At 37.4% G+C, this 55,348-nt stretch overlaps 9 protein-coding genes and 1 long non-coding RNA gene across 11 annotated transcripts; 5 read left to right on the top strand and 5 right to left on the bottom strand.

Moving 5' to 3' along the window:
• Positions 1 to 658: 658 nt before the first annotated feature.
• On the top strand, positions 659 to 3,856 carry LOC103420443 (transcription factor bHLH130-like). Of its 2 annotated transcripts, none has more exons than XM_008358509.3 (8): positions 659 to 842; positions 1,002 to 1,088; positions 1,202 to 1,963; positions 2,360 to 2,703; positions 2,806 to 2,973; positions 3,100 to 3,165; positions 3,256 to 3,324; positions 3,432 to 3,856. In XM_008358509.3, the coding sequence occupies exons 3-8, from the start codon at positions 1,348 to 1,350 to the stop codon at positions 3,480 to 3,482; spliced, it is 1,314 nt and encodes a 437-aa protein (XP_008356731.2). In that variant the 5' UTR covers positions 659 to 842; positions 1,002 to 1,088; positions 1,202 to 1,347; the 3' UTR covers positions 3,483 to 3,856. The 2 variants fall into 2 exon arrangements, with proteins under 2 accessions (XP_008356731.2, XP_008356732.2); XM_008358510.4 differs by having other exon boundaries at positions 706 to 842; positions 986 to 1,088.
• An 895-nt stretch (positions 3,857 to 4,751) lies between these two features.
• On the top strand, positions 4,752 to 7,750 carry LOC103438375 (ras-related protein RABA4c-like). The gene is made up of 3 exons (XM_008376923.4): positions 4,752 to 5,366; positions 6,780 to 7,274; positions 7,369 to 7,750. The coding sequence occupies exons 1-2, from the start codon at positions 5,140 to 5,142 to the stop codon at positions 7,219 to 7,221; spliced, it is 669 nt and encodes a 222-aa protein (XP_008375145.1). The 5' UTR covers positions 4,752 to 5,139; the 3' UTR covers positions 7,222 to 7,274; positions 7,369 to 7,750.
• A 4,196-nt stretch (positions 7,751 to 11,946) lies between these two features.
• LOC139197501 (uncharacterized) lies at positions 11,947 to 12,600 on the top strand. Its single transcript, XM_070825066.1, has one exon. The coding sequence runs from the start codon at positions 11,947 to 11,949 to the stop codon at positions 12,598 to 12,600; it is 654 nt and encodes a 217-aa protein (XP_070681167.1).
• A 3,810-nt stretch (positions 12,601 to 16,410) lies between these two features.
• LOC103409912 (cytochrome P450 705A12-like) lies at positions 16,411 to 19,883 on the bottom strand. Its single transcript, XM_008348700.4, has 2 exons — positions 18,816 to 19,883; positions 16,411 to 17,226 (listed from the first exon to the last, which is right to left on the bottom strand). The coding sequence occupies exons 1-2, from the start codon at positions 19,737 to 19,739 to the stop codon at positions 16,552 to 16,554; spliced, it is 1,599 nt and encodes a 532-aa protein (XP_008346922.2). The 5' UTR covers positions 19,740 to 19,883; the 3' UTR covers positions 16,411 to 16,551.
• A 3,501-nt stretch (positions 19,884 to 23,384) lies between these two features.
• On the bottom strand, positions 23,385 to 26,471 carry LOC114825935 (uncharacterized). Its single transcript, XR_011582961.1, has 3 exons — positions 26,155 to 26,471; positions 24,418 to 24,673; positions 23,385 to 23,850 (listed from the first exon to the last, which is right to left on the bottom strand). It is a non-coding gene; the product is annotated as an uncharacterized lncRNA (long non-coding RNA).
• A 683-nt stretch (positions 26,472 to 27,154) lies between these two features.
• LOC103420440 (elongation factor 1-delta-like) lies at positions 27,155 to 29,203 on the bottom strand. The gene is made up of 6 exons (XM_008358505.3): positions 29,070 to 29,203; positions 28,565 to 28,791; positions 28,350 to 28,443; positions 27,972 to 28,206; positions 27,628 to 27,789; positions 27,155 to 27,464 (listed from the first exon to the last, which is right to left on the bottom strand). Coding segments are annotated over exons 2-6 (696 nt in total). The 5' UTR covers positions 28,768 to 28,791; positions 29,070 to 29,203; the 3' UTR covers positions 27,155 to 27,462.
• Positions 29,204 to 29,345: 142 nt separating this feature from the next.
• Positions 29,346 to 31,772, top strand: LOC103420441 (UPF0235 protein At5g63440). Its single transcript, XM_008358506.4, has 7 exons — positions 29,346 to 29,483; positions 29,720 to 29,834; positions 30,002 to 30,155; positions 30,453 to 30,549; positions 30,829 to 30,917; positions 31,017 to 31,085; positions 31,524 to 31,772. The coding sequence occupies exons 1-7, from the start codon at positions 29,369 to 29,371 to the stop codon at positions 31,581 to 31,583; spliced, it is 699 nt and encodes a 232-aa protein (XP_008356728.2). The 5' UTR covers positions 29,346 to 29,368; the 3' UTR covers positions 31,584 to 31,772.
• A 322-nt stretch (positions 31,773 to 32,094) lies between these two features.
• LOC103420439 (protein LIM1) lies at positions 32,095 to 32,785 on the bottom strand. Its single transcript, XM_008358504.4, has 2 exons — positions 32,436 to 32,785; positions 32,095 to 32,329 (listed from the first exon to the last, which is right to left on the bottom strand). Exon 1 carries the CDS (start codon positions 32,783 to 32,785, stop codon positions 32,462 to 32,464), a length of 324 nt encoding a protein of 107 aa, XP_008356726.3. The 3' UTR covers positions 32,095 to 32,329; positions 32,436 to 32,461.
• Positions 32,095 to 36,614, bottom strand: LOC103420438 (uncharacterized). The gene is made up of 8 exons (XM_070824287.1): positions 36,113 to 36,614; positions 35,649 to 35,822; positions 35,443 to 35,535; positions 35,287 to 35,355; positions 34,525 to 34,731; positions 33,818 to 33,943; positions 32,436 to 33,701; positions 32,095 to 32,329 (listed from the first exon to the last, which is right to left on the bottom strand). Exons 1-7 carry the CDS (start codon positions 36,341 to 36,343, stop codon positions 33,552 to 33,554), a joined length of 1,050 nt encoding a protein of 349 aa, XP_070680388.1. The 5' UTR covers positions 36,344 to 36,614; the 3' UTR covers positions 32,095 to 32,329; positions 32,436 to 33,551.
• A 2,843-nt stretch (positions 36,615 to 39,457) lies between these two features.
• Positions 39,458 to 53,106, top strand: LOC103438374 (clustered mitochondria protein). The gene is made up of 29 exons (XM_008376922.4): positions 39,458 to 39,648; positions 40,202 to 40,423; positions 41,093 to 41,154; positions 41,380 to 41,569; positions 41,644 to 41,784; positions 41,897 to 42,053; positions 42,164 to 42,357; positions 42,558 to 42,659; positions 43,513 to 43,648; positions 43,787 to 43,915; positions 44,532 to 44,922; positions 45,441 to 45,545; positions 45,658 to 45,776; positions 45,973 to 46,081; positions 46,164 to 46,253; positions 46,564 to 46,704; positions 46,778 to 46,948; positions 47,134 to 47,220; positions 48,293 to 48,427; positions 48,739 to 48,894; positions 49,319 to 49,387; positions 49,479 to 49,637; positions 50,182 to 50,238; positions 50,323 to 50,363; positions 50,470 to 50,589; positions 51,100 to 51,409; positions 51,549 to 51,656; positions 51,783 to 51,854; positions 52,226 to 53,106. Exons 2-29 carry the CDS (start codon positions 40,216 to 40,218, stop codon positions 52,691 to 52,693), a joined length of 4,227 nt encoding a protein of 1,408 aa, XP_008375144.2. The 5' UTR covers positions 39,458 to 39,648; positions 40,202 to 40,215; the 3' UTR covers positions 52,694 to 53,106.
• The last annotated feature ends 2,242 nt before the right edge of the window (positions 53,107 to 55,348 follow it).

The raw sequence follows: 55,348 nt of genomic DNA, 5'->3' as shown, positions 1-55,348 counted from the left end.
GTGCATAAGTATTTTTATAAGAATATAAAACATAGATGAAAAACTAACAATGGAAACAATAAAAATATAAAAAATTGATTACAGGATACTTATAACTAGTGAAAAATTATACCTATTCAAAATTTGGGACCAGAATAAGTTTGGCAAACTTCAAATTAAATTAGATCAGAAATCTAGGTTCTATAGATACACTCCAATTTTTCTCCCATTTTTATAGAAATGTTCCGATTGGGAATTCTTGGATTTGGAACGAAATTTTCAGGTTGACATTAGAATCTCCAATCCAACTTGCACCACACTAATTTATGATAGCGCCTGATAAGCGAGCTGGTCTAACCGTCCAAACTAATTCTTTTCTCAAGCAATTTTTTTGTATAACAATATCACCACCATCTAGTAGTAATATTATACTCTAAAATCTAAATTTTGCTAGTAGTAATCCATTAAGATTATAACACATAAATAAATTAATAACCCAAAAATTGAAACATACTCCAAAAAGTTTTCCTTGGAAATGGAAACCCTAAGCCAAAAATCCCAGTAATGGATGCTTGATGCTTGAGGACACAGGGTAGATCGGTCAACTCAAGTGCTGACGTGTAATGGATGCCTCGTGCCCCCATGGCATTAGGATAATAAAATTAGAACCCAAGGGGTAGTTATGGAACATCATCGGTACATATATGTCGATGCAAAGGATGTAGTCGGAGATGAGAGAGGAGGAGACATTATTACAAGAAGCTTGGTAGCTTTGTTGGTAATCCAAAGCTGCTCATCTCATCTGTGTTTTCTGGAGGAGACTGTTTGGTTGCTGGCTCAGATTCAGAAAACAAACATCATAGGTACTTGAATTGTTGAAACTCAAATCCTACAACCTCTTTATCCAAAAAAAAAAAAGAAAATAAATAAATGAACTCAAGTTTTCCTCTTTTGTAATTGTTTTCCTTATTCGTTATTGTTTCCCGATTCATGTTGTTTCCTAAAGAGGAATCTTATTGCAGGAACAAAAAAACATAAAGATTCTCAATTGCTGGAAGTAGAAAGTTCAGAGAGTTCATTTCCAGCTGCAGAAGTTCAAGTAATCTGAGGTTTGTAATCTAAATTTTCAATCTTTCGAGTAAGATCAAACCAACATGCCAAAAGGGTTTTATGTATTTATGTTTTTGGATTAATATTGGTTATTTTTCTTGGTTGTTTGCAGATTTATCTTCTGTTTAGATCAAATCAGAAGTAGATCTTATCTGGGTTTTATCTGAAAAAGCAAAGTTTGGTGAATCTTGAAGCAATCCAAGTGTTGCAAACTCTTTGAATTTTCAAGAAATTAAGATTAGCACAAAAGAATCAGATATGAGCAGTCTTTTATACAAATACAATCCTAATTTTAAGGCCTCAGAGGGAGAGCTGAGGAAGAACCACACTGCGGAGTTCATGGATTCCAATATTTTCCAGCAACAGCATCCTCAGCAGCAGCAGAGCTCCAACTTAACGCGGTATCGGTCAGCTCCTAGCTCATTTCTGATGGGGCTTATGGATAACAATGGCGGTAGCGGCGGCGGTGGAGTTGAGGATTTGCGGTATCTTCAACCTTCGAGCCCTGAAGTCGAAACGGTGCTAGCCAGATTCATTTCTTCATGTAATGAACCAGATCACCATGATAATGGTGTGCAGCATCATCAGATTGAAATCGAAGAGAGGCCAGTGAATGTGAAGGAAGAGGCAGGGGACTCTGTTTCTAATCACAATAATGGTTACTCGAATTCTACTCATATGATGTATCAAGCTCCTCAAGCTCCTCTGGCTCAACAAGTTCATGGTTTAGATAGCAGCTCCTTTGCTGCAGTCAACTCTACCGTAATGGAGAATTCGATGATGCAATCGAAAATTGGGGTTGGAAATCGGTCTAATCTTGTTAGACAAAGTAGCTCTCCGGCTGGATTCTTCCCTAACTTGACCGTTGACAATGGTATACTAATATTTTTGTTGCCTATTTCTTGGTTGCTCTCTTGGTCGCATGTTCTATATGTGCTATGTAAATATATCGATATCTTTGTTAAAATGCGGATTGATTTGTAAAGCGGTTTAATTCAGAAAGTTAGGATTTATGTTGGTTTTGGTTGCCGATTCTTTGCATAAACTTGCCCGAAAATTCGATTTACGCTTAACTTAATGGATTAACGTTAAGTTGCAAACGATTAGAAAAGTTTGAATTTGGAGGGTTATTGTCACTTGCTACTTTAGATAAAGAAAAATTTAGTAAATAATTAAGAGGTTGGTTATGGATTTGATGACATTTCAATAATTGTTTTGAAATTTTGTTCTGGTTCCTCTAGTAATTTGTATTTGTTTGACTGAAAAACAGGCTTCAATGTGATGAAAGACTCGGCAGGATATCGCGCAGGCAATGGTGTAAACGGAGAAGCCAGTCCATCAACTTCTAGGTTGGGTAAGCAACTGAATTTCTCATCTAGGCCATCTTCATACTCACATCGTATGCCTCGGATTGCTGAAAATGAGAATGGGAACTCGGGAGAAGGTAGCCAACCGCAACCGGATCATGGTTTAGGAAATGCTAATGGTAGCAATTCACATTACCACTCTAGCTTCCCAAATGATTCGTGGGTGAATTCTTCATTTAATGACCTCAAAAGAGCCAGAGACAATGAAGGGAACAAGTTTTCTACTTCGACTGCATTTGAATCACATGTATGCTTTTCACTTTTTTTTGTAAACTACATTTGTTCTTCAATTTTTACTTGGCCATCTGCTTGCTTATCATATTAACTATGTTTGTTTTTCTATGATCAGAACAATGATTTTGGAAACCACAATCACGGTTTGACGCAACATTTGAGCTTGCCGAAAGATTTTGAGATGCCCGCTACGGAGAAGTATTTGCAATTTGAAGATTCCATTCCTTGTAAAATTCGTGCCAAAAGAGGCTTCGCCACTCACCCGCGAAGCATTGCAGAGAGGGTAAATCTTCTTTTATTTCATTAGTCTTATGGCTGGTTTACACTTCACACAGATTAAGTAGCACCGCTGCATGTTATACTTTCCAAATTATATCAAATCCGTGATTGCGAAAACTATGAATTTCAGATGAGAAGGATGCGGATTAGTGAAAGAATGAAGAAATTGCAGGATCTTTTCCCGGACATGGACAAGGTATTTGCTACACTTGTAATAGATCACCATTGTAGTCGTTGTCTTGAATGCTTGAAATTGATCGAGTCTAATATGTTGTATTCTTGGCAGCAAATAAACACGGCAGAAATGTTGGACTTGGCGGTTGAGTTCATAAAAGACCTTCAGAAACAGGTTAAGGTAAAAGTTGCAGCAAACGAAAAATATAATCTTTGAATCGAATTAATCTACACGAATTTCAACCAACTATTTCTTCCCTCTAAAGTGTCATCTAACCTTGAATGCAGACACTCAAAGATACGAAGGCGAAGTGCAGTTGTTCGAGCAAACAAAAATAAACTCGATGCAAATTCATGTGCGCGGTTTGTTCATGTAAAGGTAGCAGTAGAAGATCGGAGAGGAAAAGGAAAGCGATTTCTTTCTTGTCTTCTGGTCTTTTTCACTTGAGAGATAATAGTAGGATGGTAGGATGTATTGTGGGTGTGGAATTTTAGCCTGTTTCATGTTAGCTTTTAGGTTTCTGTTTTTTCAACTTCTTCATGATGTAAGAAAAGCACACAATAAAAACTTAGCTCAAAGCACTTGTCCAAGGGATGAGTGAGAGTTGAGAAGTGAACTAAGATTACGATGTGCTACAATTTAATTCTACTTCCTAACCTGGAAACAAAAGCATCAATAAGACCACCAGCTGCAACAAGGCACCATTTTATGACTTGTGAAGTTTCATTTCTAGAAGCAAAATCAATTACCAGCACCCAACATTGTTGAGGGGGCTTGATGGTTTCAAATTTTTTGGTGTAAATTACTTTGTGCACCTTGGTGATTTAGGGTATGCAACAGTTTGGTCTGTACTTTTTAAAAAGTGATAATTTATTACCCTGAAGTCACAAAATATTTACTATTGACTTTTTCAATTGCCAAACTATCAAGTTAATTGCCTTTTTTTTTACATGCTACTCAATTTGGCTACATGAATGCAAAACCGAGGCTTTTATTTTACAGAATTCTTACTTAACGTGCGATTGTGGCTAAAAAATTAATATTCTGCGTATATATTGTGAGATGAACTTCGTTGTCGATGAGTTAGCCAATATGAGCTTACCTCATTCTTTGGCTTCAGTTTATTTTGAGCAAACTTCAACTTCTTATAAACAATTATTATTGTCTGATATTTCTGAAATCTCTCGACCTCGTCATATTATTTTGTAATTTTACTTTTGTCGGGCTGTGAGCCCCTTTGTTTAACCACAAAAAGAAGATTAAAACTAAATTGTTAATGACTCTAAACTAGAGGGGTGTAAAGTGTTCCTAACCTAATTTTTAATGCATTTGTGAAATTAGACATGCATTAAGCTAATTAGTAAGATCCATGCGTTTTTTCTCTTGCACCCCGAATTAAAATTCTTCATTGAAAATTATAGCAACTTAAAATATGGTCTCGTTAATGTAAAAATATCGATGATGAATTCGTAGATGGCGAATTCGATACAAAATTAGGATGTTCATTGTGTAACTTAACCAAATTTCTCTTTTTTAGTGTAAAAATATCGATATAGTAAAAAAAAATGATCTCAATAATTAAAAAAAATGTGCATACCTAGAAAACCATAATTAATTGCAACAAAGAAAAATCATACTTTTCCTTTCGGAAAATTCCGCGAACAAAGCCGTTGGTCCGCGTCTGTGTCTCCCCCTCCAACTCCAACTGCACATTTTTCTTTCATTTCTCTTCCTTCCATCCCTAATCCCATTTTTCCAATTACTTCATTTACGCTTAAACAGAAAACAAAAAATTAAATTCCAAAACCAAAACTCTTTGCTAGCTCAGCTCTGCGAGTTTTCACTATCCACACCACATATTGCTGATTCGATCATCTTCCCTCACTGATCGATCGGTCTTCCTCCCTACAAAGACACATATTCTGAGTTCTCGTATGAAAATTCGAGGTGGGTTTTTGTTAAGATTTGAATTTTAGACGGACAGAGAGAATTACGATGTCGAATTTGGCGAGTAATTTCAATCAGAAGATCGACTACGTGTTCAAGGTGGTGCTGATCGGAGACTCGGCGGTCGGCAAGTCTCAGCTCTTGGCTCGCTTTGCTAGGAACGAGTTCAGCTTGGAGTCCAAGGCTACCATTGGCGTTGAGTTCCAGACTAAGACCCTCGTGATCGACCACAAAACCATCAAAGCCCAGATTTGGGACACTGCCGGCCAAGAAAGGTAATCGCTTTTTCATATTTTTATAGATTTGGTGCGTTTGTGATTGAGTTTTTGTGTTTCTTTGATGTGGGTTTTTGTTGTTTTTAATTTATGATGTGGGTTTGTTGTTATTTTTAATTTGTGATGTGGGATTTGGTGAAATTTGGATTTTGTGTTTTTGTTTGAGTTGTGGATGGTGATGATCATGATTTTGCTGAATTTAGAAGGCAGTCCTTACTTTGGTAGAAGTATTTAGCCCAAAAGAGAATTGCTTTTAGGTCTCTTTTGGTCACTATGATTGGACTGGAATCTACAACTCACCATATTCAAGGTATGTTGGAGGAAGAAATGAAAAAATGGCGTCCAACGTGCAGGTAGAAGATGGATTACTCATTAAGGAAAAACCATTCACCTCTACCTTCAATAAACCTTGAATATAGTAGGGTATCCCTTCCAACTCAATCCTAGATTCCAAACGAGGCATTGAAGAGAAATCATGACCAGATTGGATTAGCCCGGTCTTTAACATAATTCATCTGCGTTATACTATACATGTTCTGATTATATACTGTAATACTAGGTTGATTTCAATTAATTAGTGTACGTAGATCTTGATTAGCGGATACTGGTCTATAAGGTGAGCCACAACCCATGATATTGAAGGGATGGTTGTGAAATTTCGGTTGGATCAAAGCAGAGGATATGTAACATTGTTGAATGATGATTTTAGGATGAGATGAAGGTTTAGATTGAAGTTGAGGTAAAGGAAGAGAATGAGATGGATGATGCCACAAGGTTAGAGTGGATGACTGCCTCTTTTGTATATATTTTCTTTTTTCTAGATAGTGACAGGAAAGGAGAAGCCAGTCGTTTTGAAACAGCATATTAGGCTACGAAGACAACGCTTCTTCAAATGACTAGCATATAGAATATATTCTGCTCATGCTTGAATTATTACTTGAGCAAAACCAGTCATGAAGGTAACGTTGTCTGCGAGATGAATATTAATATCAGAATAAATTCTGTTAGAATAATTAGGATAATAAGTAATTGTGCTCAAGTAAAGCTGGGTATTAGTTATTACTTTATTGAAACCCGTCCAGAACTAGTCTGAGTCTTGAGATTCTAATATTTTACATATGGAGATAATAGAAAGAAGGAATGATTATGAACTTAAGGACATTAATTTACTTTGGGATATGGATATTAAAACAGCAAAATGATACTTAAATATCGGTAAAGTTTACCGTCTTAGAATAGTGCGCCTGCGTGTGCATGTCGAGCCTATATACATTTCAATTAGTTACCACTGACATTTGTGTCTATTGCATAAAATTGAAAACTCCTTATATTCTTTTTTTTTTTTTTTTCTTTGCCACAAAGTCCATCTTCTTTTGTTTGTATGTCACTTGACACTTCTGGTGATGATCTCAGATACAGGGCGGTGACAAGTGCATACTACAGAGGTTCAGTGGGGGCAATGCTGGTCTATGACATAACCAAGCCTCAATCATTTGATCATGTAACCAAGTGGTTAGAGGAATTGAGGGCGCATGCCGACAACAATATTGTTGTGATGCTTGTAGGCAACAAGTCCGACCTGGGGACACTGCGAGCTGTACCTTCTGAGGATGCAAAAGAGTTTGCCCAAAGGGAGAACCTCTTCTTTATGGAGGCATCGGCACTTGAGGCTACTAATGTTGAATCTGCATTCGTTACAGTCCTAACAGAAATTTATCGAATCCTCGGCAAGAAGTCCCTCATTCCAAATGAGGAAGCAGAGTCTGGGAGTTCCTCACTTCTCAAGGGAACAAAACTTGTTGTTCCTGGACAAGAGCCCGAGCCTCAAGCGAGTAGCTGTTGCTGGTCTTCATAAAATTGTAGCCTTTTAACCTCCTGCAACGTGGATTTCTGCTGTTTATACTTCCAGTAATAATTTTAACCCTCTTTCTTTAGTTAGATTTACATTTCTTCTTTCATGTTTGTCATTGATTGACATGGTTACATATTTCCACCTTTTCAGGAGACGAATGTAATACAGCTTGTGGTAGAGTGGGTGATTAGGTTTACCCTCTTGTAAAAAGCGGATGGACTGGCACAGAATTCTCAGACTCAAAACACACAGTGATTTGATGCAATTGACACATGTACTTGCCTGTAGTATGTTCGCACATTTTTTTCTTCTTCTGATTTTTGCCAGCATTTCGTGGCTGGAATAGTGAAGGTTCCTTTCACTTACACTGAAGGACACTCACCCACACACATGAAACTAGACCGAGAGCAATGTGGCGTATGAGAAAATGAGCTCGAGTTTGGTTGTGGAACAATGTTGTATTTCACTACTTTATTGAGTTTTATTTTTTATGAATGAAGCTTTTTCTATATCAGGAGAGGATGGATTTGAACTTGAGATCTCTTACAATATTAGAAAGCGAGATGCATTAGACTGAGTGATAGTTGATCATATAGATTTACTCAAAGATATGCTTCTTTATCAAATGTTATATGTGAATCAATATATTGCACAAACCTAGAAAATAAATGACTGCTTTGTAGAATGAATGAATTCATTTCTTTCATTAGCTTATTTGAGAAATTAGCTTCAGTTGAGGAATGTCTTGCAGAGTTCACTCCATAATGTATTTCAACGATCCAATCGCCTATCTTTAAGGTCTACTTTTAAAATCATATCTACCATAAATCACCCAAATCCGAAACTATGCATCCATTTGATCAATTGACAATCATTTTAGTGTTTCTTTGAAAAACTATATTAGTCCATTTTCTTCACTCCAATTGGATGTCTTAATGGTTTTGGATTTGTCCAGTTTTTTGTAAAGATGATTTATGAATGATGAATTAAGATATACGTTTTAGATCATTGAAAAACATTACGAAACGAGCACCATAAGATCATTATGTTGCAGTTTTTCTTTTCACTAGTAGGGTTCCTCCTTGTTTCGGATAAGAGATCATTTCGTTACTCAACATAATATATGTGAAGTCTACAAATTTTGATGAATGCTTGGTTGAAGAGCATACGAGTTACGTATTTCAAAGTTTAATAATATTTTGGGATTTGATTACAATATTTACATGTTGTTGGTGTTGAAGATTTCTCTGGAGAGGGATCCTCGGACCTCAACACAGCTCCCCAAGGGATTGACACTTTGGATGTGTAGTTGAGCTCTTGCTTGTTGATGTGCTACAAGAAGAGGACAAAGTTAGTTCTGAAATGTGTCTTTGTGGGGCCTTAGGTGTAGGCCTTGAGGTTCGCAATCAAAACTAACTAAATGCTAGACGTGCCACTGCTATCTCAGTATAGCAGATGTAGAACAAGAGTGTTTTTAGTCGATTACTTGCGCCCCAAGTTACTCGAACTTCTTGTTATCAAATGATTGTTGTGAATGAGTTAAGTCCACATTAAGTTCTTTTTCTTGCCTTGTAAACAAGGACTTTTAGTTCATAGTCTTATATGTTCGAATGAAGGGAGTCCAAATCCCCTTAAGTCATTTATTTGGTCCTAGATTACTTTTAATGATAACATATCTATTAAACTAGTCAGATCCAGATACAAATAAGACTCTTAAAGTAGGAAAGTAGGTGGATATGACTTGAATACATATTGGAGAATGCATTAAGTAATAGATCTATAAATTTAGAGAACAAACAAAGAGCGTTAGGCAAGATTTCACCTTGTCTGTCAAGGTTGAACCTCTTGCAATCACTTCTCTTTGAATTAATAGGGGTTTATATGCTAAAAATGGATGGATGATAAACAAGTTTACACAAGGGAATCGATAATACGCCACTAAGGAAGATAGAAGAGCTTTAAACTGGATAAGAGATAGCTTGTCGCTAAAAATGACTGAATCTTGAGTGTCCTTGTCTTTGTGGCCTCTTCCTCATTTTATAGGCAAATTAGCCCGACTATTGTAACTTTGTTCTGGCCCGAAAGCACTTGGAAAGTAGTGGGTAATCAACTTTTTACTTGTAATGCCACTGGAAAGTGTTTTTTGGCTGGTAGTAGGCTAGTCTCTATCACTTGTCACTTTAATGGTAAGCACATGGCTTGCATCTTTGCTGAGAATGCTTCACTTTGCTTGTGGGCTTGGTGCTGGGTTTCGCGCAAGTCCTCTTTAATTTGGCATCCTTGGGTTTTCCTTCATTTAAGCCCAATGTTCAAATATTAACCCAAACACATGTATTTATGGCTCTCCTAACCAAAAGAAGCTCTTATTAAATACAGAAATAATTTGTTAAATGATGATGAACTTGGGAGCCGACTTTTTCCACTCATAGCACTCATCTATTAGCCTAGCCTTGCCTTCAACTAACCTAAACGCACCTTTTTCTATGATCAACCAATTGCAGTGCCTACACTCATTTGCATCTCTGTCTTCTATGTATATATCAAACCAATGAGACCCGCCGCGCCACTCAAAATTGCAGAAATATAATGTTGAACACCCAACATTTGGTCGAAAATTGAATCCAAACGACCCATGAGGAGGCAGTACATGAGCACCAAGATCATCTTCCTTAGATTTACAATGGAGAGGAAGATCCGTCTGCAGTAAATTGTTGATATTGACGTACGTCCTGGGTAGACACATTATGCATTATACACAGTACTACAAGACATGCCAACAACAATAACACCAACTTTTTAACAAACAAATTCATGCTTCCTTTCTAAATAATGTATGTGTCACAAAAAATAAATAAGCATATTAATCAATATTTAAATAATAATTCAATAATCAACTTTTATATCATTTAGTTTACAAAATTTAAGTCACAAATTTAGTCTCTAGCATTACCACAGAAAAACCCACTTCCATTTATTTACTTCCCAAATAGAATACAATAAAATCTCACCCACTTTTTGTTTACCCGATAAGATTGAATCGATGAGATTTAGGGGTTAGGCACTTCCGCAAAAAGATTTCAACTTTCGTTTTTGGTAAGTAAACTGTTAAACCTAATAAGTTTCTTTCCACTTAAGTATTATTTCAAATGCAATTTTGGTAGGGTTGTTATTTTATGTGTATAATGTACACATGCATATTTAATGTTTTTTTATCTTGCAACTTTGTTTTTAGACGTTCCCGAATATTGATGGTGTTCTTTTCGATGTGCATCATCAACTCTCTAGTAGGCAATTGGAGTCAGTAAGAGCAACTCTACCCTTGGAACCCTTCCCCCTGACAATCCACTATTCAATCCATCTAATGAACAATAATTGCTCTTAATAAACAGTAATTATCATTTGCATCTCCACCCTTAGAACCCCCCTTGGCAATTGGTAATAAAATATTAATATTTTTTTTCTCACCCAATCCATAAAATATTATTATTTTTCCCTAATTTTGACCTGTCCTCTCTCTCTCTCTCTCTCTCTCTCTCTCTCTCTCTCTCTCTCTCTCTCAGCAGTAGCCATGGAAGCTTCACCAGCTTTGTGGCACATAGGCTTGGCAAGCCTCGCCATCATGGGGCAAAATCTTGCCCTCAACATCGCCGAGAAAGGGTTTCCGATCTCCGTCTACAACCTTCACGATTTTGTGCTCTCCATCGAACGGCCCAGATCCGTTATTATCCTCGTCAAAGCTGGAGGGGAAGGAGGACGAGGAGGAAGGAGGACGCAGAGAACACCGAGCGCATGCACCGATGTCGCACATCAGCCATACGTCACATAGCCCTCAGGCTCTCAGGCTGGCAATCCTCGCCGGGCTTGTTGCTCAGGCCTGGCATGTCCCTCGAGCTCTCACACGCTGGAGCCCTATCCCCTGGCCGTCGGGCCCTTTCTCCTCGCATGTCCCCCGAGCAACCAACAACGCTGGAGTTGCTCTAAAGGACTCTTAGAGCAACTCCACCCTTGGAGCCCTTCCCCTAGGCAATCCACTATTCAATCCACCCTGTGAACAGTAACTGCCTTTTGCATCTTCACCCTTGCACTTGAATAGCCCTGACAATAGGCAATAAAATATTTATTAATTTTTCTTTTTACAAAATAATACTAAATAAATTTTTTTGTAATTTCGGATAAGATATTTTAAATCATTCTCGTTGCGCCACATGTCATTTACCCAAAACGACTATTATTGGTCATAGATTTTGATAAGATTTTTATCAAATGTCATCGTGCCACGTGTCGTTTTCTTTTTAGAATCTTTGAGGATAGATTTCGATCAGATTTTAAATCGTTCTCGTTGCGCCACGTGTCATTATCCGAAAAGATAATTATTGGTGATGAATTTCGATAAGATTTTTATCCAATGCCGTCGTGCCATGTGTCGTTATCTTTTTAGAATCTTTTAGGATAGATTTCGATGAGATTTTTAACGAATGACGGCATGCCACGTGGCACTATCTACAACCTAATCATTTCAGAATCCTCAATATAATCCATCATCCATCCTTTTAAATCTCACAACAATTTTCTCAATATCTCTATCATTATTCATAGTTTCTGCTTCATTCTTCACCAAATCAAAATCTGTATCATTATTCATAGTTTCTACTTACAATGTCTTCTTCTTCAAGCATGATGTGGGAAATCGATCAAGAAGAGGAAGAATTGTTTAACCAATCTGAACGAATGTTCAATCTCCATATAGCCCAAAATGAGAAGGAAGAGGATGAGGAGCGGAGAAGGATAGATGACGAATCAAGAATGGCCAGAGACTCACATTCCTGTCGAGTCATCCAAGCTGTGGCTCAGATATGCAGGCCCACCCATTCTAGAAACCTTGATAGAAGGAGGCAACAACGAGGTGTGGAGCTGTTGGACGATTATTTTGTCCATAATAGTGCATTTCCTGATACGTACTTCAGACGTCGTTTTAGAATGGAACGACATTTGTTCAACAAAATCATGATTGCTGCTTGCAACCATAATTCTTACTTTCAGCAAAAGAATGATGCTTGTGGTGCTATGGGTCTCCTTCCCGAGCAAAAAATTATTGTTACGCTGCGGATGCTTGCGTATGGAGCATCTGTAGACCAAGTGGATGAGATAGCAAGAATGGGGAAATCAACCATTCTTGAGTCCCTAATGAGGTTTTGCGGTGCAATTGAATCTATCTACACCGCAAAGTATCTTCGGAAACCTACTCACATGGACTTGGAAAGGCTTCTGAAGAAGGCCGAGATGCGAGGTTTTCCTGGGATGATTGGGAGCATTGATTGTATGCATTGGACGTGGAAAAACTGTTCAAGTGCATGGCAAGGCACTTATGGAGACAGAAAATGAGCAAAAAGTATCATTTTGGAGGTGGTGGCATCCTTTGATACATGGATTTGGCACGCCTTTTTCGGGGTTCCAGGAGCTCAAAATGACCTCAACGTCCTTGCCCAATCCCTAGTGTTCAACGATGTCCTACAAGGAAAGGCACCAAAAGTCACGTATGAGGTCAACGGACGTATGTACGACGGGCAATACTACCTAGCTGACGACATTTACCTAAGGTGATCAACATTTGTCAAAACAGTGCCACATCCGCGAAGTGCAAAGGAAACACACTTTGCAAGGTGTCAAGAAGGGTGCAGGAAGGATATGGAGCGTTGTTTCGGTATTCTTTAAGCTCGTTGGGCGATCGTCAGGGGTGCTGCCAGATTGTTTGATGTAGAGTCCCTTCGATCCATCATGATGACGTGCATCATTCTTCATAACATGATTGTGGAAGATGAGTACGATTATGAAGCTGTTGATGAATATGAGCCAAACACGATGAACAATTCAATAACACGTATATATTGTGCTCATGACGCCACCGATGAGCCCGTGCAACATGAGCCATTAGAAAGGGATGGACGTTACAATGAAAGGGTCATTCAACGATATATTGCATTTCAAAGGCCAGACATGCATAATGCCAGGCAACATGACTTGATAGAGCACCTGTGGGCATTGAAACAAGCTGAAGATAATTAAGTTCATTTAGTGTGTTTTTTATTATTTGGTATGTTTATGTAATTTTATTTGGTGTGTTTTATTTTAGTGAATTTAGTGAGGTTTTTATTATTTGGTATGTTTATGTAATTTTATTTGATGTGTTTTATTTTAGTTCATTTAGTGAGGTTTTTATTATTTGGTGTGTTTATGTAATTTTATTTGGTGTGTTTTATTTTAGTGAGGTTTTTATTATTTGGTGTGTTTATGTAATTTTATTTGGTGTTCATTTCGTGAGTTTATGTCATTTGAATAAAGATTTTCTTATAGTATAAATATATTACGATATTAAATAAATTTACTCTCACTTTAAATAAAGTACTAAATTCAATAAATTGGAAACAACATAAAATACTCAATTAAATAAATAATAAATTACAACCCAAGGTGATTGGAAAACTATGGGCTCCTATTACAAAAAGTACTCTATTCATCATCACTTAACCAATTTGTGCTGCTAGGATCATCTTCTCTTGCTCTCGCTTCTCTTGCACGCCTCCTACGCACCACATTCTCTTTCTCCGATTTCCAAAAATATTTAGAATTTGGAGACTTCCCCTCTAAAGGCGTGTTCATAATCTCACGATCTCGTTGAGCCATTCTTTCTTCTCTAACCAGTTCCCTTTCTTGCCTAAGTAGCTATCTTTCTCTCTAATTAGCTTGAAATTCTCTCTCAACAGCTGCAGCTTTTGCCTCCTCTCTAGCCTTATCAGCCTCAAATTTTGCCATTTCCCGCGCCAAAGTCAATTCACTATGGCGAGTAAGTTCTTCCATGTACTTTGCATAATCATGCTTGGAAGCACTTCCTTTTCTCTTTGAAGCCTTCTTACCTTGAGACCTAATTGGATAACGGGTCGAACCCGACGCTTGTTCAGGGATGGGCGTTTCGAGCACTTCTTCTGCATCATCTTCATGCAAGCCATTATCAGGTGTAGAGTATAGCGGGGTGATATTCATGACAACTTCTGGACCGACAGGCACAACTCTGAATTTAGGACAATCTTTGACAATATTCTAACATTCCCACTGGTTGAATGATTTATTTTTGCTTTTGGTTTTGGCACCATACCAAGCTTGTGCTTGAATTAGCTACACAATGGGGGAGAAGAAATAATTATAATCAAAGTAGGTAACAAATAAATAATACAAACAAATAAATATAATTAAAGTAGGTAACAAATAAATAATACAAACTATTGATGCACAAAATCAGCGAGGACTTTGGTACAACATAAAGTGTTAAGTTTGTGACCTTCGCTAAATTGCTCCGGTCACTAGTGTGGATAAGTATGTAAATGGATAGAGACAGGGAAGCAAACACAAGATGTACGTGGTTCATCTAGATTGGCTACGTCCACGGAGTAGAGGAATTCTCATTATTGTGAAGGGTTTACACAAATACATAGGTTCAAGCTCTCCTTTTATGAGTACTAGTGAATGATTTAGTACAAATGACATTAGGAAATATTGTGAGAGAATGATCTCTATTTATAGAAGAGAGTTTCTAGTTTCATTCTGACATTGACACGTGTCGTGTTATGATTGGCTTTTGATGTTGACACGTGTCACGCTATGATTAGCTTCTGATGTCGACACGTGTCGCGCTATGATTGGCCTACTGGTTGGATGGAAACTCTTCTGGGTCCTTGACGGTATAACGTTGACCGGTACTCAGTAGTTTCGGAATTAGTCAAGTATGGTACAAACACAAACAAATAATTATAATGTAAATTTGGGTATAGTACAAACAAATAAATAATATATTGTTACCTGATCCGTGTAATTTTCCCCACTTCGAAGATTACTACTAGCTTGTGCCAAGGCGTCTCTCCAAATACTAAACGATTGGCTAAGTAATTTCTAACGACTAGACATCAATTCTTTGGTTCTACTCCCACCCATTTTTTCAAGATAATTGGTATGAATAAGACTCCACATTTCTCGCAACTGCATCTCATTACCCGTACACGAACTATGAGTAACTTCAACCCAACTAGTACACAATGCAACATCTTCAAGAAGCATCCAATTCGTACCTGCATCAGTAGTCATTTTGTTGAAAAAAATGGGATTGAAACTTTGAGAGAAAGATAGGAATGTGATTGAAAGTTGTCGAGAAAATATGAAATTGTGGTGTAAAGTAGATGATAATGAGAAGGTATTTATAGAAAAGTAGAAACATTTTTTTTTTAATTTTAAGATATTTTTTCGGATTTTTTACAATTTTTTTTAAAAAAATTATTCAAATAATTAATCTCTGCCGTTGGATTTAAAAAAAAAATTGAATTCCAACACTCCATATTATGCCACGTGTCACAACGGTAACTTTTCTTAATTTTAAAACTATTTTTTTATTTATAAACATATTAATATCGACCGTTGATCTTAGATCGAACGGTTGATATTAAATAAGTTTATTTTTTATTTTTTTACCGTTGAGATCCAACGGTCCAAATTAAAGAGTCGTTGAGATCGAACGAACCATGGGAAGCCACGTGACTTCCCAACGGTAACTTTTCTGTCTGAAAAGTCGGCTGACTTTTCTGAAAAATGGTCGGGCGACACGCCCCCACGCGCGAGTGGGGTGCACACGCCTGACATAAAAATTTAAAAAAAGGGTCAGACGCCAGGCTGATGCCAGCGCTGGCGTCACACCCACTCAGGGCTCTCGAGCTGTCAACTCTTCACAGGCCCGGAGCTTGGACCTCACCTCCGCTCGGGCTCCTTCAACGCTGGAGCAAGTTCACAGGGCCTCGGGCCCTTTCATCTCCCCTGTCCCCCGAGCAATGTCCATGGGTGGACTTGCTCTTATGAAACGGCTCACCTGTGACTCCTCTTGTCAACTGACTTGGTGGGGCAGATAGCTGGATTTCATGGTTTACTTAGCTAATTGTTTATGTAATAGAACGGATGTAAGCACCTTTGCTTAATCCAATAAAATAATTAATCACGCCAATGTATATTAGTTTGTACGGCTAACACTATATTTACATTAAGGGATGAAGAAATAAATTGATTGCAAACTCAACTTATGTCTTTAGCCGAATTGTAATGTTATGATGAGCGTGAGACCTTTATTTGGGCTAATGAATAAGCTACATTTGTACCATATTGACAAAAACCTTATCAATTTATTGGAGGATTAGATATTCAAATAAACAAAAGTATAGAGCCTTCAGAATTCATTGTTATTTAAGAAAATAACCACATGACACAATTGTATGCCACTTTTGAGCTGTCATGGTAAAAAAACTACATAGAAGAAGCAAATGGGCTGAAGTGAATGATAGGAAGTAGTTCAAGTGTGTGTGCCATTGGTAAACTTATGCCGGGTCCTATCTCCATATTAACCTTGTTGGCTACATCACCATTTTCGTTTCCCCCAACCTTCCAATCAAAGCATTGAACCAGGGTTGCAACTGCGGTGTTCACCAACAGAAGCGCCACCGCAGAGCCAGGGCAACGCCTTCTGCCACCGCCAAACGGCACATAATTGAAGTTCTGTTCCTTGTGTTGATGACTTTGGTCATCATATTCCACACTATCATGTACTTCACTAGAGGAAGCCAAGAACCTCTCCGGACGAAATTCATCAGGGCTGTCCCAAATCTCCGGATCTCGCATTATTGCATACACATTGTTTGCCACCGTAACTCCTTGGGGTATGTCAAAGCCCTTGATTTTACAGTCTTGGCGGCATTTTCGTATCACCACCGGAGATGGAGGGTACATTCTCAATGCTTCCTTCACAACGGCTTGTAAGTATGGGAGATTTGTAATGTCGGTTTCCTCGACCAATCTGGCGTTGCCTACTACCGATTTTATCTCTTGTCTGACCTTGTTGAATACCTGAGGATGGTTGATGAGTTCGGCCATCGTCCATTGCATGGTCTCTGTTGATGAAAGTGTGCCCCCAATAAATAGGTCCTAGTATACCACAAGCACATAATTTGAATCAATAAGACATACTGTGTCATAACTTGTTCCATTTCTGGCTAATAATGGGTATGAGTATGACAGCCGTTACGGAGCTCTTGTTCAGTTTAATTACATGCATCCATGATTAGTTAATGTTTTTTACTATAAGTTCAGAATTGAGAATTGTTTGGTAACAATTTCGTTTTTTGTTTTGGTTTTCACTTTTTGTGCTGGTAATATTAATATAGAGGAATAACAATGGAGAAAATAGGTAGGAAGAAGATTGGATGAAGGATGGGGTGAGAAGTGTAGAAAAAATATACAAGAAAATGCACAGAAAAAAAAAAAAAAAACTATTTTAAGTCGTTTTCACTGTTGTAATTTGTTTTCATTCCTTCTATCTTATTTCTTCCCTACTCTCTGATCATCCCTCATTTTTTCCATATACTTTCTTCTGATCTAAGCACTAAATACAATAAGGGAAATTGTGTTTGATTCCTCCTTTCTTATATATTTTAATGAATGGACGAATGAATGAAAGAAAATTGTGTTTTAATTAATAGCTAGGTAGGTTGATAAGTAACTCCATAGGGCAATAAATCCAATAAGGGAAACCAAATTTTCAGTCTCTAGACCACCAAGTTTCCATCCCCAATGAGTGAGGAGGTTAGAGACAAGGTCTATGCAAAATGAGTTGCCTCATTTTCTTGACTAAGGAAATATAGCTTGTTGAAAAAGTAAGACCACAACTTTGAAACAAAAAACTAAATTAGTTCCACATGTTTCTACATTTCACAAATTTAACAAATTGAGGACAAAACTTTTATATTAATGATTGATATTTTGATGACAAATTTCTAATAAAATAGATGCTCCAGAAGTCTATTTTAAATTGGCGAGTATCAAATATTTAATTAACAAAATCTGATTATGAGTTGGCAGCTGCACACCGATCGACATATTAAAAAATACAAAAAGGACAGCTTGCTTTATGGTAGTCAAGTTTGCCTGCTCCTCACGCCTTCACATCGCAGACGGATTTTGACCTTTATAAGCTCCTTTCGCTCCTCAGATTTTAAGTTTGTTCAGTTCAATTTGACACCGTAGATTGAGAGGCTAATGAACTTTCGGGCAAGTTTTCAATTTCTAACACTCATACAAATTTCAACAAGGATTCTTTTCCAGATTATTACTAATCTAAAAGTTTAATCAAATGTAAAAGTTCGATAACAGATGGATTAATAATTAACTTCTTGTTCTAAAGATAAACAAAGCTCACTATATTCAGTGTTAACTCATTGGTGAGGGTGGTTAGGATAATGAGTAAGAATAAGCTAGTTCAAGGGTTAAACGGTATTGTCAGGGAGATCAAATTTTTTAAACCAAATTATGTAATTGTAGATAATTGAATTATTAATTAAATGGTAATTAATATGTTTGTTTCTCATTAGTGACACATTATTTGATTTACAAATTTAATTTGAAAAATTTGAACTCCCAAACATTATCTAGGTTCAAAACTGCAACTAAAAATATATATTTAATCATGAATAAAAATTGAGTTAGAGAGAGAGAGAGAGTTAGATAGGGGAACTTACAAGCAAGAAAGCTTTAATCTGAGTTCTGGTAATTTTAAGCTCAGCCTTGTCATCTTGATACTCCTTCAAAAGCAAGTCGATCAAATCCAAATCCTCTCTCTCCCAGCCCTCTCTCTCCCCTTTCTTTTCATGCTCCTTCAGCATCTTCTCAAAAAGCTCATCAAACTCCCACGACACGTCCGCAAGCTGCTTCCCATAGAGCCAAAAGCCTAGCCTCTTCAACGGCCCCAGCACATCCCCATAAGAAACCTTGGTCGCCAGCCGTAGCGTCCTCATCATCATCTTCCTTATCCTCGCAGCCTCGTCGCCATTCTCCGAGCAACTAGTACTCATCACCATCTTGCAAGTGGAGTTGTTCGTAAGCTTCATGAGCTCGCTTCCCAAATCAACCACCTCCTTCTTTTTAGCACTCTCGACCAACTTCTCACAAAGCTTACCAATTTCTACTTGTCTAGTATTGCGCGAGCGTTCGAGCTGCCGCGGCGCGAACAGTTCCGTCATGCAGAGCTTCTTCATGAACTTCCAATAGTCACCGTACACAGCGCCGAAGAAACCCGAGTTTCCGTAGGGAAGTTCGTCCGCGAAAGCAAATGCCGGGCGATCCGCAAAGGAGAGGTCTTGGGTTTTGAAGACGTCGGTGGCCACGGAGGCGGAGGAGACGAGGAGCATTCGAGAGGCGCCGAGGCGGAGGTGGAGGAGAGGGCCATATTTGGTGGAGAGGTTTTGGAAGGAGATGGCCTGGTGAGCTGTGGTTAGATGGTGGAGGTGGCCGATTAATGGGAGGGCCGGTGGGCTAGGTGGAGGACGAACTTGAGTGGCTGACTTGGGGGAATACTTGTTGAACAAGGATCTAAGTAAGAGGGTCGAGAGATAGCATATAAGGAAGTAGAGAAGATAGTATTGGGCATCGTTTGTTGTTGCCATAGCTGCTGAACTCAAGGTCCCAACAGGCTGATCTGATCTGCTTGTAATTATGCGCACCCACAAAAAGTGAATGAATCACACACATTCCTACACTGATTATTATTTTTATATGTATTTTAGTAAATGTTGGCGGCTTTGACTCCAATTTAATATGCATATTGAAATACTAATATATTCTCCCATCATCGTCATAACGAAAAAAAAAAAGGACTTGGATTGTCTGCCCTCCCATTTCGGTGCTCTTCTCGTGCCCTTCTGTTTTGTGTGGTCACGGTTAAGCTACGTTAATATTTTATATTATTTTTTTATAAAAATAATAAAATAAAAAGAAATAGTAATATAAAATGTTGACGTGGCTTAACTATGACCACAAAAACAGGAGAGCACGAGGAGGGCACCAAAATTAGAGGGCAGACAATCAAGTCCAAAAAAAAACATATATTCTTGCGGGTGCCATGTTATGGATAAGTGAACAACTACATAATATAGGTAGTGGGGTCTGCTGTCCCTTATTTTCATGTCTCCTTTGTGTAATTTTTTGACACGTGGCATTCATCTTAACTCTATATAAACACTGTTAATTTTTTTTAATAGAATTTTAAAAAAAATTAAAGAAATACAAATGAACCCCACCAAACAAATCACCCCCAATCGCCGGTCTCTTTATTCACCAACCCATCATCGTCATCTTCTTCTTCTGGGTCAAATCAATGAAACCCAGTTTAGGCTCCCACAGCCCACCGGTTCTGGAACATCGTCTTCGTCGTCAACCTCATCCTCCTCACCATACTGCTTTTGGGTTTGTTTGTGTTGAATTGGCGGTCGAGACGATTATGGGTTATGGGTTTGTTTGGGTTGAAGTAGCGGCAGAGACGATTTGGGGACGTCTTGGGATTGGGGGTTCTACAGGTTTGGAGATTGAGGACTGTGATTGGATCCATGGGGTTGATAAGGACGATAAGAAAGATGAGTTTCCACAGGGTTTAAGGGATTCTTTTGAAGGATTGCAGGAGATTAGGGAATGATTGCAGGGAGATCGGAGATGATGAGTTTCAACAGTGTCATTTCGGTTTTTTTTTTTTTTGAGTTTTTTAATTTTTAATTAAATTTTATGGAAAGTAACAATGTTAAATTTCAATGTTAAGTAAAGGACACGTGACACAAGACTAAGGGATGGTTTGGGAGTGAGATGCTTAAAAAAAAAACACCCATGAAAAAAAGCTATGAGGGTTTTAAGTGTTTGGTAAACTGAAAAAAAAAATGCTTATTTTAGAAGTTGCTGTGAGAATAAGCTAAAATCAAAGGAAAAAGTTAAAGCTGCTATTTGCAGCTTTGGAAAACTGGTTTTTTTCAAAGCACACGGAGCTACAGTGCTCTTTTAATGAAAAGACCCACTATCAGACTGTTTTTTTTTTTTTTTTCAAAAGCACTTTTACAAAAAAGTTTACCAAACACTTTGCTAATTTATTTCACAGCCGTTTATTCTCACAGCACAGCCGCTTATTCTCACAGCAGCTTTTTTTCAAAGCACAGCAATACCAAACTAGACCTAAAGAAGAGACATAAAGGAGACATATTATTTGGGACAGTAAACCCACGGCCCATAATATACGATGAGATCGAGTATTACTTCTTGTTATGGATGTTACCAACTACATAATATACGATGAACCACTAATATATGCATTTTAGTAAATGATGGCGGCTTTGACTCCAATTTAATATGCATATTGAACTGCTAATATATTCTTACTGATGGCATGTTATGGATGTTAACAACTACATAATATACAATGAGATCGGGTATAACTTGGAGTCAGACAACTAACTGCGAATAGATGTTTATGTCTATTTAATTGGAAGTTTTTTGTACGAAAATGGAAGGAAAAAAAGGTTTCTCCTCAATATAAGAAAAGTTTTTTTTTTTTTTGGAACAAGGAAATGCATTCCAAGGCCGACGCCAAAAGGTACTTGAAAGCCTACAAGGAGGCAAACACCCAGCAAGGCACAACTAAAAGAACAGCGATGAAGAGGATACAACCAAGAGACGCATCAACCAATTTTAGTGTCACCCCTAACATCACCACTACCTCTCAATGTGGACATGGGAAACCATTCTTATTCAAAACATGTACCATCGAAGATGGGGGGGCGATCGACCCAAACACAATCACACATCTCCGAAAAACCAACTGACGCAAGGAAATGCGCCGCCAGATTGGCTGATCTTGGCACCTAAGACCAGTGACAATTCTGGAAAGCCTCACCCAGCTGCAAGACCCAAACCAAAGTAGGGAAAGCCTCTCAATTGCCATTATCAAGAGAACCCGCAAGACAAGAGATAGTTTCAAGAGAATCCGACTCAACAATGACCGAGCAAAGACCCAAAGAAGTACCAACTTCACAACCACGGAGAAGAGCTAATGCTTCTGCCGCAGCAACATTAGGAGCCTGAATAGAATACCTGGCTGCAGCCACAAACCGTCCCTCCGCATTCCTCAGGACTACTCCAACAAAACCCAATTTAGACACCTTAGACCAAATAGCATCAACATTAATCTTAGTAAATGGAGATGGGGGAGACAACCACCATTGAACTGTACCATGCCGAGCATAAACCATCGCCTGACCATTCCCCGAGAGCCCCACCGCATCCCAATAAGAACTAACCGCATATGTCAACTCCAGCAACAAACAAGCGGGATTAACTTGTACCTGATTGAACACAAAATCACACCGAGCTTTCCAAATAAACCAACAGGTGAAAGCAACTTAGGACTCAACCCACACCCTATCAGCCGTGGACCCAAGGGGAATAGACATGACAGCCTGCAACCAACTCACCCACGAATGAACACCAGCTCAATCAACCCGGTAGTCAAGAGCACCACTAAACCAAACAACTTCCACCCACGGACAAGGGAGAAAAAGATGTTAAAATATAAGTAATACTTATTTCATGACGGGTAGAGAGGCAAGACCATTGAATATTGATTTTGTTTACTTTATCTTTTATAAGACAAGTGATATTTTTTTAAAGGAAGATTCAAACTTAGATGCAAGATGTTAAAATACATTGGACAAAAGTTACACATTTAAATTTAAGAAAAAAAAATTGGAATGAAAAATAATATTTTTTTAATGAATGAAAATTAAAATAAAATGAGAAAATGTAGGAAGTGGGAGAAAGTAGAAGAGTAAAATATTTGATTTAAAAAAAAATATAAAACAAGAGTAAAATATGGCTATTTACTATATTCCCCTTAATTTTATATCCATTGTAAACTTATTAAAGATGTAAAAGGGCATGAAATTTCAACCTCTTTAGTTGAAAAGAGGGTTTTCTAAATAATATTATACATTTTTGAACAAAAAAATAAATAATAGTATAGATAATGTGTTGAAGCGATTCATTTAACTTGACGACAGAGTGTATCTTTTCCAATTGTTTAGCGTTTTTAAGTAATTTGTGGTGCATAACCTTTTTTGTAATTTATTAATTACTGAGAGTCCAATCTCCCTAAATGAACTCCGAACGAAAAATAAGGAGAACTAAGAAAAATCAATCTCTAATCACTTCTTCTATTGTGCTCCACGATATGATTTGTTAGTTTATTGCTTTGGTAAGGTGTTGACTTCATAAGATTGCAAAGGAAGAAGTATTATGGGAGTTTTGGTCCTTTTGCTCTGCCCTAAAAAATGTAGGGCATGGTTCCTACTTAAACATCACGAAGAAAGTTGAAGTTCTACAATAAAACTAATTGACAATATAACGAGTAGTCCAACCTCTTATAAGCTCATGCAAAATCCCTCCTCCCATCAATGTGAGACTTATTCTCAACAGTCAAGTTGCCAATCCAGAGATACAGTACAATAGACAACGCAAGCCGCATAGACCATATGACTGCAGTTGCCACAGTAGAATATACTTGTGCAGGTACTATATCCACATTCAGAACCTCAACATTCTCTATTTGCTGATGCAACTTCTGCCATACATCATTCCAGCTATATATTGGCATTCGGTCAACCACATGACGCCGAAAAATAACCTCCTTCAAATTCCCTTTCGCTCCTTCCATTTTCTCATCCTTGTAGTAAGGTAGAATCACTGCAGAAGTTTCTCCATTATTCAACAGAAGGGTTTAAAGAAATAAAGATGACACATTTAAAATGTAATCAATGTCTTGGACTCTTGGCATATGCAACTATCATGAGAGCAACAAAGAGCCCAAAGAGGTAAATAGTGTTTTAGAGGTTATGCCTGATCCTTTATAAAAAAAAAAACAAATTTTTTTATACGAAAATACAACACGGAGAAGTAAGTGTAATTCAGCTAAATAATGAAGCAACAAAACAGAAGCCTTTGAAAGAAAAACAAAAGAAAACCAAAGTTACAATCACATACCAATCAGGATAAATAGAATGAAAGGACCATTTCTCAAAACATGATTGTATTATAAATTCCCAATTACATAGGAACTCAACTTTTAACGGATGGGATACGCCATTATGTGCAGCAGAATTTTTTAAAGCAACAACTGGATTGACTAGAAGGATGATAAGAAAATAATTTTAAAGCGTGGAAAAAGAAAAAGAAATAAGAACATTGGCCTAAATTGAAAAATAGTAGCCTCGAAGAAAATTTAAACTTTATATTAAGAAAACAAATTTCTACCTGATATTTTTTTACCATAGTTTGAGTACTCCATATGCTGGACATTATTTGAGTTAAGGAGTCTCCAAAAGTCACTAAAACCAATCCTGTGTGAGTTCTCAGGATCCCACTCTGTTCCCCTTAACTTTCCACGCAGAGTCAACATGGCCCTGCTAAAGTATGAAGCCATGACAAGCTGTCTCTCTAACTGCAAATTTGCCTTGTTCTCAAGTTCTTCCAACTCATTTATCCTTTTTTACTCAGCATCCTTCATTTTCTACAAATCAAGGAGAAATAGTAAGTGAAAGAAATCAAATTATTGACATTGATTTAGTTTTCCCTTTAGAGAGACAATTTAGAGAAAGAAAGGAGGAGAACTGTATAATGCATAAGGTGAACATACAATGTGTTTACATAGGATTTCAAGACATAACTAAAATTAGTTAAACATCCTCTTCAGCATGGTGACTCACAAATGATCCGTGTTGTAGTTGAAGAGCGAGTAATTAGCCAAAGTTACCATATAAAAACGTAATAACTAAGACAAAAAAAGGGTATTAACTAATAACTAAGCCCAAGTCTTCTAGTAGATTTCACCTCTTTAAACACCCTAGTTTCACTGTTTTTTTAAGACTTGTTCCTACTTAAATATAAACTGCCAATTTATAACAACCCCCAAATAAATAATAAATAGCACAGTAAGTGACTAGACCAACAATAGATGAAAACAATATCATAGGAGTAGTAGGGTAAACATTACACAAACACTACTGATACACAAAAAAAAAAAAAAAAAAAAAAGAATTTGGCAGCTGTATATAAGAACACCTAACTACTTTGAAACAGAAACAAGGATTCAAATACAGCATCACACTAAAATACCATAAAAAAGAAAAGTGACCCTAGTTTTCACTAGAAATCTCAACACCCTCATAAACTTTGTTCTGGCATTGATATATTCTGCAATGAGAAGAGCATGCCCATGCAGTGAAGCATCCTCCAGCCTTTCACATAAACCTAAAGCAGTGGTAATATGAGATTTAGAATAACACAACCAAGCATATAATTTGTTTTGACTATAAAACTATTGTTTTAAGGGAACAGTGTAACTCCGTAAGATTGGCAACTGTGATAGCTAGCCTTCGTCTCACAAGAACAACACATAAACAGAGTTTAGGATTCTACAAATTCACATTGATGGACAAGAATAAAATGGGCTATTAGCCATTGACACCAAGTTGCCATCTATTTAGTCTGGTTAAGGTGGCCTAACAGGTATGGGAAGATTTGGCACCTATAATCCCAAGTCACATCTCACCAACAATCATCAAACTCACAACCCAATGTACCGATTACTATTGACGCAATCTTCAGCACCGAAGCGTCACTTCAGTCTTAGCTGTGCATAATTCTACTTCCTACTTCATTCAAATGCAAGTTCTTCACTCTCACTAAACCAGCACAAAGTTAAGTTTACCATTAAGATTTATCCTTTTCCTTCATTTCCCCTTAACAGTCCATAAACAAATCCAAACAGACACATAACCAAAACCAATTGAATAACCACAATCGATTACCAACAAATAACATGGAAATCTTACTTTTCATTGGCTAAAACAAGAAAAGAGAATTACTTTCCTAATTCTTCACCCTAATTATATTCCCTGTAATTTTCCCAGCACCTAAATAGATCCAAACAATTGAAATTTCAACAGCCAAAACCCATATACCAAATTCTCAACAAAATAAAAATTACACCTCAAAAGCCACAGCGGCCGAGCTCGTTGTCCCCAAATCGACAATTTCAACTTTCTCGTTGACTATGCGAAGCGGCCCGACTCTTCTCGTTTGTCCCAGTCTCTGACCTAAAAACACATTCTTCGGGGTTGTGAAATTTGGCGTCTTACTGAAGAACTACGCGAACTGCCCAGGACGTTGATTTGAGCTGCGGGGGAAGGCATGCCTGTGGAATTTCAGGTGAAATTATGGTTTTTCGTTCATCACAACTGTGGCAGTCCTGTCCCAGCGCAATGGAAGCGTATGAGACAAAGCATCGAGAATGTTTGTGTTAGTGAGAAATGGAAGTCAAGCGGGAGGGGATAGGGGGAAGAAGAGAAAAGAAGTTGCAGGGGTTTTTGGAATGTTCTATTGCCCGTTTGAAGATTTGATTAGATTCTGACCGTTTGATTTTGGAGGAAATAGATTATGGTCATTGTTGTTTCCTGCATGAGGTTTTTTTATTTGAATTGGTAGTCTTGTAAAAAAATATAGTGGAGACGGGTAGATATACAATATATAATCTCATGTATTTGTTAATTATATTAGCTTTTATTTTGTCAGTTACCATATCGTGAAAAGTTAATTACATAACTCATTTGGATATCAATAATTGAGCGATAACACGTCGTGGACAATTGTAAATTGTATTAGTATTTGCTTTATAAATTATAGTTACGAAATGAGGTACAGCAATGTCAGCATACCCGTCTCCGACTCTCGGAAACGTTGCATCCTACAATTCACCATCTCCTAACGAATTCAATCAAATTAGCTCAAATACCCCTAATCCAATATCATTGTACCAATAAAAGATAGTGCTATTAACACACCTAATTTTACCTCTCACACACCTTTGTTAATCTTTTAGCAATGATCCTCGATTCATTCGATACGACCGCAAAAAATTGAGGGGTGTGGAGAAGTAAAAATGAGTGTGTATAACACGCCACTAAAAGTACATTCTGCAAAGAAAAACAAATGGAAACAAACGCAATCCATTCACTCTTATTAAAAGACTTTTCTAACAAGTTCTTTGAGAAAGATCAAAAGGATTGACAAGCACTGAATTCTTGTGAGAAATAAAAGGATCAACATCGAAGTCAAGAAACAAGCTACCAAAAACCACCATAACAAAACTGAAATTATGTTTTCAACAGTAACTGAAACCATACCAAACAAGCAAACAGCCTCGGAAACTATTCATCAAGGGAATACTAATACATCAAAACCAAATATAATGTCTCAAATCATACCGCCAGAAACAAAATACACATCCGCAAGCTCCAATCCTGCAACAAAAACAAGGTAAGCATAAATTAACACCGTAAAGATGCATTTATACTCCAGCACAATGCACAAACCCTATCTTGTAAGATAATCCAATTATCCTAACTAAAAGCCAAGAAATGCTCATTGCAGCATCAAATTTACTGATACAAACGCTATACTTACATATCTTGTTGAAGGCTACGATGTCGCAACTCTGGACATACTCGTTAATTGGTTCAACAGTAAGTTGCTCCTCAATGAGAGTATCAACAGAGACCAGGTCATCAACAATTGTCATCATTATTTGCAACTTCTTAATCCCGTACCCAACAGCTACGAGTTTGGCTGCACAATTAAGAAAATAATAACTGAATTCACATCAAGGACTAAAATTTGTACAATTAAACATTAGCTTGCACAATAATAACTTAATATGTGTATATCAACGGCAAAATTGTTGCTACATTGTTTTAAGTAAATCTGTCCCCTTTAGCAACAAATAATCCTTAGATGAAGGAAGAACTTACATGCTCCCCAAAGCAAGCCATCCATGTGGACACTTCTTACAGCCTCCTCAAGCTTTTTCATGTCAGTTTCATCATCCCATGGCTTCACATCCAACAGAACCGATGACTTGCCAGACTCTTTCTTCTTTGTAGATGCCTTGATGGAAGCCGCACGCTCTTCAGCAGCCTTCTTCTCCTCTTCGGTCTCTTCACCAAAAAGATCAACATCGTCATCGTCATCCTCAGCAGCTGAGGCCTGAAAATCATATCATATTCTAAAACATTAGTATAACAATGTCATCCAAGTTCTTCAAGCTGATAAAGCAACAAAGTCCAACCTCGAAAAATTCAATTATCCTAAAACAGTGATAAGGAAACATAAAATGAAGAACTACTTGCCTTAGTGTCAGCAACAGGAGGAGTAGCAACTGCTTCCCTGGTTACGGGAGCAGATCCCTCAATAGTGACACCAGATCCTTCTCCGCAAACACCACTACAACAATGAATATAATCAAATAAGTCAAAGTGTTCACGCAAACATACACGTTTCAAAGAAATCCATTAGAACTAATAACAAACAGATAACAAACCCATCAAAGGTTTTACGAACTTACGAAATCCTAAGAAGAGCAGCAATGTGGTTGTACCACCTAGACACATTCACAAATTCCGAAGACGGGGCCTTGGAAAGAGCTGCATGCACAGTGATATCATCTTTGGAAGCCTGATAGCCAGTGATGTAACTGCGAGAAAGCAAGTAGTCATCAAGTTTCTTCAGGCCGGCAGCTGAGTTCACGTCAAAGAATGTGACTGCCATTGCTTGGTCTTCCGGTGGTTTTTCCTGCAACCCATATCAGAAAAAATTAAGTCTTTCATCCCTAGATGATTACCAATCAGTGCCAAATATTCAATTACTAGAAAATTAAAACCCTTTTTCGGAAGAAAAAAAATTTTAAATCGAAAGCAACCAATTGCATCCATATAAACACAAAATTTAAACCAAAAAAAAATTTCGGAGAAAAACAAACTTCAATAAATAGACAGATTCATGAACGATATAGCCAAAAACACTATGATTCGATAAAAAGTAGGGATCTTTAGCCTTGGATCTGAGCATACCTGAAGAGCGAGAGAGCTGCGGAGTGAGAGCGAGAGAGAGTAAGAGGTGGAGATTTTTAGGGTTTCTATTATTTTTATAGGCAATTGGGATTTCTGGGTATACGAGGAATCGTTTAATTGGGCCGGGGTACGGCCCAACAAGTTTAAATAAAATCAGTGTGAAACAAACAACATGACGCGCGAAACGCCGTCGTTTTGCACTTTGCGCGCTGATAGACCCACCCACCGTCGTCGAGCTCGAGCAATTCCCAATTTCCAGCTGCGGGAGCGGTGAGAAGAAGAGGAGAGAGAAGAAAGGAATGCCGAAGAGAACAACACACACGTACTCGAGCGAGGACGCAGCTCCGGATGGACCCGACTCGGACCTCTTCGTTTATTACTGCAAGCACTGTGGATCCCACCTCCTCATAACTGGTTCTCTCTCTCTCTCTCTCTCTCTCTATACATACATATAGATATAGATGTATATATTTGTGTTGTTTGTACTTGTATGATTAGAAATTTATAAGCTTGAAAGTTAAAAATTGGGTAATGCTGATTTGAATTGGTATTTTTGTAATGGGTGTAATCGTTGGTTTTGGAAGGAGTTTCTTGAATAATGTTTTGGGGGCTGCAATTTTGCGATTATAGTGAAATGTATGTTGTTTAAGATACCCAGTTGCAGAAAATGCCGAAAAGGAAGACGGACAAGGCTTATGTGTTGGACAAGAGCAAACATCTTGCAAGGCTCAACATTGCTGAGGCTGGAAAAGTTTTATTGAAAAGGTGCTTAATTTTCTTTAGTCCAAATATAAATTCGGTGTTTTCACTGTGTGTGTTTGACACTGGCCCTCGTTTTCCCGTACTTTTCTAATGATTAGTTTCTCGAGTAGGATTGTAATGATTTTGCAACATTGTGATGCCTTGAAATCTTGGTTGATATAATTATTCAGAGGGGAAGGGAAATTGGAGAAGCAGTTTCGAATGAACTGTGTGGGTTGTGGGCTCTTTGTTTTGTACCGCTCGGAAGAAGACTTGGAAGGTGCTTCTTTCATTTATGTTGTTGATGGTTCTCTAAGCACAGTTGCTGCTGAAACCAACCCACAGGTATATAGGAAATACAAAGGCATTTTCCATCATCTTGTGAATAGTAATTGTCTTGTGTGGTACCAGGATTTTGGAAAAGGAATATTTTCTATAAATAAAGGGAAATAGCTGTTTATGTCTCATTTGATCTTCCTTGTCATGCATTTGTTGGGTTGTGAACGTAGATTTTGGCTTAGCAATTAAGGAATTTGTTCCTGAAAGCATATCAAGTCCCTATTGCTATGTCGTCAATGGAAGTTTTTTTATGAACCTCCACATTTATTCACTCTGTCCATATTTCCTAATTGGTGTGTGTAGGATGCTCCTGTGCCGCCCTGTATATCAAACCTAGAAGGGGGACTTGTTCAAGTTGCTATAGAAGTGGAAGATCGTGCACAACGGTCAGCAATCACAAGTAAGAGAAATTATTGAATGTTTTCCTGTCATCTTATTCAGCATGCGATGCTTGCTTGGTAGGTCAAATTGCAATCATAAGTCAGAATTTCCTGCATATACATGAATTGACATTTTGGATTTCTTGTACGGCAAGTACTAGTCCTTTTTTATGTCTCTATGCATCTCATTACAACACTTGTAGCTGGCAGTTTTAATATGTAATAATACTTGCCAAAAGAAAGTTGTTTCCTGGAAATTTAGTTGCTGATTATTTAAACACTTTTTCCTCTTATGCCAGGAGTGAATGCTGATGATGTTAGAGTCACTGTAGCTGCACCTGCTGCTCGGGGAGAAGCAAACAATGAGCTCTTGGAATTCATGGCCAAAGTATAATTCTGCTTCATCATTGTCTGTTAAACTTATAGGATTCCAATCTTTCGGAACAAGTGTCAATTTAAGCCTTAACACAATTGCTTTTTTGCACAGGTGTTGGGTCTGAGACTAAGCCAGATGACTCTTCAAAGAGGGTGGAATAACAAATCAAAACTCCTTGTGGTGAGTAAAACATGTTTTACTATCTCTCTCTCACTCTCTCATTTGCTCATTGGGTGGCTTCTTGGGTGTTGTTGATCATAATCTGTTTCAATTGTCCCTGTGAGAGCAATATCGTTTTTGTCAAAAGAAGTTTTCCAACGTTGTATGCATTAACTTTGATGTCAGACCCAATTCATTGATTTGTTTCTTGATGCACAAATACATGATACATCTACTCTTTCAAACTTAGGATAGGATAGCTTATCAAAGTAACGGTACTGTTTACAAATAATAGCAATCACAAGTAATGGCAGCATGAATTTAGAAGCGACGTATGCAGAGAACCCCATATAGTTGTTCAAGGATATGTGACATATGCCATTGTAACTCCGAAACTGCTTAAACTAATTTAACTGATCTTGCTAGGGTTTCTTCCTTAACATTTGGTGATTGTTTTAGGTAGAGGATTTGTCTGCTAGGCAAGTATATGAGAAACTTCTGGAGGCTGTGCAACCTTGAGTCTTTACAGTTCAAATGTCAGCTCTAATGAATGTCATCAGTCGACGTGTATGTTTACAATTTACCCTGGACATCAGCGGTACAAATTTTTCTTGTGTTAGTTGTGATTGTTGTGGTGCAATATGGAATTTCAATTGTACAATCCCTGTATCTTTTAATGATTTGGTTAAATATATGCACCTTTTTCTATATCCGTTATAATCCACTCTCTCTACTCACCTCTATGAAAGATGTCAGCAATGTGATAAATAAGATTAGTGTCAATTTTTGCGCAAGTAGGGAAGGGTCACGAAATGTGATTGCTCGTGGCAGTCAATCGCGCAAATGCTGCCCGAGATTCAAACAAGATTAGTGTAAACTTTTGTTAGACAAGTAGGGTTAGGCATATGGATGGTGTAACTGTGAGCAATCTCCTTTCTTGCTTACCAGAATGATGCATGTTGCAGAATTTACCACATCTCTTCAGTGTTGTGTCATCAAAGCCAAACATTACAAGTGATTAGGAATGTAGTAAAGATAAATAACTCTTGATTATTAAAACCAAATAGCAGTTTATTACATCGGAAATCAAATTACAGCGAACACAAATCCTAGTTTAAAGGTAAAACCGACGCGATTCAGTGCATATATATCTCAACACACAGCGTCTTATTGTTAACAGTAGCATATGAAAATATAACACATTTATTCAAGCTAGAAAATATGCTCCTCAGCTCCAAGCTTCAACTTCTAAATCATAATGTCACCTGCATCAAGAAAAACAGACTCATCAATCCTAAATTTTCAGAAATAAACAACGGCTGCAATATGAAAATAGTTGCCTCATCATCTAGCGATTTCACTAATTAGTACCGGATCGAAAAACTGTGCCCGAGGAGCTAGAAGGTACATGGTTCAAAGTTGGCGCCGCACTTCTCCGGGAGCTGCATGGCCATACTGCGATCAACGCCAGAGATCGGAGGGCCATTGACGAGCACACAGAGGCAAGGCTGGCCAAGAGCTTTGAGGGCACCGCAGCAAATCTCACTCGGGGGGATGGGGCTGAAAGGAACAACTGCTGCTCTGCAAGGTATTAGCTGAACTAGTGCCGAGAAGAAGGTGCTTGCACAAGTACTTCCCTGCCCTTGATCCACCAAACCCGCCATCACGAACACAAACATCAAAATTGGAAGAGCCATATTTTTCCTGCTAGTAAACCTCATCTTAATTGAAACTTAGAACTAAGATTAATTGTTAATTATGTTTGGGTAATGTTAGGGAGAAAGCGTCACGAATTCGGATTTATAGGGGATGATGAGGCTTTCATGCCATCATGCATGTCCATCCTACTCAAAGGTCACACCTATGATGCCAGTATTCTCCAGCTCTGCTGCTCAGCTGTATACAAAAGCTAGTCAAGAAATACATATTGTGTGCTAGTTGTTGTAGTTGTTAAACTCAAATTTCATGACGCTTTGCATTTTCTTTAACTTCATTTATAATTTTCCAGCTTATCTCTAATCAGTTTCTTCATCCTATCGACTACGAAAATAACTCAGAAAACCTCCTGCACCTCTCAAACTCATGCTTTGTAATGATTTTAGTGAACATATAAATGTCTGCTAAATCATATTGACGTAAATTCAATGTGACCAATAACGATTTCAATCATTTTCAGAGGAAATGGGTGCAGATTTGAAGCACATTTTTTCAACTTTTGTTGCAAATCAAAACAGTTCAAGACGAGTAAGAAACCAAAACTAGATGTTCAAGAATGCAATGAAATGGTAAAACTTGAATTGCTCGAGGAACAGAGGAATGTCAGTAAATGATACAACGATAAATAACGACACGATACAATTAACCGCAGTTTCTATCATCCCAACCTTCTTTATTACAATTCATATCATCCCCAAACGCCTCTTCACAATGCCGTTCTGATCGTTGACATAATACGTTATGATCTTCACATGTAACAAGTTATCAAACTTATTCTTTGTTGCCTTTGAGATTGATTACTGCAAGCTCTTGTTCAACAAACTCTCCTGCATAAATGGGCGGATATTTACTCACAAGCGGGGATTCTGCAAAGTGACCTAAGGGCTTCAACACAGCATCAGATGCTATGTGTGCAAACAACTACACAGCAAGAAATGTCACAAATAAGCATACAATGCATTATAATATTTTTATTTATATAAAACCGAAAAGAACATAACGATAACAATGACAACAATGTGACTGGCTTCACTCACTGTTGAAGATACTCTCCATAGTAAGCGACTTTGCTCTGTTGCAAGCTTGATTGCATCAATCGTCCTGTTTGTTACGATAACTTCATGCAATCCAGCTATGCAATCACCTGCAGTCAACCATTCTATCTGCACATAACAAATTGTGTGAATGGAATAGAACTAGCATAAATACTTAAAACACAACACATGCCAAAGGAAACCAACGTAAAACAGCAATTCAAATCAAAGTGAGAACTCGAACAAAAAATTGACACAACTAACTTTTTCTTTGTTACAATTAAGTTTGAATACATTTAGGTTTTTGGTACAATTAGCACACCTATTTAAATGTTTAGAATACGTTCCATTTTATCTTTTAACCATAAGACGTGCATAACCTTCTTTTATTCTGATATGTACCATTAAAAATCTAAAAAAATGATGATATAACAGAGACTACATGGATGAAGAAGCAACACCCCTTCCCTTGTCATTTTTAAGTATAACCAGAAATATATTACACACGATATTGTTCCTGTAGTTAAATTAAAGTTCAAATTTTTGTCTTTTCAAAAGTTAGGCACTGAAGAAAATATAAAATGTGTTTAATTTAATTGATGTAACGGTAATCCAAATTGCTTTCTAATGACAGACACCATATTCAGGTGGTCAACTAACTTGTAAATTATTCAACAAGTACCAAGCACAATAGTCATAAATAGTATTACCTGCTTCCCGGTCTGAATGAGAAGACATCCTACAGGAACCTTGACTTCAACTTTTTGCCCATTTTTTAACCAAATGTTCAGACCAGGAAATCTACTTCTGCCATGAATAGTTAGAAAGTTCAGGTCATAGTGATATCCTGCAAACACAGTACCCTCTTGGCCGTAACGCCGAAGGTCACTTCCTGTTGGAGCTAGAAGGTGTGGCCCCTGGGTTCAAAAAGAAAGAGCACTCAACATAAAGTGCAGCATAAAGCGCATAAAGCCAGGAAAATGGCAAGTGGAAAGGACTAGAATCTAGTTTACGAATCAATTCAAAAGTTGGTGATTTTCGAAATCGCAGCATGCTGCTATAGCTCTATACCTAATCACAATGCAATGTATTTGATAAAGTCATACAGTGATTGAAGAATATAACCAGTCCAAACTCGTCTTTACAAAAAGAAAAAACAAAATAAAACTAAAAAGTGTTATGAAATAAAATCTTAGTGGCATTATGGAGCAATGCAAAAGCCATTCAATAGAATGCAACTTGAATTTGGGAACAAATATGTGGGTACTGTGGCTAAAGATAGAAAAAGTGATGGATATAGAAGCTGGCACGGCATGGAAATGAAGGATACTGGTAATTACTGTCAGACTAGGCCACCAGTAATCATAACTTTTTCATTTGATTCCAATATCCACTGCCCCACCACTAACGTCAGATATCAGGTTGTTGCCAATACACATGAATGTAAGTTTCGAATGACAATCATTGCGCACCTGATTCATAAGAGAAGTGAATGCATCCTTTGGCAAGCCAAATCCAATGGCAGCCATTTCAGCAACAGCCTGGAAAGAAAGAAACATTTACATGATGATAATGTGCAAAACAAGCAAGCAGCTTGAACAATCTGACAAAACAGATCAGTGGCTCACCTCTATTGCGGAAATCATCTTGTAACCCCATGAATCCATGGTATCTTTCCATTCAGGAAACCCCTCCGGTACAACAGGCTCTGCATTAAGTTCCTAGAAAACAAGAATAACATAATATTGATCATGGCAAGTAGAACAATAAGCATTGACTTTTAAACTATGTTTGTGCAAAAGTGAAAATCGAAAAAGCAAAGAAAGAATGAGACCTGAAAGCGGGTTTTCGAGGGTCGAGGACCCACCCTCCACATGTATCGCCATTTGCGATCTGCCCCTTTGGGGATGGATGGCTGGAACTCTTTGGGCATTTCTTTCAATTTCTCCTGCATTTCTTCATCAACAAGGCTTCTCGGGACTTCCACGCCTTCCGGTGTCACGCCAACCTGTAATGTGTTACCCCCGTTTCAAGTTCCAAGTTTTGAGCAACAAAACCGAACTTGACAATTTCACTTCACACCACAAATCACTTATATTTACACACTTTCACAGTCATAGCAAAAACATACAAATTGAAACACAAGTGATAAAAAAATGGATACAATAAAAATCAAAAGGGTACCCAGATGAGCCCCCAATCGGTAATCACCGAACTGGGTTTCAAAATTCAAAATTTTCAATTTTTTTTCCATTTCCGGGCAACATTTTCTCGGGAAACAAACAGTGCAGAACCCACCTGGTAATGCAATTGGGGCCTCTCCTGGAGTCGCTTGAACTCCGGCGGACTGTCAAAGTACCTCTCCATCATATCAAGGAAGCGATCGTTGTCCTCCGCCGTACATCTGGGATCCTTGACCAACAAAGCTCCCGTTTCTCTCAGACTCCGACTCACCTCGCCGCACAGCTCCTCCACTCCGCCCTCTTCCGATTCCAAGTACGCGCTCAGATCTACCACCGTCAGATCCATTTCTCGACCCCAAATCAAAAAATTTGATACCAGATTCTTGATTTTTCGAGGGTTTATAAATGTTTATAGGGATGGCGGGAGATTTTTCTATTGATTTTTGTTTCTGTTTTTGGTGCTTTCTAATGTTCGCATTTTAAAAGCGTCAAACGTTTGAGTGCGTGTAATAATGTTGTTTGATTCGCTTTCCTTTCCGTGTTCTGTACTATCCTGACACGTGGAATTTGGTAACTAAAGTGGATTCGTTAGCAGAATTCCTTCGGCCCACAATCCCAATAGAATGATTAAGCTGGTTCGAGATTTATAAACAAGATAGTCCAACATGTCATGTTTAATTTGAACGTCTTAGTTATGCTTTACTTCCAAAATGTGGTCACCAAACACCCAACAGGATCCTCTTTGGATCCTCTTTATGAAGATTTTGAGAATTTGTGAATCGTATTCGTTCATCGTACATCATACGGTCAGTTTTTGTCAGATTCTATTTGTGTTTAATTTTAAATAAATAAATTTAATATGATTTTTTACCGCACGATATACGATGAACGGACACAATTGACGGATTCACTTACATATCATCCTTAAAAAGACAAAATTACCCTAAGAATCATTACTTTTTTTTAGAGTAAATTGTAGCTATGGTCCCTGAACTTTACTCAAATTGGAGCAATGGTCCTTCAACTAAAAATTCATTACTATTGGTCATTCAACTCATTAAAACGTGCAGCTATGATCCCTCAACTAAAAATCCATTACCTTTGGTCCCTCAATTTTAATTCAACTGGAGAAATGATCCCTTAACTTTATCCAAATTGTAGCTATGGTCCTTCAAACATAACTCGTTTTGACAAAAAAATTTACGTAGTTGACAAAAATGACCATAATTACACACTTTGATGAGTTGAGGGATCCTAATTAAATAAATGGTTATTCCAACATAACATATTTTGACAAAATTTTGAAGAAATTAATGAAAATGACTATAGCTACACATTTTGATAAGTTGAGGGACCAATGGTAATGGATTTTTAGTTGAGGGACCATTGCTCCAATTTGAGTAAAGTTCAGGGACTATTGCTACAATTTACTCTTTTTTTTAACACATGATATTAACTACACTAAGGAGAATAGGGTGAGCTTAGCCTCACAATGGACTAGCAATAATATGGTTCAAATTCGTCCTAGGTTATAATCGAACCTAAAACCTCTTATTTACAAGTACAGAGAAATACCACTAAACCATATATCTAAGTGGCTAACATATCACTTAATCAATACTTAAAAATTAAAAACCTATATAATTATTCATTATTCCACGTTTTTTAACCATGCTAACACATCACCACTCGTCTTTCTATATACATATAAGCTGGGTGGTTGACTTAAGCTCAAGTCTACATTTTATAGGTTTCAGAATATTTCATGGAACCATATGGGAGGAAAACGTAGAGTCCTAAAACAACTCAATGGAACTCAGCAAGTATGAATCATAAGGTTCCAGAACCACCAACCTGATCAAAATTGGGATTCCAAAACCACTCAATTAAACCCAATCACCAGAAGGTTATAAAACCACTCAGTGGAACTAGGTCGGAAGTGGGATTCCAAAACCACTTAATGGAATCCAAAGGGTGTTGCGTTACATACCAACTCAAAGGAACCATATAAGAAGTAGGATTCCATACCAACTCAATGAAATCCATATGATGCATGGTTTTGGACCAAATTCAACGGAACCATATAAAAAGTATGATTCTAGACCAACTCATCCATAGGACGTAGGGTTCCTGATCAACTCAATGAAACCATATAAAATTATATCTTGACCAACACCTATCAAAGCGGACAAATATTACTTAGCTTACTATTGATTAGCTTACTACTGATACAAAACGTTCACCGATTCAAATCTCAACAAACATATATTGAAATTGAATTTAGAGCATCGAAATTAGCTTTGAGACATTACACTAGATCACTGGCCAATGTCGCCCTCACGTGTCGTCGTACACGGTAGCCGATAGCAAAAGCCTTTGTCGGATTTGTGTGAATTACAAAACAAACCCAACTTATACCAAAGTGTAAATCTCATCATAAGGATGAGATGTTATACCTTTCTCGAAGTTTAGATATGAACAAAAAGTAGTGAAATTAACCGAAAAATGTTTGGGTGACCCAAAAAATGGTATCGTCGCTACACTAATGCCCAATCAATCCAAAGCTAGGTTTTATTCTTGGGACTAAGATATTTCAAATGGGTAGTGGTGGGTGACGGAAAATCCAAAGCTAGGTATTTTCATGTCTTCGATCTGTCATGTATGACGATCGATTAAGGTAAAACTTGGGCGGGTTTTGGTAGGGTGAAGAGTGAAGTCGAATGGTGGTGTCTAGATCGGCGTTTTCGGATTATGCCAAAAATGACGGCGGAAGAATATGTAGAAACTGGGTTGCATCGTTGATTAGAATTAGCGTATACGGGTTGAGTTTTCAGAAATGAAGGTTGGGTCCAACATCTATGAGCCTAATATACATAGAAGTGAAGATTATTATTTTGCCCTTACCTTTGCTAGCTAATAACTCATTTGTTATAACCTCATCTTGTGAGCGGTTTTCGCCTATGTACTTGTAGAATCGAGCTATATAACAAATTTCTAAGATTGGCCCCAATAGGTCTATACATTTTTATTTCTAACTACGGAAAATCAAACTTTAACTAACTAACAAAAAATACAAAATTTTAACGAAAATAAGAGATACGATAATTCAACTATGAAATGTGGGGAAAAGATTTCACAATTTTAATGTATGCTTCTCTTTCGTATAGAACGTGTAGAGAGAGGCTAGTCGTGGAAACCCATGTTTACCAAATTTTTTTATATTTTATACAGCCGGTGTTTGTCTTTTTTTGTTAATAGTTAGGTGGAATTGTATACAAAAATGGGAAAGAAAGTGAGAAAGCATCCAATTCAGGTGAAAAATGCAACAAATGATCCTTAATTTCCACCATGAAACTAGCCCGACTCCAAACCATGTAAAATTGGTTAAAAAGTAAAAATAGTTATAAAAAAAATAATTTTACAGCCGTAAAAATCGAAATAAATACGAGAAGCCCAGCCCAGTAAAATGATGGATCGCCAAATTATTAAGAATCATCTCTATGCTCCCTCACATAAAGGGAGACTTCGCCGCCTCTCACTCTCCAGCCTCTCTCCTCTCCTCGCTCTCTACCCCTCCTAAAACCCTGCTTCCGACGTCTACCATCTCTCCGCACAGAGATATATACTTATATAATCGTTACACAGTTGCAGGTAATATATTTGTAGTCAATCTTATTCTATCGGTTTGCTTTCTCTTAATCTTCCGTTTGATTCTCGAGAAAATAGACGCATAAGAATGAAAGTTTGATTCATAGAGAATGAATGAACAGTTGTTGTTGGTTCAGTTGATTGAAAGTTATATGTTGCCTTTCTTTAAATTGTTTGCAAAATGAAGAAACTGGAAGGTTGAATTTTTGTTTGTTTTCATTTTCTATCAATTTCTTGGCAGCCAAAAGGATCAATTGTTTATGCACATTAATTATTTATCCTTGTATATAATGGCTGTATTTTGCAAGAGAATGCTTTCGTGACCTGTTTTAGAACTTTTCTTTGGAAATTTGTGCCTTTTCCCTTTATCTTTGTTCGAGTCCGTATGCATTTTTTTAATTACTAGGAAAGATGGAGGCTTTCCATGTTTTCGAATTGGGTATTTATATGACAAGTGTATAAAAGCAATATAAAGGCAAAACAGCAGGAGTACTTTCTCGCTATTGCTTATGAAAATACGGTGCTTATGACTTGGGCGTTTTGACTATATCTGCAGAATAGGGGGTGACAATGGCTGGAAAGTCGAATAAAGGAAAGAACCGTAGAGGGGCGAACAATGCTGTGGTCCCATCTGATGCTCCTGTGAAAGATAACTCAAGCACTTCAGAGCCCGTTAAAGCTGAAGACAATGGTGTTCCAGCTGTGGAGGAATTAACTGATGCCAGTCTGGAGGTAAAGGAGTCTGAAACCGAAAATTCAACCGGCCAACCTAAGCAAGGTGAATTTTTAATAGTATGGGCTTTCAAATATTTATTTCTGGGAAAGACTTCTAGCTGATATGCCATTCCCATATTCAACATTTTCTCAAATCTTTAAAATGTCCTATTTCCTTTTCAATGGAACAAAAATTTTACCACATGAAGGCAATGAGAAGCAATGTAGATGCCAACATACATAAACATTACATAAACTCACATGTGTGCATACATCTGCAGTTACTTGTATACTCTAATCATGGTTGCCTAGATAATTTAGATAAGGTAGAAAAATAGTTACATTTCTAGGTAAATGACAAGTGTCTCATTTTGTTGTTGCATTAGTGTCATAGAAAGAACTGTTCACTGACACAGGATTTCAGCGATGTCTGAAATTTTTTTCTGATAAATCTTATACATGTTGAGCTTTTTTTTTTGTTCTACAAAAGATATGTGGATGTATGTTCATGCTTGACACTTCTTTAGAGGCAATTCCAATGCATTACTTTAGCTGGGTTCCCTTAGTTTTGTGCAAATAGTGGCTGTATTTCTTCACATTAGGTCATGATTGAATGCTCATATAGCTTGTCTGTCCAGCTTATTTCCCTTCAATAGCAGTTCGTATTTATGTCTTTTATATTAGCAGCACTTTAGTTTTCTCATTCTGATAATCCTTGTCCGTGAGAGTGCAGGTGACCTTCATCTGTATCCAGTTTCTGTCAAGACACAAAATGGCGAGAAGCTTGAGCTACAAGTGAGTTAGTTTGGATCATATATTGCTATTAGCCTATTAATATCACTAATTATTTAATTGGCTGCAAAATCAAAAGCTAATGCAATTTGAGCACCTGTTCTCATATGTTAGTTGACACATCTAATAGTTCAACTACAGAAATTGAGATGTCTATGTCTTCTGGTTAGATATTTTGCGTCCTTCCACTGTCACATTTTGTTTGATCATATCCATTATAATTTCCAGTTGAACCCAGGAGACTCTGTTATGGATATAAGACAATTTCTGCTTGATGCACCAGAGACATGTTTCTTCACATGTTATGACTTATTGCTACACACAAAGGATGGCTCCACTCATCATTTGGAAGACTTTAATGAAATTTCCGAAGTTGCTGATATTACCGTTGGTGGTTGCTCCTTGGAGATGGTTCCTGGTATACTAATTCTCTGTTTCTTTGGGCGTATAAATTCTTAAAAAAGGTATCTAATTTAAATATCTTTTTGGCAGCTTTATATGATGATAGATCTATAAGGGCTCATGTTCATCGTACGAGAGAATTGCTTTCCCTTTCTACACTTCATGCATCACTATCGACATCGCTTGCATTACAGTATGAGACAGCACAAAACAAAGTGGCGAGCCCTGGAGGTTTGAGATATAGTTCATTTAACATGAATTCATAATCTTCTCATTTATCTTACCTTTCATCGACATTTTGAAGTGCTTTAACTAGGCACTCCTGTAATTCTCTGTGATCTAGATACTGTGAAAACTGAGGTCCCAGGGCTTGATGGTTTGGGTTTTATGGAGGATGTTGCCGGTTCATTGAGCAATTTGCTATCTTCACCCTCAAAAGAGATCAAATGTGTGGAGAGTATTGTGTTTTCATCCTTCAATCCTCCGCCAAGCTATAGAAGGTGAACCATGACATCTCTAATCTCTTACTTGCATCTGAAAACATAAAAATAATGTATTTTCCCCCTGTAAAATGTCTTAGCTATGTACTGTTTGGCCTTTTTGTTGCCAGGCTTGTTGGGGATTTGATTTATTTGGATATAGTAACATTGGAGGGCAATAAACACTGTATTACTGGGACTACAAGAATGTTCTATGTCAATTCGAGCACGGGGAACACTCTTGACCCTAAGCCAAGTAAAAGTAATTGGGAAGCAACCACACTTGTTGGACTTTTGCAAAATATTAGCTCTAAGTTCAAAAAAGGTACTATAAATGGTTTATACCTTATTTACGTGTATTAGTTTATTGTTTCCTTTAAAATTTTGAAGCGTACAGAGGTTTGATTAATTATCTTCTATTGTTTCCCATTTGAAGCTTTTTTGTGAAATTGTTTATTGTTTCTTCTAAAATTTTGAACCGTACAGAGGTTTTATTAATTATCTTCTATTGTTTCCCATTTGAAGCTTTTCGTGAAATTTTGGAGCAGAGGGCATCTGCACATCCTTTTGAAAATGTTCAGTCTTTATTGCCACCAAATTCATGGCTAGGGTTATATCCAGTTCCAGGTTAGTTGAACTTAATTGCACTTGAATTTTACTTCAAAAGGAGGATCTTCTGGTTGTAGAAGGTGTCTCTTTGCTTGGGCAAACTCTTGTCTCATATTTAGCATGTTTAGTAGTCTGGCCAATTGGCTGGTTGCCTCTTCAGGCATTTCTGCTACTGATAAAGATTACTTTCATGCAAATTTCATGTTCAATCTGATTACTGAACATTATTTCTTCCCTTAAATATAAAGGGAAATAAATTATAACGATTTGAAGTGTTGGTTTAGTGTATAATGGATGTGAAGCCTGCCTTGTTATGATACTTGAGCATGATAATTGTTTCTTGTTGTTTTTAAGCTGGCAGTATATCTGACTTTGCCTTGAGTTTAGAGTTTAACAAATTCTCAGTCATAATCTTGTTTGTTCAATTTGTAAATCAATCTCATCCATACCTTGTTAAGATGTTACAACTGTTTACTGTTTAGTCTTAAATGCTTGTAAAGTTTAGCTTAACCTGTATGTTTTCTTTGACTGGATCCTTTAGCTTAACCTGTATTTTTCTTTCTTTTTTTTCCATGTCTTTTGTGGCTACGAATAATCCACAAATGACAAGGAATTTCATAATAATCATTAAGTAGGAATGTTTAACCATAATACATGTAAATCATTCAGTTTTTGTGTTTAATATTCTTATTTCAATATTTTGACTATTGAAACTTATAATTTTAGGGAGTTGTTTTCTAAGAGTCGTCGCGTTTATGTATTTGGTACTTATGACACCATTACAGGCAGAAAGAAGTTGGTTTTCTGAGTTTCCTTGGTGGTGTGTTTTATCTTACATATAAATTCATTTTAAGGGATCTTCTATTGTCAGATCACAGGCGTGATGCAGCTAGAGCAGAGGATGCCCTTACTCTTTCATACGTCAGTGAGCTAATTGGCATGCAAAGGGATTGGAATGAGGAGTTGCAATCTTGTAGGGAATTTCCACATACAACTCCTCAGGAAAGGTAATGATTTCCGTTGATTAAAGGGGGTTCTAATTTAGTTATGTATGACCTTTATAATTTTTCTGATAGTTATTTTGTCACTCAAAGTTCAGTGTTTTGTATTGTGTCTTTATCTCTCACAAAGTCCATATTTTGCAGAATTTTGCGGGATAGGGCCCTGTACAAAGTGACTTCAGACTTTGTTGATGCAGCTATTAGTGGTGCTATTGGAGTTATTAGTAGATGCATACCTCCTATAAACCCAACTGATCCAGAGTGCTTCCACATGTTAGTCTGACCTGAAATGGGTTACCTTTGTTTTTTTTTAATACATGTTATCCCGAAGACTTTCAGTTAGGACATTATGTCTACGGAGTATATGACACAAAACCGAGCGCAGTGGCGTTCTAAGATTCATATAGCTGACCCCACTTAGTGGGATAAGGCTTTGTTGTTGTTGTTGTTGTTGTTATAACTCTGTAAAAACAATGTCACAGCTCCTCAGTATGCTAGCTACCTAAATTGCCTTCTATTGAAATAAATTTTTTTTAGCTGTGTAGGTTAATTAGATCCCACTGTACTGTAATTCTGCTGCTATTGTCAATATTTTATACTTATTTGGTTTGTGCATATGCATACATGTAACATAATTCACTTTTACTATAACTCTAATTAGTAAATAAGATGTATCAGCACATCATTTCCATTTGAGGGATTCTGCGTTGAATTTGAACTTTGAGGCTTTGCTTTAAGTAATCTTTATACATTAGACATGCTTGTTCTGATAAATTTTGGTACTCATGTACTTTCCAGGAAATATATTTCTTAAGCATATGGTTGTAACCTCGTATTTTGATAATAGATTCATTGAATTGATATAAGATTTTGGTCTCTTTGGCTCTAGGTATGTTCACAATAATATATTCTTCAGTTTTGCTGTTGATGCGGACCTTGAGCAGCTGTCTAAGAAACGTGTATCAAATTCAAGTCCAAAGATAGGGGGCACTGGTTCTGTACACAGTTCTTCTGAGAAGGCTACTGACAATTTGTTGCATGGAGAGAATGCAATTCCCAATAGAGAAAAATGCAAAGGATCAAGTATAATTGATGATGCCACAGAATCCTCCTCTGATGTTTCTGCCGAGACACAATTGGGTGAAACCGAGCAGGCTACTTATGCTTCTGCAAATAATGATTTGAAAGGCACCAAGGCGTACCAGGAAGCTGATGTCTCTGGACTTTATAATCTTGCTATGGCCATAATCGATTACAGGGGCCATAGAGTAGTAGCTCAGGTGTGCTTGAATCTGATGTTCTTTCTATGTATAGTAACTTTTTTACTCTTACTGAAATTGGTATTCTTAAGGCTATAGCTTTTCTTGTGCTATAATGACAAAGTTACAACTGTCATGTTTTTTGGCAGAAAATTTTATATTAGAGCCTGAACTTCTCTCTCATACCATTGCTACACCCCCCTATGTGCATATGAATGTGTCTGTTCCATTTCTTATTAATTTTAATTGTATTATATATCATGAGATTGCTATTGCTACTAAAATCCATCTTTAGGCTTTTTGTAAGCCACTACCTTTGAAAAAGTAGTTATAGTTAAAGTTGCCTTTCTAATTACTGAACTTGATTGATGCTTTCATTCACAACAAAAATCATCAATTGTTTTTTTGTTCATTTTCTTATAAGTTGGCATGCTTGCTTTAGATATTATTGTACTTTTTTTTTTGTTTTTTAATAAGGAACATTTTTTTTGCTATCTGATTGTTCTCTCCTTGTTCTATCTCTAACTCATTGGCACCAGAGTGTTTTACCGGGCATTCTTCAAGGGGATAAATCAGACTCTCTTCTATATGGTTCTGTTGATAATGGCAAGAAAATATGCTGGAATGAAGAGTTCCATTCCAAGGTGAGGATTTGAAGCTTGGCATATTATATTCTGCTGCCAAATGTTAAAACTGCTTACTTTCTTTTTAAGACAAGACTTTATTGTGCAATTTCTAAGATTTTCTTATGTTTAGGTGCTGGAAGCTGCTAAGCGCCTTCATCTTAAAGAGCACACAGTCCTTGATGGATCTGGAAATGTTTTCAGATTGGCTGCACCGGTGGAATGCAAGGGTATTGTTGGTAGTGATGACAGGTAAATTTCTTTTTCCCTCATAAGCTTGGATTCTTACATGTGATATTTGACTTCTCATAACCCCGTGTTGATGGTTTCATCCAAAAAATCTCTTTCTATAAGTTGAATATTTAATTATTTAATCAAGGATTTACATTCGTATATATCTAACTCAGTATTCAGTACACACATGTTTTAACTGTGTTCCCTACTTCAGGCATTATCTCCTCGACTTGATGAGAGTGACTCCTCGTGATTCAAACTGCACTGGACCTGGGTCCAGATTTTGTATCTTGAGGCTGGAATTAATTACTGCTTATTGCCAGGTAAGATATAATACCTTATATTAGTTATATTTGAATTTGTTTCATAAATTTCTAATATGAGCCTTTTGTGTATTGGGAGAAGGCCCAAGCTGCGGAGAAACCAAAATCTAAGTCTAAAGATGGAGAAGGTCTTGTCACCACTGATTCTTCAGTCATCACTGATGCTAAGCAGGTAAAATTTAGCTACTTCAACTGCGGTTTATAGAGTTTATGAACATTGCAATTTTTGTTACTTGTTTCTGCATTTTCAGTATGCTACTAAAGTTTATTTGTTGACTTTTTATGTCTAATTGGTTTCTATTTGATGGGAGAGGTGGTTTTTAATTTTTTGTTTTGGAGCTGGTAATTATTCCTGTAGTATGTTAATAGTGTTAAAGGTACACATATCATCTGTTTGGCACAGTATACATTTTTTTTATCCATTTTCCCAATGAGCCTTCAAGTAATTTGGGTGATATGGCTCTTTGGATTGCTCTTCACAGGACATAACGAAAGAAGGGAATGCCACAGACGCACAAGAAATTGCATCTCCACCTCCATCCACTGATAGCTCTGATCCATGTGAAGAAATTCTTTTTAACCCTAATGTCTTCACCGAGTTTAAGTTGGCTGGAAATGAGGAGGTATGTTTTTTATTTTGTAATTTTTTTCAGGGAGTTTGGACATGTATCCATTTATTTGTTTTCCTTTTTCCAGGAGATAGCAGAAGATGAAGGAAATGTGAGGAAAGCCAGTTTGTATCTTTCAGATGTTGTGCTTCCAAAATTTATACAAGACCTCTGCACGCTTGAAGTATCACCCATGGACGGGCAGACGCTAACTGAAGCACTCCATGCTCATGGAATTAACGTTCGCTATATTGGAAAAGTAAGCATTATTGTTTTAATTAATACTTCTAACTACTGTAAGTATTGGTGGATAGAAACTGTGGAAATCGTATTTTTTTCTTTTCCTTTTAAGGTTTTGCATAAACTGTAATGTGCAAGGATGACTGAATCTATCGTTATGTGATTGGAATATTGTGTTTGACACCTTTTGGCTTATTTTAACAGGTGGCTGAGGGGACCAAACATTTACCTCATCTTTGGGATCTTTGCTCCAATGAGATAGTGGTTAGATCTGCTAAGCACATTCTCAAGGTGAGAGGCATTTCCTTGTCTGCTTGATCTCATATTATCTCATTCTTTTTATTTTATAAAAACTGTGATGTTGTCCTGTTGGTACCGGGAAATGCGGCACATTACAGTGTGTTATTGCCGTAAAATCTAGTCATAAACTAACTTATTTGATTCAGTTCTCTAGGAGGGACACAACTCCTATATGTCAGATTTTAATTTCGAATGCAGACCAATGATGCTTACGTGACTTAGATACTATAGGAGTGGGGAACTACCTCTCGGGTACTCCCGTAATGTGATATATTTTTTTTGGGACCAATGCGTAAGCTGTAAATGTCTGTTCGTTTTCATGTTATGATATTCCTTACTATTTTATAAGTGAAAATTATCCTGTTGAGGACCTGGAAATGTGGCATCATACAGCATGTTACTGCCATAAAACCTTTGTTGTAGTTATACACTAAGCAATTTGATTCGGGTTGCAGTTGAGAATGCAAATCATAATGCATGTGACTTAGATACTTTAATGGCTGAGACCTTGTCCCATAAGGGACTTCGGTAATGTGATATATTTTATTTGGGCTTATGCTGAAGTCATAAATGGATAGTTTTGTGTATTTTGATTTGTTGCTTAATATATACATAGACAGATTTGGCAAAGAAATATCCTTGCCAGTTCCTGTCTGATGATTAAAACAGCATCCATTTGGCTGTTATAGTTTTGGAATTTTTATGCGTCATATATACTTTCCTGCAAAGCAGTTTGTACATTTATTTTACTTAAATTTGAACTGCAGCTTTTCATGATTGAATTGAGCTCCTATATTCAGGGACATCCACTGAAAAATATCAATTCGCGCGTGACCTTGTTGCTTGTTATCTAATGTGCCAATTTGTACTTTGACGCTATTATTTTGGTCCAAGGACATGATTGGGAAACAGTTGGCTTGGATGGGTTATATATATCATAGGTGTTAAATATCATTTTAGTTCCATCCTATTGACTTTCATAATTATTGTCCAGTAATAGTAAAAAGTAAAAAACAATGAGGTCATTGATGTTGGTTCATGGTTTTCATTTCCTGTTCTGCAGGATGCCTTGAGAGAAACAAATGATCATGATATTGGGCCTGCAATCACCCATTTCTTTAACTGTTTCTTTGGAAGCTGTCAAGCCGTTGGCCCAAAAGTTGCTGCTAATAATATGCAGTCTAGAACGCCCAAAAAGGTAAGTCTTATAGAATTAATAGTACCAACTTATTGAAAAAAAATTTGTGTCAAAATTTTTTCTTAGTTACAAGTTATAGCTTCTCTGTACAACTTCATGGCTGTTCTCAGCTAAATTTTTATCTCTGTCATCATTTAATGCTCATCTGAGAACTCTTTTGCAATCGGAAATTGAAACTATATGCATTTTGAATATTAATTTGTACTTTTGGAGAATCACAAAATTGTACCAAGTAAACCAGAGAAAATTTCATCTACTAATTGACAAATGTTGAGCAGGGTTTGTGACTTCAAGTTCCTTTTTATCTTCAGGAACAAAAAGGACAGCAATCTCCAAGAAAATTGTCTAAGGGACAAGGAAAATTGAAGGATGGAGCATCTGCTAGAAAGAGTCGATCCTCATTTATGCTTGCTAGCTCAGAAACTCTATGGTTCGACATTCAAGAATTCGCAAAACTCAAATATCAGGTATTAATTATCAATAATATTGGTTTCTCCTGGAGAAATTAGATTTTCTTTAATAACCTTTTAATGGATGTTCCAAAAAATGAACTTTTTGGCATAAGGAATTTGCATTTTCTTGATTTTTCTTTTGGTTGCCCAGTTGCTTGAGTTTGTCTGCTTCTGCACCCTCCTCTTCGACAGTTACATTTTTTTGAAAAATATGTACACTTCATGGGGATCTTGCTGGTGATTTTATTTCCAGTAACATATCATTTGTGGTTTGGAACATTTTTCCCTGTTGTTTCATGGTGTTTTGCCATTTCCTGAGCTATAGAAATTTATGGACTTATGGATGGTGGATCTTCATGTTTATTATTTGATCCTCATATGATACCCTTGAGCGGTGTATATCGTTATATTATTTTACCTAGTTTCCCATTGTTGATAGTTTGAGCTGCCGGAGGATGCTAGGATGCGTGTAAAGAAAGATTCTGTTATACGTAATCTTTGCCAAAAGGTAACTCTAGATTCCGTTATACGTTATCTTTGTTCCAATATCAATTGAACTTCTAAATGGCCAACAACTCGACTTTGATTTCATTTTGCAGGTGGGCATTACAATTGCAGCTCGCAGATATGATCTTAATTCTGCAGCACCTTTCCAAATGTCAGATATCTTAAATCTTCAACCTGTAGTGAAACATTCAGTTCCTGTCTGTTCAGAAGCTAAGGATCTTGTGGAAACAGGAAAGATTCAACTGGCCGAGGTATGCATTTTATTTTGGTGTCACTATAGCATCAGATTCCGGATGTGAAGGAAACGTCTCGAGCAGAATATAATTTTCTATGGGAACCTTGAAGTTAGAGCTAATTTCTCAAAGATGACCAATACTGACTTAAAAAGTAATATTAGAATATAATGAAGAATTTCAGGGCGTATATTTATGTATGTTCTAGTTCTGGGATATCTACCATGAATCTAAAATGGCATATGATCCTTATATTAAAATATAAAGATGCTGCATTTACCATGAAAAGAAATACATTTCATCCTGGGGAGCAGCCTCTCCATAAATGGGGATAAGGCTAGCCGACATTCACCTCTCCCAGACCCTGCGTAAAGCGGGAGCCTTGTGCACTGGGTACGACCTTTTATATGCTTTTCAACTTTATGTTGGTAGGATTTTTATTAATTTGGAATTGTTCACCAGAAGGATCTATAAAGATCTACTATCAGTTAATTGTTGTCAACATCATGTTCCAATACTGATGTGGTTTAATTATTTACCGTATATTTTGTTTTCCTTCTAGGGAATGTTAAGTGAAGCCTACACATTATTTACCGAGGCATTTTCAATACTTCAGCAGGTAAGTAATATTATTTGGGTTGTTTTCTCAAACTTTCCTCAGTGCGTCAATGTCTAGCACTATTATATCCTTTTGTGATTTCAGGTTACTGGTCCAATGCATAGGGAGGTTGCTAACTGCTGTCGGTATGCATAGCCTCTTTATACTGTTCAGCAGATTTTTTATATTTCTAATTGGATATTCATGATGCTGATAACATCTGAGCTAAGCATTTGCTGCGCTGAGTTTCAGGTATCTTGCCATGGTTCTGTATCATGCAGGAGACATGGCTGGAGCCATAATGCAACAGCATAAGGAACTAATTATAAATGAACGCTGCCTTGGCCTAGACCACCCTGACACTGCTCACAGGTATTGCGTTTGGTGTTTATACTTGTTTCTGTTGCTAAGATGGTCATTGCATATATATTTTGAATATAATTTTCCCTATTACTTTTTATTTTCTGACAGTATATAAACTAAAGCTGTTAATTATTGAAATTCGTAATCGGTTGCTCTTTCGAGGATTACTATAAAGATTGTCGCTCTACATTTTTCTTAAGATGTGTTCATATTGGAACTTGATGAGATTGGTTGTGTTTTGATATCTTGATTTACAGTGAGGTATGAAAGTAGCCATCCTATATGTTTATAGTGGATGTAGTGTCATAATCAATTTAAAAATTCTTTTATCTTGCATGGGAAGTTTGTTTTCTCTTCAAATATGAATTTGTTTATTTGTGTTTTTATGTTTTCTTAACCTGTATAGTAGTATCAGTGTTCAGACAAGCCTATCGTGGATGACATTATTCTCTCTATTTCTCACTCTTCTCTTTTCCTGAATCTGATGCTGTCTTTGTGTTTGCAACTTTGCTACTGCAGCTATGGAAATATGGCTCTTTTCTACCATGGACTTAACCAGACAGAACTTGCACTACGGCACATGTCGAGGGCATTGCTTCTGCTAAGTTTATCATCTGGCCCAGATCACCCTGATGTTGCTGCAACTTTCATTAATGTCGCTATGATGTACCAGGATCTTGGGAAGATGGACACTGCTCTTCGATATTTGCAAGAGGCTCTGAAAAAAAATGAAAGGCTTCTAGGGGAGGAGCACATCCAGACTGCTGTATGCTATCACGCACTTGCTATTGCATTTAATTGTATGGGTGCCTTCAAGCTCTCTCACCAGGTATGTTGTGGAAGAATATGGTGACTTTTTTGTGGTTTTCCTTCTAATGTAATCTTCACTTGATAAAGAACAATTTCATTCCGTACTTTGGGCAACTTTAGAGTGCAATTAGCATATTATATAACATTTGGTGTGGCAGCATGAGAAGAAAACTTATGACATACTTGTCAAACAATTGGGCGAGGAGGATTCTAGAACACGTGACTCTCAAAACTGGATGAAGACATTTAAGATGCGTGAGCTACAGGTAAATGGATGGCATCCTTTAGTAGCTTACAACAGTGAATAGATATTGAAGGGTGATTGCATAATGTATATACTTCAGCAGTATTTGTTTCTGATTCCTCTACTTGGTATTTTTTTTTTCCAATAGATGAATGCACAAAAGCAAAAAGGTCAAGCTTTGAATGCTGCTTCGGCTCAAAAGGCAATTGACATCTTGAAGGTAGTTTGGATGCTTCTTTTCAATTGAAGGATAATTGGTGGTTTGTTTTTTAGATATGCTTCCTAAGTCATGGTCTCATCGTTTCATTTCTCCTATTTCTGCTCTACATATTTTCATATTTTTAATTTCCCGTGAAAGACGGCCCAAAAACCTAGTTTGTCTCCTAATGCTTCTGCACATAAAATATTTCGAATGTGTTGTCAGAATCTTTTATCAGAAAAGAAGAATAAGAGAAAACTGTGAGATGGAGGGAATTGTGTAATGTTTCCACGATAGTGATCTTAAACTGCCACACCATGCTGATTTGTGTTTGGGGTACAGTTTACACCGAGAATCTCGATTTCCAATTAATAATCGACTTTGCATGTCAGGCCCATCCTGACTTGATGCAGGCATTCCAATCTGCTGCCATAGCCGGTGGGTCTGGGAGCTCTAACCCTTCCGCCAACAAATCTCTTAATGCTGCAATAATTGGTGAAACCCTTCCACGAGGTAGGGGAGTTGATGAGCGGGCTGCTCGTGCAGCAGCTGAAGTCAGGAAGAAGGCAGCAGCAAAGGGCCTCTTGATACGCCCACACGGTGTTCCCGTCCAAGCTGTGCCTCCACTTCCTCAGTTACTCGATATCATCAATTCAGGTGCAACCCCACCGGTTGCAGTGGAAAATAAAGAAACTGATGGAGTGAAGGAAGCCAATGGTCATCCTGCAAATGGCTTAACTGATGTGAAACAAGAGCAATCAACAACGGAGCAGGAAGGTCAGCCTCCAGTTGGATTGGGCAAAGGTTTAGCAACACTGGACGGCAAGAAACAGAAATCGAAAACCAAAGCCGCATCTTGAAATTTTGTGCATCAGAGTTTTGTTGATCGACACCAAGGTCGGTTTTCGTAGTGAGGTTTTGGTATTTTGAGGTAACAATATTTTCTATGGGTTTTGAGGATTAGAAACTAGTGCATGGCAGTTGTGGATGTTCCCTGTAATTTTTTGGAATAATAACCGCGGGCTTGCAGATTTATTCAGGCAAAGAAAAAAGAGAGCAACTACTGGAGCAAGTAGGTTCACTGTAATTTGCCCTAACACTGACGTATGGAAAATTTCAGTTGACATATTTTTTCTTTCCGTTATTTTATATTTAGTCAAGTTTAAAGTATTATTTGAACGGAGTTGCAACATAAATGTATCCTTTCAAGGTATTATATGTAAAACTGCCATGATTATTTTCCTAATTGAATTTGACAAAGGTCGACTGCAAATTGTTTGTTCGTCATATGTTTGTTAAAATTGCTTTCGTACTCCGAGGCTTACGAATGTTTAAGATGTTTAATTTGACGTGTATCATCTTGTTTGGATTCATAAAAGGTCGTACCCAGTGCACAAGGTTCCCGTTTTACGCAGGGTCTGGGAGAGGTGAATGTCGGCTAGCCTTACCCCCATTTATGGAAAGGCTGCTCCCAAGTCTCGAACCCGAGACCTACAGCTCATGGGCGAAGGCACTTGCCATTTTTGGATTCATAAACGGAAAAATTTAGATTCGTATGAGAAAAAACATGGAAATTGGAGTTCATAAGTTCGTCTAAAGTCTATCATTATGTGTAATGTTTGATCCCAAGTAAGCTCAAATTTGGTGAAGAAGCTAACATGGCCGCACTACCACCAGTTCTTTGACGTGGCCACAGGCCCATTGATGCCACCACACTTACCACCGCATTCGACCTCCACCGCACCACCTTACCACGAGCAACAGCCATAACCGTTGCCACTGTTATACGTCACTACAACCACCACCACCAACACCGACCATATATACGACTTGTTTCAACTACACAACTAACATGATAGGCAGTATCGATAACTATTTACACTTGATGAGCAAAAAAAGTTGATGAAACGAGAAAAATATTTGTCTAACGAAAAAAATGCTAAACTATTTACTAGTCTTGACTTCAACGAAGCTACATCTTCGTTGCAGGATTGTGAATGCTCACCAACCCGAGTATTTTCTATCTTCTCATACCACAGCACTTGCTTGTCGCCACGCTTATAAAACACAAAATTTGTCTTTAAAAGTGGATCATTCGTAGAACATTTCACGGAATGATGACCTTGTTTTCACTCCATTTTGGCTGATTGGAGTTGGAGTCTTCTAATACCAACAGGTTAAGGAAGGCGTCTGCTATCTCTGCAATATTCAACACGTTCGAAATCTGAGAAAACTTGCTGGTTTGGATTAGTAATTTCGTAGTGGTGAAAGATTTCACTCAACAGATCAACATGACCAATTTCATCTTTTACAATTTCGGATACATGAACAACGCCTTATGTCTGACCTACCAAACAACAACTTGGTGTCACCTACTCCACAATAATTTTGGTTAGGGTGTTTTAGATGTCTCCATTGTTTTTCCTTCCCAACAGTAAGAATTCAAAACCCACGGCACAATAATTTTGGCCCCAATGATGGATGAGATTGAAGCATGGGAAAGCGTGTTGGAAAGTGACAAGACAAGACGTGACAAGTAGACATGAGGAATCGTATAATAGTATTTGACGTATTTGAAAGTAAGGAATCTTATCTAGAATAATTTGATTGTCAAGTAAGGGCTAATTGTCAAGTAAGAGCTGATTGTGATGTAAAGAAGATTCCTTCTTATCTTGGGTAAAAAAAAGACAAAAGAGAAAGTTTCCTCATGTCCGCATATAATTTAATGTGAGGTTCGGGAGAGTTCCTCCTAGGCCTATAGGCAAGTTATTTGTTCTCCGTTGATCAGCTCAAAGTTACTATTTGAAATTTCTCTAGGTCGGAAATATTTCTTTTGGAGAAGCATCCTCTATAGGCGATGTCCGAACATGGTGCGAGTTAAACTAGTTCTGCTGGGCCATTGGAACTCCAAAACATTCAAACTCATAAGTATATTTCAATCTCATCAAGGGGGCAACAAGAAGCCCATTATCATTATACGTCGGAATATATGTATATTGCCGCACAATAACTGGACGAGCGAGCCAGTGGACAAGCATGACGCCATTGGAGCGAACCATTTGGGAAAGGAAGTACCAAAAAAGATGAAGTCTTTGAGTGGAGATGGGATTTTCTTGGGTTTTTGGCTGGAGGGATGATAAACCCTCGATAAACCCTGAAATTTGGAAACAGGGATGGGAGGAAGGTTCTAGTAGCTGCTGCTCTCAAGTGCTGATGGAAGAGAGAGAAGGATGGGGCCTGGCCCAATATTGTGGGAGACACTTTTTCTGCTTGATTGCCTGCCAAATAATTGATTATTAATTAAATTTTAGAGCCTATAAAATTTCGGATTTTTTGACCAAATAAAATAAAACGGATTCTCCACTGTTCGGCGCGTGCTATACACCAGAACATTTTATAATTTTGACAAGAAAGATTAAAAAATGACTCTGATTCAAGACAATTTAGTAAACAACTTTCATAAGTATCTGGCTCTAATTCCTCATCAATTTAAGTTCCGTACTAATAGCCCATAA

This window comes from Malus domestica, chromosome 07 (genome assembly GCF_042453785.1).
Source record: "Malus domestica chromosome 07, GDT2T_hap1".
Lineage (NCBI taxonomy): Eukaryota > Viridiplantae > Streptophyta > Magnoliopsida > Rosales > Rosaceae > Malus > Malus domestica.
Note: the sequence above shows the minus strand (reverse complement) of the source record. Positions and strands in the feature narration are given on the sequence as shown.

What these genes read in the sequence shown, in the direction of transcription:
- LOC103420441 (XM_008358506.4), top strand. Translation starts at nt 29,369, where the DNA reads ATGCCGAAGAGAACAACACACACGTACTCGAGCGAGGACGCAGCTCCG. An exon ending in ATCCCACCTCCTCATAACTG is followed by an intron (nt 29,484 to 29,719) that starts GTTCTCTCTCTC and finishes ATGTTGTTTAAG; the next exon opens with ATACCCAGTTGCAGAAAATG. An exon ending in ACAACGGTCAGCAATCACAA is followed by an intron (nt 30,550 to 30,828) that starts GTAAGAGAAATT and finishes CTCTTATGCCAG; the next exon opens with GAGTGAATGCTGATGATGTT.
- LOC103420443 (XM_008358509.3), top strand. Translation starts at nt 1,348, where the DNA reads ATGAGCAGTCTTTTATACAAATACAATCCTAATTTTAAGGCCTCAGAG. An exon ending in TTTTCCCGGACATGGACAAG is followed by an intron (nt 3,166 to 3,255) that starts GTATTTGCTACA and finishes TATTCTTGGCAG; the next exon opens with CAAATAAACACGGCAGAAAT. An exon ending in ACCTTCAGAAACAGGTTAAG is followed by an intron (nt 3,325 to 3,431) that starts GTAAAAGTTGCA and finishes CCTTGAATGCAG; the next exon opens with ACACTCAAAGATACGAAGGC.
- LOC103420438 (XM_070824287.1), bottom strand. Translation starts at nt 36,343, where the DNA reads ATGGATCTGACGGTGGTAGATCTGAGCGCGTACTTGGAATCGGAAGAG. An exon ending in GGCCCCAATTGCATTACCAG is followed by an intron (nt 35,823 to 36,112) that starts GTGGGTTCTGCA and finishes AACACATTACAG; the next exon opens with GTTGGCGTGACACCGGAAGG. An exon ending in AGATGATTTCCGCAATAGAG is followed by an intron (nt 35,356 to 35,442) that starts GTGAGCCACTGA and finishes CTTTCTTTCCAG; the next exon opens with GCTGTTGCTGAAATGGCTGC.
- LOC103438375 (XM_008376923.4), top strand. Translation starts at nt 5,140, where the DNA reads ATGTCGAATTTGGCGAGTAATTTCAATCAGAAGATCGACTACGTGTTC. An exon ending in GACACTGCCGGCCAAGAAAG is followed by an intron (nt 5,367 to 6,779) that starts GTAATCGCTTTT and finishes TGATGATCTCAG; the next exon opens with ATACAGGGCGGTGACAAGTG.
- LOC103420439 (XM_008358504.4), bottom strand. Translation starts at nt 32,785, where the DNA reads ATGAGGTTTACTAGCAGGAAAAATATGGCTCTTCCAATTTTGATGTTT.
- LOC139197501 (XM_070825066.1), top strand. Translation starts at nt 11,947, where the DNA reads ATGTTCAATCTCCATATAGCCCAAAATGAGAAGGAAGAGGATGAGGAG.
- LOC103420440 (XM_008358505.3), bottom strand. Translation starts at nt 28,767, where the DNA reads ATGGCAGTCACATTCTTTGACGTGAACTCAGCTGCCGGCCTGAAGAAA. An exon ending in GCTGCTCTTCTTAGGATTTC is followed by an intron (nt 28,444 to 28,564) that starts GTAAGTTCGTAA and finishes TCATTGTTGTAG; the next exon opens with TGGTGTTTGCGGAGAAGGAT. An exon ending in CTCCTGTTGCTGACACTAAG is followed by an intron (nt 28,207 to 28,349) that starts GCAAGTAGTTCT and finishes TATGATTTTCAG; the next exon opens with GCCTCAGCTGCTGAGGATGA.
- LOC103409912 (XM_008348700.4), bottom strand. Translation starts at nt 19,739, where the DNA reads ATGGCAACAACAAACGATGCCCAATACTATCTTCTCTACTTCCTTATA. An exon ending in AGATTAAAGCTTTCTTGCTT is followed by an intron (nt 17,227 to 18,815) that starts GTAAGTTCCCCT and finishes GTGGTATACTAG; the next exon opens with GACCTATTTATTGGGGGCAC.
- LOC103438374 (XM_008376922.4), top strand. Translation starts at nt 40,216, where the DNA reads ATGGCTGGAAAGTCGAATAAAGGAAAGAACCGTAGAGGGGCGAACAAT. An exon ending in ACGTTCGCTATATTGGAAAA is followed by an intron (nt 46,949 to 47,133) that starts GTAAGCATTATT and finishes TTATTTTAACAG; the next exon opens with GTGGCTGAGGGGACCAAACA. An exon ending in CTGCTAAGCACATTCTCAAG is followed by an intron (nt 47,221 to 48,292) that starts GTGAGAGGCATT and finishes CCTGTTCTGCAG; the next exon opens with GATGCCTTGAGAGAAACAAA.